Below are 72,089 nucleotides of genomic sequence, written 5' to 3' on the forward strand. Positions count from 1 at the left end.
AATCGTACCATTCCCGTAAAGAGTGAGTATGATACCACTCAAGTTATTTTCATTTCTTCAGATTCCATTGAGCTTGAAGGAAACCCTCCTGTTCCATCAAGACAGGAGGAAAATCTTCTCGTTCGCGTAACTCAAGGTGTAATTCTCCCATTATTACGGTTACCCCTCCAAGTATTCTGTTCACTTCCTTTTATTGGAATCGACTGGTAGGATGTTGTCTTCCTTCCTATGTGCCTTTCCAGGTCATAGTACAGGGTTGTAATATGATTTTACCTAGCACTATTATAGATGAAGGTGCATCTGTGAGTATCCTTTCCTCCACTTCTTGGCAAGCGCTCGGTTCGCCGCCACTTGTGCCTATTACCCAAAATCTGTTGGATTTTAATAGAGGAACCAATCAAACATTAGGGATCCTTCCTCAGTTGCTTATTACTTTGGGAGGAAAAATTGTTTATCTCAATGTGATGGTAGTCCCAGGCCCTTTAGATTACAATTTATTACTTGGGCGTGACTATGTTTATGACATGGGAGCTATTGTTTCAACACTCTTTCGAGTGATGTGTTTCCCACATGAAGGTAGAATTGTCACCATTGACCAGCTTTTATTTCCGGTCCATGTTGGGTCCCTATAATACTAGTGATTACCCCATTACTATTGTAGTTATACCCCTTATTTATATTGTTGTGCCCCTATTACCCCCATATTATTATTTCTGTGCCCCATAGAATCCCTCTATTGTTATTTTTGTGGCTTTATATTATTATTGTTAGGTCGGCTGGATTATATTGTGACTCCTTAGACTCCTATATATAGAAAGGAGGTTTTGTCATTTGTATCATCCAAGAATTGTTCATTTATGTAATGTAAAGGAGGTTTCCCCCTCGAAGAGGCTGAATTCTAAGGCGTTGATCTATCTTTTCTATCTTTTCTTGAGCTGGTTTCATAACATTTGGTATCAGAGCTTTGGATTCTAGGGTTTCGCTGCTCCAAACAGGTCATCGTGGAATTTTCGCTATAACTTTTTTCTGTGACGTTTCAGAAGTCACAAAAAAAACCCATTTGAGAAGAATTGGCGCTGAACCTTGGGTCCGAATTTTAGAGCTTTTCGCATGATATTTTCGGAGATATGATCTGAGGAAGTTGGTCTTTTTGCAGACTCCTGAATTACATTCAAAACAGGTGACCTGGGGAAAATCATCATAACTTTCTCTCTGAGGATTGGATTGAAATTTCGTAAAAAGGTACAGAAAGAGGACGGACTGTAGTTTCTTGTGGGTGTTTTTTAGATCCAAAGGGCGAAACAGTGACTCGTGGCACGTCGTACAAGTTAGCTCTACTGAACTAGTCTATAATCAAGTCACTGTGGGAGATTTCACATAACTCTTCCTTGGAGAATCCAATTTGGGTCAGACTTGTGGCATTGGAAAGAGGACACAGAGAGCTACTACAGGTCACAAGTTCAGAACTAGATGACTGGAAAGTACAGAGATACATCAGAGGCAATATCGAGCTCCTACAAAGTGAAAAAAGGTGTGTAGATTTTTTAAATTTTTGCTTAAGCTTGGTTTGAAAATTTATTTTGAAGGAATTCAAAGGGCATAGTAGAGCATTATTATCGGTAACTGATGCCCCGAGGAAAGAAAATGCAAACACCTAGTAAGGAACCTGAAAGCTCTAGCATGACTCATGAAGAAGAGGAAGAAATGCTACATGATATATCAAAATTACAAGAACAAGTGCAACAAATGTCACGCTCACAAAAGTTAACAGATGCTAAGATAAATGGCATGGAAGCTAAGATGGACAATTTGAAGATAGATTTGAACACAAATTTGAAGACAGGCATGGCAGATTTGAAGACAGATTTGACTAATTTTCTACAAGAAATACTTACTAATGGTGAAAAGGTAGTAAAGGAAACTCATGATGAGAACAAAAGAAATGTTAATCATGATTCCATAGATGCTAATGTTGGATCGAAGAATCACCATATTCCAAAAATCGATATGAGGAAGTTTGATGGCAAGGATCCCGCCACATGGATATTACAGATGGAGCAATTCTTCGATCTCAATAATGTGCAAAACACACAAAAGGTACGTATGGCAACTTTATATTTGGAACCAAATCAGTTTGTATGGTATCAATGGCTTTGTTCTCGTAAACAATTTATCACTTGGGCAATTTTTACGGAAGAATTGATAGCACATTATGAGGATACAAAAAGCAACACTTTTTTTAGCCAATTGATAAGTCTCAAACAAAAGGGTTCAATAATGGAGCACATTGAGGAGTTCCAAAAATTGAACATAAGGGTAAAAGATATTCCAGAGGAGCATAGGATTGATGTGTTCATAGGGTCTTTAAAGGATAATATCCAACATGATGTGCGCCTTTGGGAACCTGATTCATTAGAGAAGGCATTCAGGTTAGCAAGAAAAATGGAAAGCAAAATTATGGCAACTAGGAAGCATACCATTCACAACTATAAAGACGGAAGTGTTGTTGCCCATAGTCTTCCACAACCTACAAGGTTGACACCACAACAATTGGAAGAAAAAAGAGCAAAAGGGCTTTGTTACAATTGTGATAGCAAATACACAAAAGGTCATAAGTGTGCTGAGAAGAAATTATTCTACATAGATTGTGAAGAGGAAGAAGAAAAGGAGCAAGAAAGGTCAAAAGAAGAGAATATATTCCAGGAACAAAGCCTAGATGAAGAACAAATAAATCCGACCATATCTTGTAATGCATTGGCGGGAATTACCACTCCTCAAACCATCAAGATAGAAGGACAAATCAAGAAGAAAAAGGTAATAGTGTTGATTGATTCAGGAAGCACCCACAATTTTATTCATTGTAGGGTAGCAAAAGAATTGAATTGCTTCCTATATCCAGCACCAGAGTGTCAAGTGATGATTGCAAATGGAGGAACAATAAATTGTTCTGGAAAGTGCCATAATATCAAGCTATCCATGGGAGAATATGTATTGACTAGCCCAATGCTTTCCATTCCAATGGGAGGTGCTGATGTTGTACTAGGAGTCCAATGGCTACAATCCTTGGGTACAATAGCTTTTAATTTTCAAGAACTTTTCATGAAATTTTCTGTGGAAGGAAAGGAAGTTGAATTAAGGGGTATTGCAGGGAAACCAGGAAAGATAATCAGCTCTAATGGCATGACAAAGCTTCTAAAAAAGGAGCAAAGAGGTGTAATTGCACAATTATGTTCGCTAGATGTTTCCACATTGGAATCATCTATTTCTCCAGATCTCCAAAAAGTCCTGGACAATCATTCCAAGGTATTTGAGACTCCCAAAGGTCTCCCACCTATGCGTGATCATGATCATGCTATTCATCTGATTCCAGGAAGTGTTCCTCCAAACATCAGGCCGTACAGATATCCATATGTCCAAAAAAGTGAAATTGAACGTATGGTTGCAGAAATGCTAGAGGCTGGTATAATTCAACCAAGTCAAAGTTCTTTCTCAGCTCCAGTAGTATTGGTGCACAAGAAGGATGGATCATGGCGCATGTGTCCAGATTATAGGGAGCTCAACAAGCTCACTATTAAAGATAAGTTCCCCATTCCTGTCATTGATGAATTACTGGATGAATTGCATGGATCAATTTACTTCACCAAGTTGGATCTTCGTTCGGGATATCATCAAATCAGAATGAAGATTGAAGACATTCCGAAAACGGCATTTAGAACTCATGAGGGTCATTATGAATTTTTGGTCATGCCTTTTGGCCTTACCAATGCACCTTCAACATTTCAAGGTTTGATGAATTCAATTTTCAAACCATTCCTTAGAAAATTTGTGTTAGTATTTTTTGATGATATACTAATCTACAGCAAGTCTTGGAAGGATCATGTTGAACATGTTGACAAGGTGCTACAACTATTGGAGGAGAAACAATTATATGCAAAAAGATCCAAATGTTTCTTTGGAGTCCAGGAGGTGGAATATTTGGGTCATATTGTATCTCATGAAGGAGTTAAGGTAGACCCTAGCAAAATTAAAGCCATTAAGGAATGGAAAATCCCCACATCCATAAAGCATCTGCGAGGATTTCTTGGGTTGACAGGGTATTATCGCAAGTTTGTTAAGAATTATGGGAGAATAGCAGCACCTCTAACAACATTATTGAAGAAAGATTCATTTTCATGGACTCCAGAAGCAACAAAGGCCTTTAAACATCTTAAAGAGGCAATGTGCCAAGCACCGGTCTTAGCTACACCGGACTTCACAAAAACCTTTATTGTGGAATGTGATGCTTCAGGAAATGGAATTGGTGCTGTTCTAATGCAAGATGAAAGACCCATTGCTTTTGAAAGTCGTCCAATCAAGGGAAAGTTTTTAAGCAAAGCTATTTATGAGAAGGAAATGTTGGCAATACTCCATGCACTTAAGAAATGGCGACCCTACCTAATGGGAAGACACTTCAAGGTAAAAACGGATCATGATAGCCTTAAATACTTTTTAGAACAAAGATTATCCTCTGAAGAGCAAAAAAAGTGGGTCACAAAGATGTTGGGTTATGACTTTGAAATCATCTACAAAAAGGGAAGCAAAATGTGGTGGCAGATGCACTCTCAAGAAAGGATGAGGATGTGGAAGCATTGTTGTGTGCCATTTCTATTATCCAACCAGATTGGATAAACGAAGCAAAGGAGGAATGGAAGAATGACGAAGAAGTGTGGGCACTTATTCGAAAGCTACAACAAGATTCCAGTACTTCTGATACATTTAGCTGGCAAAATGATTCGTTATGGTACAAAGATCGCTTATACCTCTGTAAGAATTCCCAGCTAAAACAAAAGATTCTTATGGAATTGCACTCCCTTAGGAGGGCACTCAGGATTTTTAAAAACTTACCACAGGGTTAAGAAGGAATTTTTTGGGATGGCCTTAAATCAGATATTCAAAAGTTTGTGGCGGAATGTTTGGTTTGCCAACAAAATAAAGTTGAAACAATTAAGACACCGGGTCTATTACAACCTTTATCCATTCCAAGCCAACGTTGGGAGGAGGTTTCAATGGATTTTATCACAGGTTTACCCAAGTCTGAGGGAAAGAATGTCATCATGGTGGTAGTTGACAGACTTACCAAGTATGCACATTTTTGTGCATTATCACATCCATTTAAAGCCAGTACAGTTTCTACTGCATTTATGGAAACAGTTCAAAAGCTACATGGAAACCCAAAGATTATTGTAAGTGACAGAGATCCCATTTTCACTGGAAATTTTTGGACAGAATTATTTTCTTGTCTTGGTACTCAGTTAGCTCATAGCTCATCTTATCATCCTCAATCTGATGGGCAAACTGAGATAGTAAACAAATGTTTGGAAGGATATCTTCGTTGCTTTGTATCTGATAAACAGACACAATGGGTCAAATGGTTGCCTCTGGCTGAATGGTGGTATAACACTTCCTTCCATACAGCAACAAAAATGACCCCATTTATGGCACTTTATGGGTATCAACCACCATCAATCACATCATATTTAAGAGAAAATTCTAAGGTTCAAGCAGTGGAACATCACATCGAACATCAACAACAAGTCCTCCAACTCTTAAAGGATAACCTCGTGTTGGCACAAAATAGAATGAAACAACAGGCAGATCAACATCGCAGTGAAAGAAGTTTTGATGTAGGTGATTGGGTATTCCTACGGCTACAACCATATAAGCAAATGTCCCTAAAGCAAGCTAAGAAGGATAATAAATTATCACCAAAGTATTATGGTCCGTACAAGGTGTTGGAAAAGATTGGTACTATGGCATACAAATTGGAGCTTCCTGCAGCTTCTCGATTGCACCCAGTTTTCCATGTTTCATGTTTAAAGAAGGTTATAGGCGACAAGCTCCCAGTTCAAACAATATTGCCAGAACTTGACGAGGAAGGAAAAATTATATTGGAACCGGAAGCAGTCACAGAAACAAGAACTCGACAGCTACGAAATCGATCAATTTCAGAGTATCTTATCAAGTGGAAGAACTTATCCGCTGAAGATTCCACATGGGAGGATGAGAATTTTATGCAGAAGTATCCAGAACTACTCAAGCGTTGAGGACAACACTTTTTTGAAGGAGAGGGGCATGTTGGGTCCCTATAATACTAGTGATTACCCCATTACTATTGTATTTATACCCCTTATTTATATTTTTGTGCCCCTATTACCCCCATATTGTTATTTCTGTGCCCCATAGAATCCCTCTATTGTTATTTTTGTGGCTTTATATTATTATTGTTAGGTCGGCTGGATTATATTGTGACTCCTTAGACTCCTATATATAGAAAGGAGGTTTTGTCATTTGTATCATCCAAGAATTGTTCATTTATGTAATGTAAAGGAGGTTGCCCCCTCGAAGAGGCTGAATTCTAAGGTGTTGATCTATCTTTTCTATCTTTTCTTGAGCTGGTTTCATAACAGTCCAAGTATGGCTTCCATTCAACCATCTTCCCTAAATGGTCATTTTATCCCAATGGTATCTTCCCTGCCATGGGTCAATTATGTGGCAACCCATTCCATACCTACATCAATTGACGATCAATTCTGTGATGTTGTACATTATGTACTGGGGGAAATTGGAACCATATCTCTCTAATGGATTCCTTGCTACGGATCCCTTCCAGAACATTGTTCTCCCATCTGATGAGAACCTCTTGGAAGTCATGACCTCTTATGGGTCATGATCAAGGAATATGAGGATAGTTATTTTACTGTGTCAACATCATTAAAAAATGAAACAGGTGCATAAGGATAGTTCCTTGTCTTGTTTCAACCTCATTAAAAAATGAAACAAAGGGTATGAGGATAGTTCTTTTACTATGTCAACCTTATTAAAAATTGAAATAGGTCCCATGAGCATAGCTCCTTGTCTTGTGTCAAGCTCATTAAAAAATGAAATAAAGAATATGAGGATAGTTATTTTACTGTGTCAGCCTCATCAAAAAATGAAACAAAGGGTATGAGCATAGTTCCTTGTCTTGTTTCAAGCTCGTTAAAAAAATGAAACAAAGGGTATGAGGATAGTTCTTGGTCTTGTGTCAACCTCGTTAAAAAATGAAACAAAGGGTATGAGCATAGTTCCTTGTCTTGTGTCAAGCTCGTTAAAAAATGAAACAAGGAATATGAGGATAGTTCTTTTATTGTGTCAACCTCATTAAAAAACAAAACAAGTCCTTGAGCATATTTCCTTGTCTTGTGTCAAGCTCATTAAAAAATGAAACAAGGAATATGAGGATAGTTATTTTACTGTGTCAACCTCATTAAAAAATGAAACAAGTCCTAGAGCATAGTTCCTTGTCTTGTGTCAAGCTCGTTAAAAAATGAAATAAGTAATATGAGCAGAGTTCCTTGTCTTTTGTTAAGCTCATTAAAAAATGAAACAAGGTCCCTTGGAGAAAAGTTCCAATTTGAATCTTTGATTAGATCTCGTAAAATCCTAGTTGGGTCTTTCACTTGATCTCGCAAATGAACCTTCATTCCATCCACTTGATAGCCACAAGTAGCCTACTTAGGTGAATGTAATGAAGCTTGGGGGCATGCACCTAGAATCGAGTCATCATGCTGGGGGAATGTAAACCAATTACAGGCATAGTTTTTTGTTTCAAGCTTGTGTAAAAATGAAACTAAATCCAACCATAGTTCCCTATGGTTCAAGCTTGTGTGAAAATGAACCCATCTCCATTTTAACCCTCGTGATTTCCATTCTATCAGCCTTTTCTGTTAGATGAGTCTTGGGTTTTCTCCTTCCATCATCATTATTTGCTTGGACGATCATACACTTTCACTTGGTTGTTTTACCCTTTTTGAGGAAAACTTGCAATGAGTGGTCTTATTAACCAACCTCTTCACATAAATAAACATGTTTTGAGAAGCTCCAACATCACCAGAACCAGTTTCTATCCTAGACACCACTCGTTCCTCTAAGTGGAGTCCTCTTTAAGCTATTTTCAGACTCTCAAAATATGAAAATATTTTCGAGCGCTTGTCCTTTTTAGCTCGTTAATGGATTGGAAACGACATCTAATCAGTATAAGTTTAACACTTTTCCAGACTGAGATAGATTATTTATGAAAAAAGAATACGTTGATCAAACATGGTCAATAGGTTCTCTCTCGTAATATTTTACACTTTTTTGGACTTGAGAGACAAAATTACGAAAAATAACTTATAGAGTTTTCTTTTTGTCCCTTTTCAAACTCTCTAAACATGAAAAGGATGGAGTTATCATTGTCATTAAACTCGTTAAAACATCACATAGTGATGGATTAACCCAAAGGGTGGAATTATACAACAAGAATATGTTATCCTCCTCAAGATTGATAAAAAATAAAGAGGTATTGGTCAACATTGACTGGGGAAAATGGGAAAAGGGGTAAACCACTTTATGGTAGCAGCTCACTCTTGAACATGACACTTTCACTTCATCTCTGTGACTACTTGGGTTGGGTTATCTGCTTGATGGTTATCACACCTATGGTCTATCATACAATCCATTGCTTTGGTTTTGGGTCAATGCTTCCAATTCATTTAGTGTCACCGACATGTTCAAGAGAAGTCACTCAGTTAAATTCATTCGTTGCAATACTCATAAACCTTTATTTTCATGACCGCCATTCCTAAACCTTGTGTCTTCAGTCACATTCTGTCTCCAAAAATCATTATACTTGTTTCATGTTGTTGATGTGGGATACATCAAGGTCCTCCTGCGATGAATCGCTTCTTGTCGACATCAACACATTATCCAAGAAGTTGACTTAGAAACACCCTTCCAGTACCTTGGGTCTTGCATACATCAATGTCAAGTTTCTTGCTTCCGATAATAGGTTGACATCACTGGCCTTCGACCAAAATAATTTTTATGGTGTTCGAAATTAAAACATCTATTCACATCATGAAAAATTTACTGTGGTACCTTGAGGATCAATATCATTATCATTGATTTATTTCGTGTCTATTAATGGCTTACATCGTTGGCTGGTAATCTGATAGTGTCTTCCCATGTTTGACTTCAGATCACATATTCACGTGGTTAGACTCATACTTGAGTGAACAATTGAACGAGATAGAAGACCCCAGATCTAGTTTCATCCACCCTAGCTGCGATTTCAGAGTACTAAATCATTTGTATGATGGCTTTACATTGATGGTCATCCCATCATGGGTCTATATCTATAGACAACTATCTATGTACATGTAATGAAATTTTATATGTTGAGCATGGGTATGCCTTCCCTCAATGATTCATGAAAAATCCAAAATATCATGATATTATGTATTGTAATTGATGCAGGTTACCATCCGCTTCAGAACCTCCTCATCACATTGTAAAGCATATCACTCGACATTATCATTTTCGACTTCATGCTTTAGGGGGCAACTGTTACAGGTCTATTTGGGCACATCACTCCCATAATTTAGATCAGTACTTTTAGGGCTCATCAAACCATAATTCAGTTACTACATGCCCTAGACAAGTCATCACATTGAATGCCATCATTCCTGAGAGTTTCCTGGCCTGAAGACATCCTGAAATGACTCCTTGAGGGACCAACGCAACCTTGGTCAGGGGTAACTGCACTGCAGAGCACTTAGGCCCATTCAAGCCTGCTTTGCAGAGCACCTAGGCCCACTTTGACCTGCACTGGGCGAGATTGAGCGAAATCTTCATAGGGTTATGGGAATATTCCTTCATTCTAGATCATTCTAGAAGATTCCCACCTCTTATCCTCTCCTATGGGATCAAAATTGAATAGGGAATGAATCAAAGAACCTCCTATCCTCTCATCCCTTCCTCCATGGAAACTAACTCAAAAATTGGAAAGCCATTCAATGCCCAATTTATGACAAAACCACCTCCATTTCCTTATAAATTGAGCACTCATCACAGTGATCAGGGGCTAGACTTTGAGAATTTGTAAGGAGATATTGTTGGTTTGAGGTTTGAGATTGTAAACAAGTATTGTTATGCTACCGAAGTGTTGTGCTTTTGGTGTGATGAAGGATGGAACTCAAGTTGGATGAGTGACATGGGATTGGACTTCTTTGGTTGTAACTCTTCCTTCTACTTAATAAAGTTGTTTACACCTTTTCCCATATTCTTATCTTTATGTATGATTATTATATGTGTAAATTCTTTCAATTCCATTTGCTTATAGTAGATAGATCTCTTGCTTTGATTGGGTTTTGTCCTCTGTTTATGATTGCGGGTACTTATCGAGCAGATTCAATTCGAGAAGTGTTGAGGGACAAAGTCCCCTAGGGTTTTGGGTCAACACCCTAGTAGAGTGGGGGTTATCTACAGTAAAAAACAAGCATTCCACACAACCATGATAATTAAATAAGCAAACTACGTGAAGAGAGGTGCACTTGGGGGTCCTTCATTCAGGTAGATCCAACCAGGGTTCAAACCCTCTTGGAGTTCCTCTCAATCCTTGAAAATTCAAAACAACCAATTCAAAGAAGCATAGCAATATATGGACCAAGTACCATATAGAAATCAACTTCATAACAAATTGAAAGGTGGTTAGTTATACAATTGAAACAATTATTCATATCTGAACCACAACAATAACATCATATCCATAAATAAGATTTATTTCGGGAACGAGACAAATGTTTCTTTATTGCAGATAACTAAAACAAAGCAAGGAATGATATCACTTGAATCTTCCTCTTGCTGGCTCCAAGCAGAACCATCCTCCAGATCCGTCCAATCCCAAGTCTTCAAAGGTTTCTTCCATGACTCATACAAAGATATCTCAACTAGTGAAATGACATCATAACTCAAGGAAACAAGGGTTTCCTGTAATGGGGGAAGTGCTGGAAGAATAAGGATTTTCAGCCCTGATCAAGGATAATCTCAGCAGAGTGATTTTTCTCTCTATTCACTCCTCCTTTAGGCCTTCCCATTGAAGCCTTTTTATACTTCTCCCAAAGTAGTTTTTTAGTTGGGAATTCGTTGGGAACAGTTGGGCCATGGGCACTAATAGGTAATCAATAGGTAAAACCCATGATCTCCGCCCGAAATTAAGGAGATTTAATTTTTTCAAGTGTTTTAAGACATATGTGCGGGTTGGGTATATATTGACCCGTGTACACACGTGTTTAGCTCAAGGCAATGTCATGTATAGGGAGTAAAACACTGTTTTTTAAGTATTTGGACCAGGTCTAGAAGGAGGGGTTGCCCTAGGCCATAAGTGCAGCATCACAAATATCAAGGGTGAGATTTGGAGCTATAACAGATGCCCCCTAATATATGAGGTTAGAAGGGGTACATGATGGCCGAAATTTATTAAGTACATGGAAAGGAAACCTGTCAAAAACTAAGAAGGACTTCACCAGATTTCAGCCTACCAAGCCACAAAACGAGATCAGAAAGAAACACTATCTAAGGCGGGCATATCCATGCTCAGAGAAGGTAAATCATGTCTGCATATCAAGTATAAGCGGATCCACTAAGTACAAAAGTATAGAAGACTAGAAATACATAATGGATCATCTGATCACGATCGAACAAGTACATGTCTGAATATCACATATAAGAATGTCAACGATGCTGAAGGATGAAGCTAATCACTAATATCAAAGACTGATCCCAATAGTACCAAATGAACATGATGGAATAAGATGGTACTACACTGCAAACTCGGGTGCCAGTATATAGGATGTTGCCATGAATGACTGCAACATATAAGGTGGAATGGTATCAACTAGCAGCAACAGGAGCAACTGTAAAGTGAACCAATGAATGCTGATGCAACTCGAGGTCTTCACCGATCACCATGGTACATTTCTACACAATGGGAATAAATGATCTAAATTCGACCATGTGAGGAATCGTTTGATTACCGGTCATTGATGTATACCATTAACAAACACGAGACTACTCACCGATAATGATAATGAGAGTTAAGGTACCCAGTACAATCTAAAAAGTGTGAATAGATGAGCTGGAGATGAACACCTGTAAGAATATGTCAATCAGGAGACAATGATGGTTTCCCACTGTTGATAGTGAAGGATTTGATACTAATGACTGCAAACCCCAAGGTACTACCAAATGGACTTGAGACCTTTGCCCCAAAGAAATGAGTCATAGTTGATGGGGAAAGATCCACTAGAAGGAAGGCATTAATGCATCATTCATCAATCTAGCGTGAGTGTAACCTGCAGGCCAATAATGTGGAAGGAATCAGATGAAAAAAGCTATAGTAACCCGACCGAAGCACGTTTCCGGCATACACAAGATGTGGCTAGCGCACGACAAAAACCCTCTGAGCCAACCAATAATGAAAGCTAACACAAAGGCATGGTATCCACCAATAGGGTCAAATGGAAACTGAGGCACTCCACAAATCCCAATGTGTGATAGTGTACACTGATGTCAAACACAAGGGAAACCACTCAGTCAAAGACCCATGATACTGATCGATGCTGAGCACAAGGTGACCTATCAATAATGAAAGTAGGGCCAGGGTGCGGCTCTAGGCCTGTCCTCAAAGCAAGATGTCGTCGTCGATAAGGAAAAGACCCACCAGCAATAATTCAATGGAGACCTTCTCAAACTTGCATGAGTAAAGGACCAATATAACTGATGTGATGATAGACAAGACACTGACAACCAAGGATGGCTGACTGAAAAATGAGTCAAGAGACACCACAGAGAGGCCAACTCAGGCTAACTTCCCTTGAACAAAAGCACAACTCAATGATGACTATGTTGCAGCATATGATGACTCTATATAAGTTCGTCGTGCAGGAGGCACGAACGAACTCTCCATATGATTGGAAGAGATAACCAATCGGAGGAGAACTAACTCAATAACAAGGTTGAGGTGTACCTAAGTCAAACTAAATCCCACTCAAATGGAGGAGACTTTTTTTGAGTGCTTTGTTCAAGGGAAACACGACTGAATCTGGCTGCCAATAATAAATGGAAATATTGTCCCGTTCCCACTCTTTTTGGGATATATGATTTTTTTGTCTTTTTCTTTAAGATAGAAAAAGAATAAAAGAATGCTATAATATAGTGGAAAGAACAAGTGTCAGTGAAGAAGATGATCTAGTTCCTGGGATTGGAACAATCCTATGCTCAATGCAGGGAGGTGAAAATTTGTCGAAGACACTCAAAGGTATGTTCCTTCCATGGGTCATAGGGTGTTGAGTCGCAGAAGCTAAGGGATTTGCAAGTTTGATTTTGCAGATGACATGGTCAAAAGGTGGCTTAAACACAAGTCCAAGTGAAGTCGACTCAAGGCCAAAAGGTGCAAATGGTCAAAATGCAATGCAGTAGTACAACTCAACACGAAGGAGGCTCTAGGGTATAAGGCCAGAACGAAGCAAAGAAGCAAAGAGGAATGATTCTTCAACGCATAAGTCATGGTGGGACTAAAGAGGACTCCTGAACCTAGGGAAGAAAAATCAACATGAGTGCTAAGTGACAATAAGGTACTAACTAGGGCACCCATGATAAGGTAGGCTCTACCACACAAGTCATGATACTTCTAAGCAATGAGAAGGTTCTGCACCATAACTTGGTGGGGTCGATCCTAAGGACAAAATGGGAAAGGAAATTGATAAGTGCACAATGCAAGTGAAAACCTAACCTATATGCCAGTTTCGAGAACCAATACCTATCAGAACGGATCAACCATAAACTTCCAAAGGAGAAATATTCCAAGTTCTGTAAACATAAATAGGAACACTAGACAAGAAGTTAATACGTCCCACATATAAACTTCATATAAAATCTTGTGTTATAGAATACAAAACTTGAAAATGCGTACCTTATATATACAATGTGGTACAAGGAACTACGCAACCATGCAGCTTATGCATAAAAGTTCTTCTGGACAAACCCCTTGCAGAATTCAGGCCAAGGACTCCTTTGGTAGTCAAAACTCATGGCTTCAAATAGTTCCTCCTGTGAAGGCAAATCAAGTTCTAAGAAATCATAAGAACTACGAGGATCAAAAGAGGGAATTAAGGGTCCCATGTCCCTATAGGAAGAATCTCTCAATCAACTGTTGGGACAAAGTCCCAAGAAGGAGAATAATAAGTCAAAGGATCCTTCTTAGCAGCGATTGAACATTGAGGATTCAATGCCACATAATTCACCCATGGCGAGGTAGAGTCTACTTGAACACTTGGAACAAAACAAGGGGTATTATGCAATAAAATTGAATTAGGGTGGTGATTATTAGATGCAAGCTAATCAGTAGTGACAATATTCCCTTTATGAGGAAAGCACATCACTCGAAAGAGTGAAGACACCACTGCATTCATAGCATAGAACTAATCACGCCCAAGTAGAATATTAAAGTCTAAATGGCTATCAATCACCATCATATCGATTAAGACAGTCTTCCCATCTAAAGTAATAGGCAATTGAGGAAGAATACCCATAGATTCACCAAGTCTTCTATCATAGGATAACAACTGACTCTGAGTTGTCAACAACTTTGGGGAACCCAAAGCTTTCCAAGTCAAAGAGGATATAATACTTGCAGAGGATCCTTCATCCACCATACATCGATAGACATCTGTGGAGTTAACTCTAACCTTTATTTGGAAAGGTGTAACGGAAGGAAGACGAGGCTTGACAAAACTATCCCAATCAAAGGAGACACTCCTAGAACTTGGAGGGGGAACATTCAAAGAAAGCGGAATGCCCCCTATACTAGAAGACTCTATACTAGAGATCAAACAAACTCCTTTGTTAAGCACTTCACCTCCCAAAAGAGGAGTGTAATCTGCTAGAGATTGCACTGGCTCTACCACATTATCAACCAATGGTTTATGGGATTGATGAGAAACCATATCAGATCCAGGAGTTGAAGAACTTTCAGACTCAGACCATATCCTTTGTACCTCTGGAATACTAGGGCACAAATGAGTAAGATGGTTTCCCTTGCATGTCTTACAAGGGAACTTAGGTTTAAAACTTCTACGTCCAGGTTTCTTATCAACACCCATTCCGCTAACATGACAAGTAGTGGTTTGCGGAGAGTCCTAAACATGACTTGCAGAGGTCGGTGACTCTTTGCTAGTATGACTTGCAGTGGCTGAAGGCTCATCTTCAACATGACTTGTATAGGTTGATGATGAATTGCTAGTATGACTCGCAGTGACTAGACTTGTTCCCCCAACATGACTTGCAGTGGCTGAAGGCTCATCTTCAACATGACTTGCGAAGGTTGATGATGAATGGATAGAATTATTCTTCTTCTTTGTCTTCCTTTTTCTCCTCTTTTTAGATTTCTTATTACAAGAAGGAGGAGAAAGAGGAATCCTAGATTTCTCTTTAAAAGAAGATGAATAATTAGCATCCATTCCATGCCCCTGAAATAAAGCATTCAACTGAGAAGCTTCAAGAGAATTTGGAACATTCGGAGTGGACCACAGCCAAACGGGTAGTCCAACATTCAATCCAGGAATATTCAAAGTGGCCATCAAGGGAGTACTAACGTTTCCAAAGAAAGGAAAAGCACAAGGATCCCCTTTTGGGAGGGTACCTTGGTTGGTTTCCATAGGAATATGGGCCATATATAACTGATTCACAGACCCTTCCCTTACAGGAATTTACAAATGACTTTTCAAGGAAGATAAACACACAATCAATATCTTTTCCCTTGAGGAGGAAACTCCAAAACTTTTGAAAGAATGATCAAAAGCCTTTCAAGATCGGCGAAGTGGTAAGTCAGTCACTTAGAATACAAAGTCGAAAAGTGACTAGACAAAAATATCTAAAGCCAACTATATACAAGGAACAAAGAGAACTCAACTATAAAGTCCCTAAAGATACAACCAATCAAGCAACTTCCAAGTATTTCTACTCCGGGTGATTAGGACCGAACACCAAAATACAAGAAAGTGAAGTAAGGGACCTTTCAAAGATAGTCTGGGATAATGACGGCCCGGGCCTACCAGCGAAGGTATCAGAGGAAGTTACACTGACATTCAAACAACAACCTGTGCCACTGTAAGCCCCTGAGCTTCGCAAGGGTGCCCTCCATAAGTACTACTGATAGTGATACAACGTCGACCTCAGGTGCCACGGGATTCACCACCACAGCCACCTGTGTAGATCCCTAGGATAAGAAACTAAGGTCACCAACTCGTGTCAGAATCCAGGCAGAACAGTCTTGAGGTAAGATCCAACAAGTAGGAGAGGGGGTATCTCTCTTCCTTATTGTCAAAAACCCTCGTGCTTAACTCCCAGATCTGGAGCTTTCCTGGTCTCCCTAACGCTATTGGATTTGCACTCGTTATTTAGACTTCTATGTTTGACAATTTAGAGTGGCCTTGGAGAGTTTTCTCTCCACTCGCCTAATCCAAGGCCCTAAATAACCTAAAACTTGTTGGTGTACTTATTGACAATATAAAAAGTTCTAGTTTATTTTATAAGTGCTTGATTTTAATGGTTGTTCTTTTAAGTCAAGGGTATGGGAGTGAAACTAATGATGTGTGTATGAGTCAACCAAATTCAAAGAAAAAGTAACTACATTAATGCAATTATTTTTCTTTCAATGAAAAGCAACTTCTACTTGGGTTCTAAGAAACTCCTAGAAAGCAAAAAAAAAAAATACTTTTTCCTTTTCTTTTCTTGCAACACACTTCAGACATGCAAAAACTAAAAAGATTACTAATGCATTAACAATGCAAAACTATCCTAATGCAAGGTGTATTGAAGATGCAAGAAACTTAAGATTACTCTAAAGCAAAGAATGAAAGCAAATTGTTTATCGCTTCTAATTAGCCAACTTAGATGTTCAGATAGAATATAAGTTCCTAATGCTAATTTTCGTCCAAACACTAAAAGAAAATCTTAAGACAAAAAAAATGCACTCTCACTCGCAAAAAGTAACCAAATCAAAACAAGGCAAAAGAAAGCAAAAACCAAGTTTTCAAGAAGTTTTCTTCAAAAGCAAAAACAAAAAACAACTTTTCAAAAGTGCTCCAAATACTATTGAAAAATTTGAGACCGGAAGATAGGCAACAAAAACACTTTGCAAGTTATCAACTCAAAATGGGCGAAAACTCAACAAAATAGGTGTTTCAAGATTCTCTTAACGACCAAAAAGAAGCAAAAAGAGCTTGGTGACAATGATCAAAAGACCAAGAAAGACAACTTTCAAAATCTTCACTCAACAACTTTCAAAAAGCGAGAAAAGCAAATGGCCACAAGATGCAGTTTTGACACAAAGCAAGAAGATCACAAAGATAAAGTTTGTCACAAAGATTGAAACCAATCTTTCTTCTCTAGAAGAACAAAATAGAAAACATTCCCAGAAAGAAATCCCGTGTGCTCAAACACCAATGATGACACTTGCGACAAAACAAAAACAAGACCAAAACTTTCCACAATAAGAGAGAATTCAAAACCAGAAACTTGTTGTAAAACCAAAGACTAACAACAAAGATTGACTGCTCAGGAAACCCTCAAACCAGCAAACAAATCCTCAGAAACAGAAAGTCTTGACAAAATCTTGGAAAATTAGGGTATACGCGATTATGTCAATACACGGTTGTGTGTATATGTGACTCAACCCAAAGAAACCTACGTATACGCGGTTTCATAGGGGAAAACTTGCGTACATATGCTACTGCAACCTAACAAAACTGCATATATAACAGTTCACAAGAAAAAGCAAAAAAGAGGTCTGAAGAAACTGCTCAGACTTAAAGTCTAAGTTCCTCCAGGAACAGACAAACTAATTACAGCAAGAACAACTATGGTTGAGCCTTGATTGGCTTAAAATAACCCAAACTAGGAACAACAATACTATTGTCCCCAGTGGAGTCGCCAATTCTGTTGAGGGACAAAGTCCCCTAGGGTTTTGGGTCATTACCCTAGCAGAGCGGGGGTTATCTACAGTAGAAAACAAGTGATGCAGGAGCATCCAGCTCCGAGGAGACAGAAGGTGGTTGACTGTCTTATGGAGGGAACTAGGTTAACAGAAGTTGTCATTTGTTTTAAATTTTCTTTACTAGTTGTTTGATTTTTCCCAGAAGGTCATTTAGAGACCATGGTAATTGAAACTGTATCTTGTTTTTAAGTTTAGAAATTAGTTAACCGTAAATTAGTCTTTAGTATAAGAAACTGTTACTCAGTTAGAATGAATTCTGGTAAGCAGTTTAACCGAAAGTGGGAGCAGTTACGCTACCCAGATGTAAAACAGAAAGCAAAGGACAAAAAAAAAAAACTCTCTCCTGGAATAAGAAAAAGACAGATACATTTTCCTCTAAGAAAAAGCAAAACTGTATTGTTTAAAGAACCACTGTCACATAAATATATTGTTACTATTTCCTGTAATAACATTTTACTGCAAGAGGGCTATAACAGGCATAGCTATAACAGGCATACTGTAAATTATTTGATTGATGTTATTTGCTTAAGCAACCATTGTAGGTCTTGTACAGCAAGCATGCGAATGAGAAACAAAATATTGAGCACATACTGGAATTAACAGACAGCAAAGAGAAGGCGCTGCTACGGGGAGCCATCCCACGCAGAGAAGAGCAAACTAACGACAACCGATATCACATTAAACCAGGTACAAGCATATCAAACTTAAATGTTTTCCATAAGATTTATAAATGCTGGATATACAGTCTACAAGAGATTCATTTAATGAAACCCTTATGAACAAAACGCACCATAAGTCTCTGAACCTAGAACGCTCATTAAGCTACTGTTCCTTTATCATTAAAGTCATTGTAAGAAACAAGAAAAGCGATTAAACAAACCCACGGAACCACAGCAACAAGACGGACCAGGTCGATTACAGGTCAAAAACGACAGTCATTATATATATAACGGTCCTCAGGAAAAAGGAAACAATTAATATAGTTCGTTTACAATCCAGAAGCGTGAGCAATAGATACAGAAAAACCCACAGAGTGCTTGCACATTCAGCAAACAGAGCCGAGTTCATTAAATACAGAAATCTACAGATTGTTTACAAAACTAGCAAACAGAGCCGAGCTCATTTAATGCACAAACCCTCAGACTGTTTACAAATTTAACAAGCAGGCCCGAGCTGGACAAGACCCTACCCGTTACACCAAGTTGGAAGGGGTTTTGGGTTGCATCCAAAACGCACAGGGAGCACGAGCCACGGCGGCCAACCGCCCAAGCAACCTGCATAAACATATCGACATGGGTCATCGTTGAGACAAGGGAAACGATAGGAAATATCTGTAGATGAACAGGCAACCGCATTGGATTTTTTTTTTACCTGAGTTTGAAGAGAGGCATTGCAAACGACCAACGCCATAACTTGAAGAGCAGAGGAGCGGATCTGTTAGACTCTGAAAGATGTGGAGAAGCAGGGTTTAACATAGAACCCTAACTTACCTTGAAACCCGGATTGAGGCGGAACGACTCACTGGAGCTCGAACCGAGAGAACCCTGCCATAATTACCGAGGTGAGTTAACAGAGTGAAAACAAACTTTGTTGCAGCAGAAAATAATCAGAGAAACAGTAAGTTAATCGAGTTACAGAGTGGAGTAGTAACAGCTGGGCACCCTCACAATCATACCAACGAACAGAGGAGCAGAAGGTCGGAGGCACCAGAAGAACCAGCGCCGGAGCGAGGAGCAGAGGCGCCAAGAAACCTCGCAGAGCAGAACTAAGAATTTTGCACAGTGAGAATGAAAAGGCAAGTGGACTAGGGTTAGTGACAAAAGGCGGGAGTAAGTCAAGGCCTGAACCGGCAGATGTGCGTTGATAACTTGTACCACAGGTAAACCAACCGAAATATCCCGAAGCTGTACAACCCCAAGTTAATTCGCATTTACATTCGTACGGTGAATACAGAGTCGACAGGTGGAAGAAGGGCTGGGCCATCAAAAGTGGTATCAGAGCAGGTTGACAAATAGGAAGAATGGAGGGTGGTAGAGGAAGAGGAAGAGGAAGAGCGATCCGGAGAGTAGCAGAAGAGGGACTCCGTGAGGAGATCCGTGTTTTGCGAGAAAGATTGGCAGTGGTAGAAGCTGGGGGAAGAAGGAACCCAGCAGATGATAGTGATGAGGATGTGGCAGAACCAGAAGATGAGGTTGAAGGGGTGACACCGGAACTCCGGTTATTAAAGTCAGTTTTGCTGTCTAGTCATAAGCCGAAGCATGAGCTATCCACTTATGACGGAAGTCTGTCTGCAGACGTGTTATTGGATTGGATAAGTGAAGTGAACAAATATTTTGAGTTTGAGGAAACCAGTGAGGACAAGCAGGTGAAGTTCGCCGCCACAAAGCTGAAAGGACATGCGTCCTTGTGGTGGGACAGCGTTCAGGCGGAAAGAAAGAGGCAACACAAACAGCCTATAAAGAAGTGGGCCCGAATGGAGGCCAAACTGAAGGAAAAATTTCTACCAAAAGATTATCAGATTATGTTGTACAGACAGGTACAGAATTTGAAACAAAGAGGAATGACTGTTAAGGAGTTTACAGAGGAATTTTATAAGTTGAATTTGCGGGCAGGGTATGTGGAAGATACCCCAGAAAAAACAGCCAGATTTGTGAATGGTTTGAGGGGGGAAATACTGGATGAAATCGGTATCCTTTCACCCCGAACATTGGATGAAGCCTACCAGTTTGCACTGAAGGCAGAGGAGAAAATTAACCGGAAGCAAAACGCCAGGAGAGGAGGTGGAACTGGCAGGGGAAAAGGTAAGGTTTTTGGTAGAGGTAGAAGTGCAGGTTCCAACGAAGAAGGCAGCAGCTCTAAGTCTGCTGGCACAGCAGAGAGGGACAATAGCACTAGAGGAGGACGACCAGCTCAGCAAGGGCGAGGAAGTGGTCGGGGCAGGGGAACTGTCCAGTGCTATCGTTGCCATAAGTTGGGACACAAATCATATGACTGTCCTGAGGGTGAACCTGTAGGTGGAAGAGGAGCTTATGTTGCTCATTCAGAGGATGCTGAAGCAGCACCTCAAGAAGTGGAAAACGCCCCAGAGACAGGCGAGGCTTTGGTATTGAATAAGGTGTTGTTAAAACCAGCAAAAGAAATTGCAGAACCTGATCAGCGAAAAGCTCTGTTCCGGACTGTTTGCAAGTCACAGGGCAAGTGTTGCAAGCTGATCATCGATAGTGGAAGTACCGACAACTTGGTAGCAGTAGAGATGGTGGAAAAACTTGGTCTGAAAAAGCTGAAACATCCCACTCCATATAAGGTGTCATGGCTGCAGAAGGGACACCAACTGTTGGTGGATGAACAGTGTGAGGTGGAGTTTCAGATAGGCAAGTACAAAGACAAAATCATCTGCGATGTTATGCCGATGGATGTCTGTCATATTTTGCTAGGACGACCCTGGCAGTTTGACAAGAGCACAGTCCATGATGGAAAAACCAATTGTTACAAGTTTGTCAAAGATGGGATCAAGCACACGCTTGTACCCATCAAAGAGGAAAATACAGCAGAAGCCAGTGGAGTGAAAGCACTGCTGATGGGTGGAAAAGAATTTATAAAACAGATGGAGGACAGTGAAGTAAATTTTGTTGTCATACGAAGACCAAAAGTGGTGATATTGCATACACAGATTTCAGATTTGCCCGAGGAAATCCAGAAGCTGCTGCAGGAATTTGGGGACATCGTGGTGGATGACCTTCCGGATGAACTCCCACCCAGGAGAGGTATTAGTCACTGCATTGACTTTATACCAGGGGCAAGTCTGCCAAACAAAGCAGCTTATCGAATGAGTCCTAAGGACCATGAGGAAATCAGGAAGCAGGTCCAGGAGTTGTTAGACAAAGGGTTGATTCGAGAGAGCATGAGCCCCTGTGCAGTACCAACCGTGCTGGCTCCAAAGAAGGGAGGCAAATGGCGAATGTGCACAGATTCCAGAGCCATAAACAAAATTACGGTTAGGTACAGGTTTCCCTTACCAAGAATGGACGATATGATGGATTGTCTGAGCGGGGCAGCTTATTTCTCGAAAATTGACTTAAAAAGTGGATATCACCAGATTCGAATTCGAGAAGGAGATGAGTGGAAGACAGCTTTCAAGACGAACGAAGGCTTATATGAGTGGCTGGTGATGCCATTTGGGTTGAGCAATGCTCCCAGTACGTTCATGCGTTTGATGAATGAAGTGCTGAAGGAGTTTATTGGAAAATCTGTGATAGTTTACTTGGACGACATCTTGATTTTTAGTAAAACTAAAGAAGAACATTTCAGGCATGTTCGCAATGTGTTGAGGAAGTTGCAGCAGAATAAACTGCTGATCAATCTGAAAAAGTGTACTTTTTTTCAGCGGGAGTTAATATATCTGGGCTTTGTAATTGCAGAAAATGAGCTGAAAATGGACCCAGAAAAGGTGGCAGCTATAGTTAGCTGGCCTTCACCGGGAAGTTTATTTGAAGTCCGCAGTTTTCATGGATTAGCGAGCTTCTACAGGAAATTCATCAGGAATTTCAGTGAGATTTGCGCACCTATGCTGGATACGATCAAGAAGACAAATCAGCCATTTCACTGGACTGAGGCAGCGGAAAGAGGTTTCCAGACTTTGAAGAGGAAGATTACTGAAAGGCCGATATTGAGGCTGCCTGACTTTAACAAACCTTTTCAGGTTCGTTGTGATGCCAGTAATACAGCCATTGGGGCAGTATTAAGTCAGGAGGATAGACCAGTTGCATATTTCAGTGAAAAGCTGAACGAGAGTAGACAAAAATACTCAACCTATGACAAGGAATTTTATGCAATTGTTCAGGCGTTAAAACATTAGAGGCACTATCTGTTGGGTAATGAGTTTGTTCTGTTTACAGATAACTCTGCGTTACAGTACATTATGCAGCAACATAAATTGAACCACAAGCATGTAGCATGGGTGGAATATTTACAGAATTTTACGTTTGTACTGAAACATATCAGTGGGCAAGCAAACAAGGTGGTAGATGCGTTGAGTAGAAGGATACTACTCTTGCAGGAAGGTACGATGCAGGTTCTAGGCTTTGAACACCTGAAAGAGCTGTATCAAACAGATGTTGATTTTAAAGAAGCCTATGAGGCTTGTCAAAACCCTCTGTTAAGGAACAACAGTCTGTGGTTGGATTATAATTTACAGGAGGGATTGCTGTTTAAAGGCGGGCAGCTGTGTATTCCCAACTGCTCTATGCGAGAAAACATAATTCAGGAGAAACATAGCGGGGGTTTGGCTGGACACTTCGGTGTAGATAAGACGGTAGCACAGGTACCGCATTTTTATTTCTGGCCAAAATTGCAGCGGGATGTACAAAGGTTTGTGAGTATGTGCAAGATTTGCCAACTGGCAAAGGGCCACAGTCAGAATACAGGTTTGTATTTACCATTGCCCATTCCGAACCGACCATGGGACTCCGTCAGTTTAGATTTTGTTTTAGGTTTGCCTAAGACATAGCGGGGTTTCGATTCAGTAATGGTTGTGGTAGATCGATTTTCAAAAATGGCGCACTTTGTACCTTGCAGGAAGACCAGCGATGCTACTTATGTAGCACATCTGTTTTTCAATGAGATTGTTCGACTACATGGACTTCCAAGGTCCATCATCTCCGACAGGGATGTGAAATTCACCGGTCATTTTTGGCGAACCCTGTGGAAAAAGTTGAACACTCAGCTACAGTTCAGTTCCGCTTATCACCCGCAGACCGACGGCCAAACGGAGGTTGTGAACCGGAGTTTGGGGAACTTACTTCGGAGCTTAACAGGTGAGAATTCCCGGACATGGGACCGTGTACTAGCTCAGGCGGAATTCGCATACAACGACTCACCTAACCGCAGCACTGGTTACAGTCCATTCCAGATTTTGTACGGCATGCATCCACGAGGCGTGCATGAGTTACGGGATTTGGGAAAGCTTGAGAAACGAAGTGCGGATGGTGAAGATTTCGCTCAAGCAATGAGTAATCTACATGAGCAGGTTAAGCTGAAGTTACAAGACAGCAGTCACAAATATAAGCAACGGGCAGATACCAAGCGCCGGGAAGTTCAGTTCAACGTTGGGGACGAAGTCCTTGCGTATTTACGTAAGGAGCGTTTTCCAAAACGGGGGTACAACAAACTAAAGTTCAAGAAGATTGGTCCCTGTAAAATCATTCGGAAATTTTCTGCGAATGCCTACGAGTTACAGTTGCCACCCGGGATTGGTATTTCTCCCATTTTTAATGTGGCAGATCTGTTTCCCTATGTCGCAGATTCGGGAGACAATGCAGCAGCAGAGCCACCGCGGGACACCAGTTGTGAGGAACATTCGTGGATGAGACAGATGCCAATGGCACCACCCCTTGAGATCGAAGGAATTCTGGACACACAGGTAGCTAAGCGCACACGCAGGAAGGAATATCTGCGGTATTTGGTCAAGTGGAAGAACCGTCCGATAGAGGACAGTTCGTGGCTGAACGCGACGCAGATACAGAAGGCAGGCTATTCTGTCGACGACCTCATGGAACGGAGCCATGACTTTTTGCCACCCCGGGAGCCTGATGCAGGAGCATCCAGCTCCGAGGAGACAGAAGGTGGTTGACTGTCTTATGGAGGGAACCAGGTTAACAGAAGTTGTCATTTGTTTTAAATTTTCTTTACTAGTTGTTTGATTTTTCCCAGAAGGTCATTTAGAGACCATGGTAATTGAAACTGTATCTTGTTTTTAAGTTTAGAAATTAGTTAACCGTAAATTAGTCTTTAGTATAAGAAACTGTTACTCAGTTAGAATGAATTCTGGTAAGCAGTTTAACCGAAAGTGGGAGCAGTTACGCTACCCAGATGTAAAACAGAAAGCAAAGGACAATGAAAAAAAAAAAAAAACTCTCTCCTGGAATAAGAAAAAGACAGATACATTTTCCTCTAAGAAACAACAAAATTGTATTGTTTAAAGAACCACTGTCACATAAATATATTGTTACTGTTTCCTGTAATAACATTTTACTGCAAGAGGGCTATAACAGGCATAGCTATAACAGGCATACTGTAAATTATTTGATTGATGTTATTTGCTTAAGCAACCATTGTAGGTCTTGTACAGCAAGCATGCGAATGAGAAACAAAATATTGAGCACATACTGGAATTAACGGACAGCAAAAAGAAGGCGCTGCTACGGGGAGCCATCCCACGCAGAGAAGAGCAAACTAATGACAACCGATATCACATTAAACCAGGTACAAGCATATCAAACTTAAATGTTTTCCATAGATTTATAAATGTTGGATATACAGTCTACAAGAGATTCATTTAATGAAACCCTTATGAACAAAACGCACCATAAGTCTTTGAACCTATAACGCTCAGTAAGCTACTGTTCCTTTATCATTAAAGTCTTTGTAAGAAAACAAGAAAGGCGATTAAACAAACCCATGGAATCACAGCAACAAGACGGACCAGGTCGATTACAGGTCAAAAACGACAGTCATTATATATATAACAGTCTTTAGGAAAAAGGAAACAAATAATATAGTTCGTTTACAACCCAAAAGCGTGAGCAACAGATACAGAAAAACCCACAGAGTGCTTGTACATTCAGCAAACAAAGCCGAGTTCATTAAATACAGAAATCTACAGATTGTTTACAAAACTAGCAACAGAGCCGAGCTCATTTAATGCACAAACCCTCAGACTGTTTACAAATTTAACAAGCAGGCCCGAGCTGGACAAGACCCTACCCATTACACCAAGTTGGAAGGGGTTTTGGGTTGCATCCAAAACGCACAGGGAGCACGAGCCACGGCGGCCAACCGCCCAAGCAACCTGCACAAACATATAGACATGGGTCAGCGTTGAGACAAGGGAAACGATAAGAAATATCTGTAGACGAACAGGCAACCACATTGGATTTTTACCTGAGTTTGAAGAGAGGCATTGCAAACGACCGACGCCATAACCTGAAGAGCAGAGGAGCGGATCTGTTAGACTCTGAAAGATGTGGAGAAGCAGGGTTTAACATAGAACCCTAACTTACCTTGAAACCCGGATTGAGGCGGAACGACTCACTGGAGCTCGAACCGAGAGAACCCTGCCATAATTACCGAGGTGAGTTAACAGAGTGAAAACAAACTTTGTTGCAGCAGAAAATAATCAGAGAAACAGTAAGTTAATCGAGTTACAGAGAGGAGTAGTAACAGCTGGACACCCTCACAATCATACCAACGAACAGAGGAGCAGAAAGGTCGGAGGCATCAGAAGAACCAGCGCCAGAGCGAGGAGCAGAGGCGCCAAGAAACCTCGCAGAGCAGAACTAAGAATTTTGCATAGTGAGAATGAAAAGGCAAGTGGACTAGGGTTAGTGACAAAAGGCGGGAGTAAGGCAAGGCCTGAACCGGCAGATGTGCATTGATAACTTGTACCACAGGTAAACCAACCGAAATATCCCGAAGCTGTACAACCCCAAGTTAATTCGCATTTACATTCGTACGGTGAATATAGAGTCGACAGGTGGAAGAAGGGCTGGGCTATCAACAAGCATTCCACACAACCATGATACTTAAATAAGAAAACTACGTGAAGAGAGGTGCACCTGGGGGTCCTTCGTTCGAGTAGTTCCAACCAAGGTTCAAACCCTCTTAGATTTCCTCTCGATCCTTGAACATGCAAAACAACCAATTCAAAGAAGCATAGCAATATATGGACCAAGTATCATATAGAAATCAACTTCATAACATATTGAAAGGTGGTTAGTTATACAATTGAAACAATTATTCATATGTGAACCACAACAATAACATCATATGCATAAATAAGATTTATTTCGGGAACAAGAAAAATGTTTCTTTATTGCAGATAACTAAAACAATGCAAGGAATGATATCACCTAAATTTTCCTCTTGCTGGCTCCAAGCAGAATCATCCTCCAAATCCGTCCAATCCCAAGTCTTCAAAAGGCTCCTTCCATGACTCATACAAAGATATCTCAACTAGTGAAATCACATCATAACTCAAGGAAACAAGAGTTTCCTGTAATGGGGGAAGTGCTGGAAGCACAAGGATCTTCAGACTTGATCAAGGATAATCTCAGCAAAGTGATTTTTCTCTCTATTCTCTCCTCCTTTAGGCATTCCCATTGAAGCCCTTTTATACCTCTCCCAAAGTAGCTTTTTAGTTGGGAATTCATTGGGAATAGTTGGGCCACAAGCACTAATAGGTAATCAATAGGTAAAACCCATGATCTCAGCCCAAATTAAGGAGATATAATATTTTTAAGTGTTTTAAGACATATACGCGGGTTGGTTATATACTAACCCGCATACACACATGTTTAGCTCAGGGCAATGTCGTGTATAGGGAGTAAAAAACTATTTTTTAGGTATTTGGACTAGGTCTGGAAGGAGGGGCTGCCCTAGGCCATAAGTGCAGCATCACAAATATCAAGGGTGACATTTGGAGCTATAACAAGAAGGAGCAATTGGAGCTATTCAAAGGAGACAAAGGGAAGTGAAAGATAACAAGTAGGTCCCTTGTCTTATTTATCTTCTATAGGAAAAGGTTAAACTCTTTAAATCTATTGTTGTAGGTGTAGCTACCCACCTAAGGAAATTGTGTTTATCCGTATATGAAAAGGTCCACATAACATCTCTCGAAGCACTAGTTTCACTTCATCACCCATTCCAATGACTCACCCTTATAGAATTTGACTGTCAACCAACCCCTAGCCAAAGTAGTCACTTTGATCTGATGATCCAATGCCTTGCTCCATGCATTGGCTATCCATTATGATATATAATTTGCTGACTTTTTTTTACCTTTTTCTCTTCCAACTAGTGTTAATTCTGAGGATTCCGTGGCCTTATCAATTTGAATATCGATCCCAAGAACTAAATTTGGGCATGGCACCTTCTTCTTTATAATTTTTCATTTCTTCTCTTCACACCAGTGTTTTGGTCCTTCCCAGCTACTCTTGAAGATGAATGACCCTCCTACACATCATTCCCTTCCTCAAACAGTGGCCCTAACCACTCCTCTACTACTCATTTCAAATTAGTAAAAACCCCAGGTCCTATATGTTGCCCAACCGCCTTTGGGTTGGTATTATGGAACCGCTCCCCACCTCTTGGGTTCCAAAACCTTTGAACTCTTCATCTTCAAAAACTAGTAAACTAGAAGAGGGACCAACCACCCTTTCATTCCCCATGTTTGTGGTTAAGTTTGCTCCTACTCCTTCTTTTAGTGCCTAAATATCTTGGAGAGATACATGTCCTATCTCCGCTTCCAGATTGAAATTCACACAGAGGTTAGATGCCTCACAAGCCTTTTAGCTCAACAAATTCTTGCATGCATGAATTTTGTTCAGTCGTTTTCCCACACCGACATCATTTTGCACTAGATCTGTAACCAAGAATGATTTCAGGCCCTCATTTCCTTGAATACCACTACTAATTACAATGTCCTCCAACCCTCTTAAAAAAAGACCCAAGACAAGAAATAGTGAGAGGTTTTTTGAGCTTACCGGAATCTTCATTGACTCCCTTGCAGCCTAAACCATCGATGTCACCATTGCTACATGACCCTCCAAGAAACTAATGTCAAAACCCCAACCCCCCACCTTTGAAACATAGGGTTTTCCTTCTTCCAGAAACCCCAATCCGCCTTCCGAGTTCCAATCAATCAATGTGCCTTGCAATTTACTAGGTGGAGATCTACCTGGATGAATCACTTTTGCTAGGTTTTGTTGAGTAGTTTCCAAACACAAAATATATAGAATATCTTTTGGTTTGGGCTCTAGGTCGACACAGTCCCGAGGGTTGACCATCTCTATTGTCTCTGTCTATAGGGTAAGAAAATAATTGTAAACTCTCCCACTATTGAGCTCCTGAAGCGGGCACATTCAGTTGAGAGTAACCAACAATAAGAAAACCAAACAATGTTGTAAAACCCTCCTTTGAAACTGCCTGTCTACCCTACGTCATTTCCTAATGGCATCATTCTCCAGGTGAAATGTAAGGCTATCAGGCATTTGCCATGTGTTGGTTGGTACCTGCTACCAACCACCATTTGTACAACATTTTTTGTTATCCATCCTCCTTCCCGATGCATCCCTCAACCAAAACCCTAATCTCCATTGCTTTTCTCCAACCAAAATCCCCTCCACTTATCTAAATAGAAAATCCAACATGTATTTATGTTCCAAAGATTTCTATTGTCTAATTTGATACACAGAAAGATCTAGAGAATGTCATGAATGACAGGCCTAGGTTTTGGGGAAGAGTTGGGTTCTTCATCACCCCATGGTTCCTAGAGTTTTATTCCATGAACATGGTGGTCTTAACATTTCCAATATGAGCAAGACTACAAAATCTCCACTATGATTCTAGCACCATAAGTTCCTACGGGAATTTGGAAACACCCTGGGAAAATTAAAAAATATGGACCATGAAAGGTAAGAGAAAGGACTATTTACCTTTGCAAGAATATTTTTAGAGATAAACCTTAGTAAAGGTCTACCTGATCACATTCAACTGAAACACAAAAACGTTTTGTGGACCCAAGTATTAGATTATGAGAACATGAAATTCAAATGATGAATATGTTTTCAAATAGGACATTTGTGAAACACATTCCCATAGGAAAAAAAGTCTCAAAAAATGGAAAAGAGATAGGCCCATAAACCAAAAGGATGGAAGCCCGCTGATCCCCACCTCAGAAGAGGAAGAAGAAGAAACCATGGAGAACTAATCAAACCAAGAAGAAGTGGATGCATTAGTCCAGTTTGGTACTGTATCCCACATGCAAAATGACATTGAACCAGATTAGACCCGGGCACCAAAAAAACATGAAAATGGGTCCCTTACATAAAATGGGATGCGGGGCACCAAGATAAGTCATGTTTTGAAGAGTTAAAACTCATATAAAGAATCCCCTCTGAACACAAAAGGTTGCGAACTAGTAATGGTTCCAATTGGTCCGAATTCAGAGGGATGGAAGAAAGTGTAGAAAATGAAAGGAAAGAAATATAAGTTGAGTAATTATTATGACACACTTAACTTTGATGTTTCACATGTATCTTTTCTCAAAATTTTCTCTTTATCTCATAAGCCAAGAGGCTTAATTTTCATAATTCCTCTTAGCATATGCAAAATTTTGTTCTTTGTTTCATGATGAATAAAGTTATCGAATTTATTCCTTCGAAAAAAAAAAATCACTCTGAGAGAGTATATCTCTAAAAGTATAGAAAAAAAAGAACTTTGAAAATTGAGCAATATTTTCCTCACTATTTCTCCTTAATATGGTACAAGTTTCACCATTTGAAACTTTGTAGAAAAAAAGTTATAGTGAAAATTTCAAACTAGCCTATTTGAAATAGGTGTCAAGAGCAATCAGGAACCCTAACTACCTTATATAATATCTTTAACCGTATATGGAACCAAGATCTAAAATTTTAACCAAACATTACTCAAGATTTATCCTAGATGTGGTCCAAGTTTAACCATTTAAAACATCCTAGAATAAAAGTTATAGAAATAACTCCAATCTAACTTGTTTGAAATTGATTTTAGGAAAATTCATGAACCCTATCTTCCTTAGAGCATATATTGTAAGATATAGTGAACCATGATTTGAAACTTGAACCAAATATTCCAAAAGATTTCCCCTCAGTATAGTCCAAGTATAACCATCTAAAACCTATCATAACAAAAAAAATATTGAAAATGCTAGGATGATTTTTCTAATGTAGCAAAAGTATATGATCATGAACTTTGATAACAAATGCCATTAAAAATGTAGATTAAATATGAAAATAAATCAATAATTATAGTCCTCTTTGACGATGAAACCTTTTTTTCAATCAATTCAATGTACAAGAAAATATTTGGTAATCCTAAAACTAGATCTCCTTAGTATATATATAGGATTCAAAGAGAAGAATTATAATAAAATGGGACCGTGAAAGGTTGTGGCCTACATAAAAATATAACAATAGAAATGTAGTCACTCAATATATAGGGCTTAATAAGGTATTTTAGGGTTAACATATGGTTCGTATAGGACTTAACAACATGGGGACACTTACTAGGCATACTAGGTGCACTTAGGTTCACTTGTTGGGTGCATTTGTTGAATATATATGATTACCAAGCAATGTGCCAAAGGATGCAAAGTTGATCAAAGGAAATTGGGTTCACCTCATAACTGGAGGGACTTGCAGGTGCAATGAAAGTCTCATATAAAGAGGAGGAGCAACATGAAAAGTGTTAATTCAAGAAGCATTTATCATTCACACAATTGTAAAAGAGCTCTAAGATTCTGATAAATTCTATGGTTGACACAATAGGGTGAATCACATTGGCTAAGTGAAAAGAAGAAAAAGACAAGACTTGTAGGTGGCATGCTCGTGGTTTCTTCAAGGGTTACACTAATAGTTCTTGTAGGTAGTCATGACTTGTGTAATTGTAGTCTATAAATGAGTTGTAACAAAATGGCCACACTCCTATATTGTACAATGCAACATTCCTCATAAAAATAAAGTTAAGGCATCTACTTTAGATGTCACTTATACTTTTGTATTGTGGTTGCTTTACTTGGATGGATGTCGGGTTCCTGGATTTTCTTTTTGTTGGCTAACTATAAGTTTTTTTGTTAAAAATAACAATAGGAAATGATAAAAATAGAATCCAGTATATTCCAATTTTAATCTCTCCTTGAATTAAAATTGAGAATTAAAATTCGAATTTAGTCTCACCAGCTACTTGAAAAATAATTAATTAACTCATATTGAGTTAATTAGTTGGAGAAATTCAAGTTAGAAGTATTTCTAAAGTCATGCAACAGTTATTCCTTAAATTAAGGAGATTATCCATTAATTAATGAGATAAGGATGAGTTATATTTGAGTTGTAATTAGTTAGCTCAGTTTACTGAATTAAGTCCAGTTAAATTAGTTCCAAACTGTTTGAGGAACTAATTGTGAGTTCAATCAGTTAATGCATGCATGCATCCAACTAGTGTACTCCAGATAACTGCAGATTCTCTCATCAGTAACTCATGCATGTATATTCAGAGAAAGACCCAATTGAGCTAGATGTCGAGGACATGGTACTATCAATTGCATGAGTTTTCCTATAAAGGAAACTCATCCATGCAGAAGGAACAAGGTTCCTTGAGGATTGCATAGTTCTACAGGGTGTGAGATTAGTGTGAGTGATCAGTGTTACACTTGGTAACAATAGGATCACCAAGGAGAAACAACGCAAGGAAATAGGAGGCTTGGAGGGTAGAGGAGAAGGCTTGTGAGAATCTTTGGTTACCTGTGAGCATCCAGGAGGATTGTACTAAGAGCTGGCTAGCTGTGGGAGCTAAGACTTTGTGTAATTCTGAGATATCTCCACCTTGTATGATAATACAGATAGTGGGGTTTTTAGCTTAGGCTTTCCCTAGAGTATTTTTTCTGTGTTTCATGTGCATTGTTTCTTCTTTTGGTTATATGTGTTCCACTTGATCTTGCTCAAATCTATTAAGCTTCTGCTAGTTTGATTGTAGAAGTAGATTAAAGTATTTTTCTTTAGTTATATTGCATTATCAGGTTAATCTACAGTCATATTTTCTACATAGATCTCAGAGGTAGATTTGTAGAGAATTTGCAAGAATTTCTACATGGTATCAGAGCTAGCTGATCTATAGAGAAATTTCTACATGGTATCAAAGTTGAGTTCATTGGAGCAGTGAATAGTATACAGAGAAGAGAATTCAAAGTTTGAAGTTCGAGGTTGCAGGTGCAAATTGAATTCATCTCATAATTCAAGGTCTATCAATGGCGTTCTATGGATTGAGACTCAAGTATGCCTTGGATGGCAACTCGAATTACATAGCATGGAAAGATCACATGGAAGCTATATTAGAAGACAATGGCTTGAACGATTTCATTGATCAAGAAGTCCCAAAGCCAGGTTCAACTAATGCACAAGAAGTGGCTGAATGGAAGAAGTGTGTAGTGAGGGTGAGACAGATCATCCTTGAGGGAGTTTGAAACCATATTGTTTTGAGTCTCCATGGGAAGGATACTCCATATTTAATGTGGAAGACATTGAAGGACCTCTACCAGAACAGTAGCGACCAGAGGAAATTGGTGCCCAAGGATAAGCTTCAAAGAATCAAAATGGAGAACGACGATACTATTTCCACATATCTAAACAAGCTCACCACCTGTAGAGATGAGCTTGGAAGTGTGGGAATAACTACTGTCGATGATGATATGGTGACCCTCTCTCTCATTGGCCTTCCAAAGAGCTGGAATAGCTACCAGGACTTTGTGAATGGAAGGGAGAAACTGCCGAATCGGGAATGACTATGGTCATATCTCATGCAGGAGGAGATCAGGAGGAGCACACAAGATGGTTCTTCATCCAAGGATGATGATGAAGAAAATATGGCCTTAGCAAGTAAGGCAAGGAAAGGGAAGGGGAAGGCTTCCCATTCTGAATCGAATTCTTGTCATGGAGGGAAGAGGGTTAACAAGTCTAAAGTGAGATGCTTTAATTGTCACGAGATGGGACATTATGTGACTACCCATTGGAGAAGTCCAAGAATGGATCCTCAGAAGGATCGGAAGGTGAGGCATTAGCCTCTCAGTTTGAAATGGATTTCACCCTTGTCACATGCATGGTGTCATCAATGATGGGTTGTGGTTGGTTTCTTGACAGTGGAGCCTCATTCCACATGACCGGCGATAAAAGTTTATTCAGTACCTTGGAGGAGAAAGACCTCAAGATTCACATAGAGATGGGTGACGATGAAAGGTTTAGTGTTTCAGGAGTGGAAATGGTTTCTTTTTAGAGGAAGCATGGAGCTTCTATCACCCTGACAGATGTGAAGTATGTGCCTGGACTGAAGAAGAACTTGGTATCGGTCGCGATGTTGGAGGACAAAGGCTACGATGTTGTCTTCAATAAGGGAAATGTTTTCCTTAGACACATCACCACAAGACAGGTGAAGCAGATCAATTCACAAGTTAAGAACCTGTATGCTCTGGAGGTTTAAGATGCATGCAAAGCCTTGAGGAGCAAGGCAAATGTTAGAGACTTGGTGGTTGAGAGCGAGAGTAAATTACCTCTCAACATATAGCCCCGAAAGAAGTCTCAGACAATTGTGGAGGAGCCACAATTGGAGAGGTTGAGAGGAGACCGAATGGATTTATCCATTCAAGCAGAGACCTCCAGTAAGGGGAAATTTCGAGGCAAGTCAGTAGAGGGATCACATGTAGCCATACCTCCAGGTGTGATGTGGGGCAATGTGAAGTGATAGTCCCATGAAGGTTGAAATTGGGCAAGGTCCATTGAGAGGTTTTATCTCATGGATTGTACGTTGCTACGGGAGCCCAAAGTACATAGTAGCGGGAGGAATCAGTGGGATTGATACAGTCAGAGATCAAAGTGACAGGGGCTAGAGCAGTCAGATATTGAAGAGCACAGAGAAGGATTGACAACAATGCAGAAAGGCTGAGTCAACAAAAGCACAAAGTTTTCAAACGACAGAGGCAATAGCAGTCAGAGACTTTGTTGACAGATGCATCATACTGATGCAGGTTGGATGTTTTTTTTGTTTCTAGAGTTTTTGGAGCAACAACACTAGAGAGAAGTGTTTCATGCAGTTTTTGCATTATGATACAAGTGTTGTCCTTGATGGCAACTCACTCAGATGAAAGGTCACAGTACAACAGGTTAACAACAAAGAATTACATATCAGAATACAAAGAATGAAGAAAGAGAGGTATATGTAGGTTCAACTTGACTAAGGTGTGTATACACGCGGGTTCACTAAACACAAGAAGCGTATATGTACACACACACTTTCACAGAAGGAAAAGCGTGTATATCTTGGAAAACTAAGTTTTTGGTCCAAGGTATTTGGTCCATGGTATTTTGATCCATGGTATTGGTCCAAGGTATCTGGTCTGAGGTATTGACCCTAGGTATTTGGTCCAAGGTATTGGTCCTAAGTGGTTTTGGTCCATGGCATTGAGAAAGGGCTAAAACTGTAAAAGGAGGAGAAGATCATTAGGCCAGGTGTGCAAGTATCGAATATCTGATGAAATGTGAGATCTAGTATGTAGGTTATTGGCTTATGGTGATGTGCTTGATCTGAACTAGGGATGAACCTTAGTGGTTGATGGAGGATAAGATCTAACGATGGATCGGGATCTTAAGGCTTGAAATTAATTATCTTTATATGGTTTGATCATGTTTATTCTAGATCTGAATACTAATGCATGTGTTTTTCTGTAAATATTATGATCTAGGTATAACTAAAGTCTGGAATAGCTACAGAATTATGAATTAATATTTTCAGATGTATACCCTAGTTGGCTTTGAGAAAAGCGTGTATACACGTAGGTTCGACACATGGAAGTATCATATACCTTATAAAATATGTTTAAGTTGTTTTTGTTTGCTGCTGCAGAGTTCTGGGTTCTAGTTTGGGTTTTGGTTACTGTATTCTGGTGATAGTATTTCTGAATGATCAGTTATCAAAGTGATTGATTGATTCGATTGTGGTTGGTTCAGAAAGTGATTGGTTGATGTAGATGTGTTTGAGATTGAATTACAATTATGATTTTTTGATGGATCTAGTCTAAAATTTATGAAACGTGGTCCTTGGAGGAAGAAAGAAGGTTGTAGCCTTCTGTAGGTCGCAGCCTACGTACTAGTAAACATATCGGCTAGTACAAAAGTTAGGGGGTTGTAGCTCCCTTCCAGGAGAAGCTGGAGAATGAGAGAAGGTTGACAGGTTGCGCACTAGTATAAGTCTGCACCAGTACAAAATTGTAAACAGATTTTCTTATTATTAAAAGAAGATAGAGACGACAACAGTAGGTGGTTTTCACCCACATTGGGTTTCCACCTTATATCTTTGTGTTCATGTGTGTTGATTATGTGTGATGCTTTATTCTGCTTTTACTACATGTCTAATAAATCTTTGATATACTGGTTAAAGTTCAATGCATGATAACTTGGGTAAATCAAAAGTTCTCTGCATATACACTGGTTGCCTTAAGTATAGTCGTGTATACACGCTAGTGCACTTATCTGAAGTAGCGTATATAAATCTTTTTGGAAACTTAAATTATTGATCTGATAATATTGATTCACCCCCCTCCCCCCAGTATTATTTCCAACAATTTGTATCAAAGCAGGTCCTTCAGAAGAAGCTTGATCACTTGAAGGGAGATCCATCATCATGAGTAATCAAGAAAGCGTGGGATCCATCAGACAACCAATATTTGATGGGAGAAACTTTGTTTATTGAAAGATAAGAACCACATCCTATCTACAATCACATCGAACAGATGTCTGGAAAATTGTGGAAGGAGGATATACATTTCCATCAACAATTCCTACAGATACGGCAGGTAAAAAGAAATATGAAACCAATGCCAAGGTTGTCAATACATTATTGGGAAGTCTGTCACAATCAAAGTTTGTCAAAGTTAGGCAACTCAAATCATCCAAAGAAATATGGGACAAAATCGTTCTAAGCTACGAAGGAGACTCTCAAGTAAAACCTGCTAAACTACAAACTCTCAGAATTCAATATGAAACTCTTAAGATTCACAATGATGAAAGTATAGCTAGTTACTTCTTACGTATAGATGAGGTTGTTAATTTCATGAGAATCTGGGTGAAGAGATAAAGGAAGTTACCTTAGTTGAGAAATTTTTAAGATCCTTGTCTGCTAAATTTGAATCAAAAGTATCTGCCATAGAAGAAAAACAAGATCTATAGCCTATCACTATGACATAGCTTCACGAAATCTTAATTGCCTTTGAGATGAGAAAAGGAGGCCCATTAGATATGAGAGAAGTCGCATTTAAAGCTTCAACAAAAGGAAAGGAAGAACTCAATGATTAAGGACATATTTCAAAAGAAGAAGATGAAGTAAACTTTGTCAAGAAGCTTCAACGGGGTTCCGGAAGATTTAGAGGTAAACTACCTTTCAAATTTTTTGCCTGTGGTAGAGTCAGTTATTATGTTGCCAAATGTCCTTATAAAGATAAATATGATAAAGGGAAGGAATCTGAAAAATGGAATAGAAAACAAAGTTTAAGTAAAAAGAGTTACTATACTCATGAAGATAGCGATGGTTTATCAAATACTGATGAAGATAAAAATAGTAATTACTATAGACTTCTAATGGCTTATGAAGATGATAATTTTTGGGATGCTTTAGAAGAAGATGACCTTCATGAAGAAATATCTAAACTCAAAATCTATTTAGAAGAAAAGAATACAATTATAGATACCTTGACATACCAACTTGCTGAAAGAGAAAAACACAATGAAAAACTAGAATGTGAAATTGTGGGTCTAAGAAAGGATCTTGAGAAAACAAAATCTCTCAATCTTAGATTTGCTAAAGGATCAGAAACCTTAAATGAAATTATCAAAGTGCAGCGTTCTCCTCTGATAAATAAAGGTCTTGGATATACTGAAGAAGCATCTCAATCACAAAAGCTGTCAACCTCCACTAAAATCTATTTTGATGCAGCAAAGAACACTGAACAATATGAAAATCGTCAGCAAAGGCATAAAGCAGATCACCAAGTAAATCAGGCTCAATTTGCTTCAAGGATGAACAAAAGCCACGACCAACCGTAGGTAAATCATACTCAATTTGCTTCAAAGATGAATATCAATAGAAACTACAATCACCATATCAACAGATTCGATAATCACAGGAACTTCTTTAATGGTCAATGTTTCTCATGTCATAATTTTGGACACAAAGCTGCTCAATGTGTTGCTTACAAAACCATCATGACTAGAGAAGCACGAAATCAAAGGAATGTGACAAGGATCAAGAAAAGTTCCTATAATAACGTTTCTCCTCTTGAAAATGAAATAGAATGCTCAATCTGTAACAACTTTGGCCATGAATAATCTGAATGCAGGAGTAAATTTCGAAAAATATCTCAAAAGGAGAAAACTCCATTAAATCCCAAAATATGGAGAAATAAAGAACCTCAAACAGAAATATGTGGTATAGCCTTGCATGTAGAAGGATAAGAAAATCAGTGGTACATCGACAATGGATGCTCAAAACACATGACAGGTGACAAAGAAAAACTTCACTCATATAATGCCTTAGAAAAGGAAAAGAATGTCTCATTTGGAAACAACACTCCTACTGTCATAAAAGGTAAAGGCTCTGTTTTCTTGAAAGAAAAGGTTAAAGCTGGGAATGTTATGTATGTAGATGGTCTAAATCATAACCTATTGAGTGTCAGTCAAATGTGTGATCAAGGAAATGAAGTGGTGTTTTGATCAAACGGATGTGTTGTTCGTGAGCTTGATACAAGAGAAATCGTGATCAAAGGTACAAGAACTCCAAACAACTTATACATACTCAAGGGAGGACAACAACAGTGCTATCTAAGAAAAAATGATGAAAACTAGCTATGGCACAGAAGATTGGGACATCTACGCTTTTCTCAAATAAGAAAAGCATGCAGATTCCAGGTTGTTCGTGATCTTCGAGATATCAGCATTCCTGAAAATACAATATGAAAACCATGTCAATTCAATAAGAAAACTAGATCTCACTTCATTGAAAAAGAAGGGTCGGCTAGTAAGCCTCTTGAACTTGTTCATATTGATTTATGTGGACCATCAACAAAAAAGTCACCTCATGGAGAAGAATACTTTATATTGTTCATTGATGATTTTTCCAGAATGTCTTGGATAGGTCTTCTAAAGTATAAAGATGAAGCATTTGAAAATTTCAAAGCCTTCAAAGCTTTTGTTGAAAATGAATTAGATCACAAAATAAAATGCCTCAGGTTTGATCGAGGAGGGGAGTTCACCTCGGATGAATTCTTTGACTTTTGTGAACAACATGGAATAAAAAGGCAGTTCTCCAGCGCAAGGACTCCTCAACAAAATGAAGTGGTAGAAAGAATGAATAGAACTGTTCAACAAATGGCTTGAGCTATGCTATAGGAATCTGTAACTCCTGCAACCTTCTGGGGTGAAGTTGCATTCGTTGTCGTAACTATTCTCAACCAAGCAAATGTTCGGGTAAATAGCACTCATATCCACATGAACTTTGGTATGGTAAGACTCCTACGGTAAAATACTTTAAAGTTTTTGAAAGAAAATGCTATATCAAAAGGACTGATGAAAAACTTGGTAAGTTTGAGCCTAGAGCAGATGAAGGTATTCTTCTTGGTTACTATTCTTGAAGTAAAGGATATAAATGTTATAATAAAAGACTTGGGAAAGTTGTTGAAATTATTGATGCTGTAGTTGATGAATCATGCAAAAATCCAAAACAGATAAAAACTGAAGATTATGACAGTGAAGAAGATGGGGATTATTTTCCCACATCAAATCATAATGATTCTGAAGAAGAAACCAATGAAGCACCAGAAGAGGAGATAACAGTAGAAGAAAATACTCCGTCCAGGTATGTTCAGAAAAATCATCCAGAATCTCAAATTTTAGGGGAAAAAGAAGCAGGTGTACAGACAAGAAGAACTATTATAGAAACCTCAAGCTATCTAGCATTACTATCCTCCACTGAACCTCAAAATGTAAATGAAGCATGCAAATATGAATGGTGGGTCAAGGCCATGAATGAAGAACTTGAGAAAATTGAAAAGAATAATATTTGGGAATTAGTTCCTATACCTCATGATAAGAATATCATAGGAACTAATGGATATTCAAAAACAAGTTGAATGAAAATGGAGAAGTTATTAGAAAAAAGGACAGACTTGTTTGTAAAGGATATGCTCAACACGAAGGTATAGATTCTGAAGAAACTTTTGCACCTATTGCTAGACTTGAAGCCATAAGGATGTTTCTTGCTCTCTCTAGTTTTCAGAAATTCAAAGTATACCAAATGGATGTAAAATATGTCTTCCTTAATGGAGACTTAGAAGAAGAAGTCTATATTGAACAACCAAAATGATTCATTCTTGGGAATGATGCAAAACTTGTATGCAGACTCAGAAAGTCTCTCTATGATCTAAAACAGGCTCCAAGGGCCTGGTATTACCATCTTGACAAATATCTCCACCAACAGGGTATTTCAAAGGGGTCAGCAGATAGCAATCTATATACAAAGATTGACACTAATAAATTGCTAATAATTGTTGTTTATGTTGATGATATCAATTTTTGGAAGCAATGAAGAATCCATGAGTCAGAATTTTGCTTCAGTAATGCAGCAAGAATTTGAAATGTCCTTGCTTGGTGAGCTTACCTATTTTCTTGGTCTACAAGTTCAACAAAATAAAGATGGTATTTCTCTTTCACAAACCAAATATCTCAAATAGATCTTGAAAAAGTATGGCATGGAAGATTCTAAACCAGTATGTACCCCAATGGTAACATGATGCAGTCTCAGCTCAAATGATGAATCAGCAGCAGTACATCAACCAACTTACAAATCCATGATTGGAAGTCTATTTTATCTAACAGGTACCTGAACTGACATCATGCATGCAGTAGGAATAGTTGGAAGATTCCAAGAAAATCCAAAGGAATCACACCTTCAGGCAGTCAAAAGGATTTTCAAATATATTCAAGAGAACTTTTGTTTATGGTATCCTAGAAATACAGATCTTACTCTTCATGCATATACAAATGCAAATTGGGCAAGAAGTGTTAATGACAAAAAAAGCACTAGTGGTGGTGCATTTTATATGTGTTACAGGTTAGTGTCTTGGTTCAACAAGAAACAAAGTTCAATTGCATTATCTACAGCTGAAGCATAATATGTGGTTTTTGCATCTTGCTGCACACAACTACTTTGGATGATGCAAACCTTGCAAGACATTCAGATCACATGTACTCCACCCATCTCCATTCTATGTGATAATACAAGTGCTATCATTATTTCAAAGAATCCAGTCATGCACTCCAAGACCAAGCACATACCAATCAAATATCATTTTCTACATGAACAAGTGCTTAAACGAAAGGTCAAATTGGAGTATGTTCCCTCCAAAGAACAAGTTGCTGATATATTCACTAAACCACTGCCCAGAGAGACATTTAAATATCTCAGACAAAAGTTGGGAGTAGTTGCCGCATCATCCTGCTGTTAAATCCTATTTTTCAGAGAAAGGTTGTTATACACGAGTTTCATGAAGCCTAGTCGTGTACATACGCAGGTTTCTATGGGCACAGTCATGTATATGTTGGTTTGAGGAAAGCAGTGGGCCAGACTTAGGAAAAAGGGGTCTGATATGGTTCTGTCAATTATCTGCTCTGTTTGATGATGGTTACAATTTACTAATAACATGTGGAAATATGTTGGTCCTCATAATTTGTTGATAAATTGATGTATATCTGATTAATGATGATGCCTTGATATTTCTTACTGATATATGCAATAATCAGATCTGACAGTGAGCATCTGGCACAGGTTCAGGGGGAGCATATGCTTCTAATAATGCATTGTTGGCATTATCTTGGTACAGATCCGCATAATTGTTTTTATTCAGGTGACTCTTTTGATGATGGAAATATACAGGTTGTTGATCCTGATGTTGTTGATGGTGCAGATCATATATGGTGTATGATAGTTGCTAAAGACTAGCATGGTCTTGTTTAGATCGGTTATCCTTATTATAAATGTCATGTATATCATTTAATGTAAAGGTCATGAAAAGACCTAATTTGTAACCCCACTATGCATGGGATGGATGATGTAAAATTTCTTGTTCTTGTCATGTATAAAAAATTGGTATATCCCCACTTGGTTGGGTGGATGAATTAAATTTGGTATATCCCCACTTGGTTGGGAGATGGATGTATGAGTCATTGGTGATAGGAAGGTCATTCTCACATAGTTGATTTATAGAGTCATGTTATTCTTTTAGAAAATCTTCTTGTAGACTTTGCCAGTGCTCAGGGGCAGCATGGACTCAATCATGGGAGCTCAATCAGTACATTTCAACATATCAGAGAATTCAGCATATACTTAGGGGGAGCATGACCCTTTTCCCTTGATGTCAAAGGGGGAGAGTGACTTGGTGTTGTTGTTGCCATCAAGTCCAAAGGGGGAGATTGTTGGCATTATGATACAGGTGTTGTCTTTGATGGCAACTCACTCAGATGAAAGGTCACAGTACAGTAGGTTAATAGCAAAGAATTTACATATCACACTACAAAGGATGAAGAAAGAGAGGTATACGCAGGTCCACCTTGACCAAGGTGCACATACATGCAGGTTCACTGAACACAAGTAGCGTATACGTACACATGCACTTTCACAGAAGGAAAAGCGCGTATATCTTGGAAAACTAAGTTTTTGGTCCAAGGTATTTGGTCCATGGTATTTTGATCCATGGTATTGGTCCAAGGTATCTGGTCTGAGGTATTGACCCAAGGTATTTCGTCCAAGGTATTGGTCCTAAGTGGTTTGGTCCATGGTATTGAGAAAGGCCTAAAGCTATAAAAGGAGGAGAATATCATTAGACCAGGTGTGCAAGTATCAAATATCTGATGAAGTGTGAGATCTAGTATGCAGGTTATTGGCTTATGGTGTTGTGCTTGATCTGAACCAGGGATGAACCTTAGTGGTTGATGGAGGATAAGAGCTAATAATGGATCAAGATCTTAAGGCTTGAAATGAATTATCTTTAAATGGTTTTATCATGTTTATTCTAGATCTGAATATTGACGTGTGTGTTGTTTTGTAAATATTATGATCTAGGTATCACTGAAGTATGGAATAGCTGCAGAATTATGAATTAATATTTGCAGATGTATACACTGGTTGGCTTTGAGAAAAGTGCATATACACGCAGATTCGACACATGGAAGTAGTTTGTACCTTATAAAAAATGTTTTAGTTGTTTCTGTTTGCTGCTGCAGAGTTCTAGGCTCTGGTTACTGTATTCTGGTGACAGTATTTCTGAATGATCAGTTGCCAAAGTGATTGATTGATTTGGTTGTGGTTGGTTCAGAAAGTGATTGGTTGATGCGGGTGTATTTGATGATTTAATTATAGTTATGATGTTTTTGATGGATCCAGTCTGAAAATTTATGAAACATGTTCCTTGGAGGAAGAAAGAAGGTCGTAGACTTCTATAGGTCGAAGCCTACATACTAGTAAATTTATCGGCTAGTACAAGAGTTAGGGGGGTTGTAGCTCCCTTCCAGGAGAAGCTGGAGAATGAGAGAAGGTTGTAACCTTCTGCAGGTAGAAGCCTGCGTACTGGTATAAGTCTGCACCAGTACAAAATTGTAAACAGATTTTCTTATTATTAAAAGAAGACAGAGATGACAGCAGCAAGTGGTTTTCACCCACATTGAGTTTCCACCTTATATCTTTGTGTTCATGTGTGTTGCTTACGTGTGATGCTTTATTCTACATTCACTACATTGTCTAATATCTATGATATACTGGTTAGAGCTCAATGCGTGATAAATTGGGTAAATCAAAAGTTCTCTGCATATACACTAGTTGCCTTAAATACAGTCGCGAATACATGCTAGTTCACTTAGCTGAAGTAGCGTATACAAATCTGTTTGGAAAATTAAATTATTGATCTGATAATACTGATTCCTCCCCCCTCTCAGTATTATTTCCAATGAACATTCCAAAGGTTCATGATTGGGATCGAGTTGAATTCCTTTCTTGTTGAGAGGGAGTGTTAAAAATAGCAACAAGAAATGTTAAAAATAGAATCCAGTATATTCCAATTTTAATTTTTCCTTGAATTAAAATTCAAATTCAGTCTCACCAGCTGCTTGAAAAATTAATTTATCTTGACTTAATTAGTTGGAGAAATTCAAGTTAGAAGTCTTTCTGAAGTCATGCAACAATTATCCCTTAAATTAAGGAGATTATCCCTTAATTAAGGAGATAAGGATGAGTTATATTTGAGTTCTAATTAGTTAGCTCAATTTACTGAGTTAAGCCTAGTTAAATTAGTTCCAAACTATTTGAGGAACTATTTGTGAGTTCAGTCAGTTAATGCATGTATGCATCCAACTAGTGTACTCCATATAACTGAAGATTCTCTCATCAGTAACTCATGCATGTCTATTCAAAAAAAGAACCAGTTGACCTACATGTCAAAGATAGGTTACTATCAGTTGCATCAGTTTTCCTATAAAGGAAACTCATTCATGCAGAAGGAACAAGGTTCCTTGAGGATTGCACAGTTTTACAGGGTGTGAGATCAGTGTGAGTTATCAGTGTTACACTTGGTAACAGTAGGATCACCCAGGAGAAACAACGCAAGGAAATAGGAGGCTTGGAGGGCAGAGGAGAAGGCTTGTGAGAAGCTTTGGTTGCCTGTGAGCATCCAGGAGGATTGTACTAAGAGCTGGCTAGCTGTGGGAGCTAAGGTTTTGTGTAATTCTGAGATATTTCCACCTTGTATTATAATACAGATAGCGGGGTTTTTAGTTGAGGCTTTTCCCAGAGTATTTTTCTGTGTTTCATGTGCATTGATTCTTCTTTTGGTTATATGTGTTCCGCTTGATATTTCTCAAATCTATTAAGCTTCTGCAAGTTTGATTGTAGAAGTATATTAAAGTATTTTGCTTTAGTTATATTGCATTATCAAGTTAATCTACAGCCAGATTTCCTACATAGATCTCAGAGGTAGATTTGTAGAGAATTTGCAAGAATTTCTACATGGTATCAGAGCTAGCTATTCTATAGATAAATTTCTACATTTTTTGGATGTTTTAAGGTCACGATTGGACGTGCACCTACTATCAAATAAACTTGGTTGTGTTGGACATAATTTTGCATCTAACATACTATAGCTTAAGTTAAATTTATCAATCTGCCTTAGGTGAAGGAGTCTAGTCTAATTGTAATAAGCATAGTTTATCCAAGTCCATTGGCCAAAGCAAAGCAATGTTGCATGAATAAATATGATGGAAAAAAATCAAAAAATACTCTTGAATCCATAATAATAACTTTTTATATACACACTTATTAGCATAAAAATTATGGTATATTAAAATTATATGTTTTTTATAAACCAATTTTTTTACAAATTCCATGAAATAACTAATAAAAGAATATTATAAAAATTAAACCAACTTAGATCCATCTTAACTCCAAATCTATAAGAACTAAGAGGGATCAAATCTATCAAGGTGAAAACCTCTTTTTTGAGTGCAAAACTTGAGGAAGAATTTGCACCTTAAGAGATTTGATCCCTCTTATTGCTTGATAGATCTAAAATTAAAATAGATCTAGATTGGTTTAATTATTAATAACTATAAATATAATTATTTTTTTATTTTATATTTTATATTAATTAACCGAGTCAAAATAGTTACGTAACATAACATTAAATGTTTAATTATTATTTAGAAATTACATTTAAATTATAAAACAATAATAGAAATGACATTGAAAGACATAATATTTTAAACGAATGCCATTGATAGGGATATAGCTTTTAGTATTATCACAAAACAGATCAAAAAGTCCTTGTACTTTATCTTCACTGAAAGGTATTTTCGCTCTTAATCTCTTTTGCAAGAGGCTGCCGGATTTATAAACTCCAACAAGATTGGAAGGAGATGTTAAGGTTGTCGTAAATTAATGTGCATTATTTTTACATTTTTAAAGTTTGTTTAATGACGTAATAATAATTAAATTTTTTTTTTTAATTATAAAAATAAATTTTTTAATTATAAAAATACAAATAATTTTATTAGTTTTAATTTTAAAATAAAATATTTTTATTTACTAAAAATAAATTTAAATTACTTTTAACCTCTATAAATTTAATTAATACAATTATTTACAAATTTAATTATGAGTAAAAAATATTTTAAATTTTAACATTATAATAATAGAAAAAAATTACTCTTAAAGTTATACTCAATTAGATATCAAATTAATATATAAGACTAACTTGTTTGTGGAATAAAAGACGGATTTTTTTTCAATAATCTAATTATTAAAATTTATAAAATTATATATACTTTACCTCTAAAATTAAATCTCTAAAATATATCAAATATTTAATTAAATTAATTACTAATTTATTTAACAATTACATAAATATCTTAAACATTTATTTAACATCTCAAACATGGAGTTTAATCATAAACACATTGAATATCTCTTCTTTTTCTTTTTGTTGCCCCACAACAAAAAATCGCATGTTATTTCATTGAAATCAAATATATACGTTACTATTCAATTACATCTTTTAGGGTATGTCTATCAAGAGCTATGACATTCTACCAACCCAAAACACAAATAGTCAAACATAAAAAGTAGACAAGGTCCCAATGATTACAATAGCTTTAGCTCAAAAAATATTGTTGGCATTCAACCTAAAGGCATCAATGAGTTTTTATGTTATCACTAAATGTCCTATAGGATGGAGTACTACTTCCTCTGATCTTCTATCTGCATCAATGTTGGATTCCATGTGGATATGTGATACCTCTTATTTCATAAAGAATTATTGTAGTTGGAAAATTCTTTGTTGCCAAGGATTTACGAGCAAATTATGTAATGTATCGATCCCCAAGAACCAATCAATAACCACTTGAGGATCACTGAAGATTTCTAAGCACTTCACCAGCCTAAACATTGCAAAGTCAAGAACAAGACAAATCCCAATTAATTATGCTTTATTATTAGTTCCAAGCCCCAACCCCAAGCTAAGAAGGAATGTATGATGATTATTAAGGTGAAATATTGTTCCTCGCTCCACATGAATTCCTAACATGACTTTTGGCTCCATTAAAGAAAGCCCAAGTCTTCGAAGCATCTATCTTGGGCCTAATTGGAATTATATTCTTCTTCTTTAAACCTTTTTTGATGAGTTTCATCATTGTTGCTTTTGTTTTATGCACCACATGTCGTATATTTGGGACTTGACTATCAAAGATGGTTCTATTTTGGTGTAACCAAATATGTCAAAGACCAATCCTAGAAGGTTGGAAAAATGCTCCAAGGATGGGATTTTTGTCCACTCTGTCAAGCATTCCCTTAATGATCTACATGACTGATCCGGATTTAAACAGGAATGCAACAAATTATAGATATAACCATACATATAGAGATGCAGCAGAAATAATACTTCATTTCATTACTGTAAAATACTGAAATAAGCTTACAAACAGAAATGGAAATAAACTAGCTAGGGCAATGGTAATTTATCTCTAAGAAGAGATGTGGCAGCTACATGCCTCTGAACTGTGCTACAATGAGGCATTAAGGCCTATTTATTGTTGAGAAACAATGGAAAACCCTAAACATCCAAAAACCTAACCCTAGAAGATGAAACGCCAAAATGTGGGCCCCGTTTGGGTAAATTGGTACATCAACTTCCCGGGGTTGTAACTTTGGCATACAATCTCCGTTTGACGCACACAATATCTTGTTAGAAAGATATATCTGAGAACTACAACTTTGGGAAGAGAAACATCAATCCATGGACCCATGTTTCTCCCAGTTTTCCAAAAAACGTCGTTTAGGGCCTCAAAATGGTTCCAAAAGTTCAGGACCCAAAAAACTGCTAAAAATAGTAAATTGTGCTACAATTAATGAAACTGAAAAGCTGAAAGAAATAATGGTGGGGGTCCAAGGGGACTTGGTGGGTGGCCACCAATATCCACCTAGATCAGTGACCATGTCCTTGAGCAGGCCTCCACAAATAAGATTGTTCTCCATGCTGCTTGTGAGAAAACACAATCCATGAATGGGTATTTCATTGACTCTTGATTATCATAATAAAGTGAGCATCTTGTAGGCCCTTTCAGCCATGTCTCTAAATATTATCTTATGTGAGGATCTTCTTATTGAGTGCTAGCCAAAGAAAGAGGTGTATCTTTAAAGGACAACAACACTTCCAAACAACTCTATACCACTAAAAAGAGTTTGAATCTACTTCTTGTGTTATCATCACTTCATAATTTAGTTTCATCGTTACCATCCTGCACTCTTCATTCATTTTCTAGATGAGTTTTTCTTGTCCTCTGCTCAATCTAATTCCATTCTATGCAAGTGAAAATACAAATTGTGACCATTCCCATGTTAGATTCCTTGAGAGGCCCAAAATATTATCTGACTTCCAAGGTCTTAGAGACATCTCATTGGCTCTGGGATCAACCGCTTTCGAAAATAGAAAATTTACCTCTATACTTTAATGTCATTGTCATATTCAAGGAGATTCTTTTGAGGCCATCATCTCCCATCCATGGATTGTTTCTTAAGTTAATTTTTCTTCCTTCTCCTACCTTCCAAACAAGACCTCTTTTAATTATATCAAACATTGACACCAACTCCTTCCAAATATATGACCCTCCCTTCCATGACTTCTTCTATTTTCAAACCCATCCTTCGACTTTTTTATTTTTCCAATACTTGTTTCGCTTTAGAGTTCCCCATAAGCAAGTATCAAACATACTCCTTTGATGACTTTCTTTGGGCCGACAATACGTTTCCAACTTGCTAAATGCATCACTTTCTGTATTTTTCCTTTCCAAAGAAAATTGAAACTTAAACTTATAATTTTGCTTAGAATCGGTTCAGAAATGTCCTTGATACATTGTCTAGGGCTTGCCAATAGACTAGGATTTCTTCCAAAACCAATTTTACTAGGATTAATCAACCTCCCAAAGAGAGTCATCAGTTGCACCAATGATTGATCTGACATTCTACTTTCTTTATCATCCGAATCTAATCAGTAACTCTATAAATATTAGCCTTTAAATGATAACCGTGATATTTTATTTCCCCATCTAAAGGAAGAAAAGTTTTTAAATTTAAAATTATACTTTCAAGAACTCCATTAGTTAACAAAATTGACTTGGAAGGAATAACATCCATGCCTGTAGATTCACAATACAACCCAATTATGTTCCAAATAGTTATCCATTCTTCAATTGAGCTATGTCCAAATAAGGAAACATCATCATCAAATAACAATTATATTAGTTTGACTAGAGTGGATATTTGTATACCTTTGATTCTCCCTTCCCTTTACACTTAGTTGAGAAGAAGACTTAAGCCTTCTGCCACTAGCAGGAATAAAAAAGGTAAAAGTGGACATCCTTGTCTAATTACTCTAGAGGATTTAAAAAACCAACTTGGTATGCAAGTAGCCAGTACTACAAAGTTTGTCAAAGTGACACATCCCATTATCTAATTAGTAATTCAAGAGGTAGACCAATTTGTACTAAAACTAGTCTTAGGAAGACCCATCTAACTCTATCATAAGCTTTAACCATATCTACTTTCAATACCAACCATAGGAGCTTCTTGACTTTCATACTATGTAGCCTTATTGTGTTGTTCCAATAACATCAATGATTTGTCTATTTATTAAGAATCCAAACCATTCTTTAGAAATACCTTTTGACAAATTTTCCTTCAAATGATTAGCTAGGATTTTTGAACTCAACTTGTATAAGAAATTACTTAAATATATAGGGATAAACTCCCTGAAATATTGTGGATTCGTCTTCTTCATTTTAATGCTATGAAAGTAGCATTGAGTGCCCCCATTATTCTTCCTCCCACTTAATCTCTTCAATGACACTAACAAGATCCTAATCTAAGAGGTCAAAGAACTCTAAATAAAACTATGTTTTCCATCTGTTTACTCATGGGCTCTTTTCCTTCTTGGTTTCTTTAAGAACTAGAAGAACTTCCTCCCATGTGACCTACTTCTTCATAACCTCAATCAAGTCATTATCAAACATTCTTGGAAAACGTATAATGACTTTATGTTGACGATGTTGGATGCCGCCAACATACAGGGGGTCTCCCCAATGTGAAGTCCCAATTATGCCTCACACCATTTGGAGTAGGAGCCCCATTCGGCTATATGGTCTGGGCACCATTGCAAGTGATTTAGAAGTGTGCCTTGGCTACAACATATACACAAGAGATCGTAAACACCACTTTGGGGAATCAAGTATGTAATCTTTGTATGACACTGAATGTAGAGTGTAAAGGGATCTTCCACGAATAAGAGAGAGACAAGCCTCTAATAGAGAAACAATAGTGTTATCCTAAGAGAGACACGAGAGCGAGGAAGAAGAATAACTTGCTGATCAACCTATAAACTAGTTCACAAGACGAACAACAATCCTGAAAGCATAACAACACTCATTTAATAAGATCAATATCCAAAACAATGAAATAATTCATTATCTTTCATATGTATTACATTAGCATACCACAAACATATAAATAATAATCTTACTACGTCCACAATACATGTATGAAAGAGAGATGGCTCAACGAGCTTCTGACAATTAATGAAAGATTCCAAAAGTTACATAGGTGAAACATTAGCTCCAAAAGTGGAACATGAAGCTACAAATTGCATCTCCAAATAATTATCTTCTCCCTTATGCACAACAAGAGAAGCCAAGGCCAAGTCTCTAAAGTTCCAAGTGTTGGGTTACGTTATATTCTTTCCACGACTAGCCCACATAGTTAACCAAGGGGTTAGAGGGGGGGCAGAGCCCCCCCTTCGTTGCGCCAATTGCGTAGCAGGGGGGTCACAAGGGGTTTGAGGGGTGCAGGTAAGCCCCCTCTATGAGGTCTGGGGCAGTGCCCCAGAACATTTTGTTTTTTGGACCCTATATTAGCTTGGGCGGACCTACCTATGGTTTTGTGCATGTTTTTTGCACATGGTTTTGGACACGATGGTTTTCGGTCCATGGTTTTGGACGCGATGGTTTTCAGTCCATGGTATTGGATGCTTCGGCATGTATAAATATGTATTGTAACATTGAAAGGAACATAATGAAAAATCAAGCTAGTAGTCCCAGTTTTGGGATCCAGGGGAAAATCTCTGTGTATATGTGTTTTATGTGTTATGATCTCACATTGTTTATTTTCTATGTTTTAGAATTCGTATGCAGGTAATTTTTGTATAGGGTTAAAACCTACATTTGGTATCAGAGTTGTTTTGGCTTCAAGGGGATGCCTTTGTTGCTGAGGGGTTTCGCTCGGGCCTGTGGTAGACCCTGTTCAGTAGGAGATCTGTAAGATCGATTTTGGTGGTGAAAGAAGATGGCGAGCAGTGGAAAGATAGAGATCAAGTAATTTAATGGTCAAAGTTTTGAGTTATGGAAATTCAAGATGGAGGATCTGTTGTTGGATAAAGATCAGCGGATCGTGGTAGATCCAGGTACTAAACCAACGGGAGTGTCCGATGAAGAATGGAAGAAGTTGGATCGGAAGGAAAAGAGCACAATATGATTGTGTGTCTCAGATTCAGTATTTCTGAGTGTATCAGGGGAAGCTACGGTGAAGGCTTTGTGGGACAAGTTAGGGACTTTGTACCAATCTAAGTCTCTGGTGAATAAATTGTTCCTGTGGAAAAAGTTGTATAACCTGAGGATGAAAGATGGAGACTCAGTGACAGAGCATCTGAATGCATTTAATACTACAGTAAGTCAATTCTTATCTATTGATATTAAAATTTTAGATGAAGTTAAGTGCATCAGATTGTTGTGCTCTCTACCAAATTCGTGGGATAGTCTGGGTATTTCAATAGGTACCAATGCAACTGCCTTGCAGTTTGATGAAATAGTCTCATCCTTGATAACGGAGGAAATAAGATGGAAAAATATGGAGAACCATAATGGTGATGCCTTGTCTATACAAGGACGGTCCCAAAGCAGAAACAAAAATAAGTCATCGAGTGGGAGATCTACATCTCCAAGAAAACCTGTAAAGGTGGTGCGCTGGAAATGTGGAAAGGAAGGGCACTACAAAAGGGACTGTAAATCTAAATCTCCTGATAAAGGAAAGGGATCTGATGATGCTCCTTCTACAGAGGCAAAAACCACCTCAGATGAAGCTGGTGATGTGTACTTGGCTTCTTCAAGTACATATGTAGATCATGAGGCATGGTTGATTGACTCATGTGCATCCTTTCACTTCACTCCCCATAGAGAGTGGTTCTGCAAGTATGAGAAATACAATGGTGGTGATGTGTTCTTAGGGGATGATAGGAAGGCTAGAATTGTTGGTCATGGAAAATTGAAGTTGAAGCTGCAAGGTGGAAGGGTTAGAACACTTCCGGGTGTTTTGCATAATCTTGCATTGGCCAGAAATCTGATCTCTGTAAGCAAGTTGGATGATGCACGTGTAAAAACAGTGCTTGAGAAGGATACCTGCAATATGGTTCTTGGAGCACTAGTATTGATGCAGGGAGTTCGGATTGAAACTCTATATAAGTTGTAAGGTAGCACTATTGTTGATGGGTGCAATAGCTCTGTGGTTCCTGAAAGTGGAGCAGAAAATCTAGTGGTCTCTAGAGAGAAGACCATGTTGTGGCATCAAAGACTTGGACATATTGGAGAGAAGGGCCTTCGAATACTTCATGGTAAAGGTATGGTAGAAGGTATGAGTAATAGCTCTCTAGATTTTGATTTCTATGAAAATTGTGTATATGGGAAGCAAAATCGGGTGAGTTTCCCCTCCGGTGGTAAGAGAGTGAAAGAGATATTAGAACTTGTGCACAGTGATGTGTTTGGACCTGTGAAGGTTACATCACTGGGTAAGTTTGTGTACTATGTATCATTTATAGATGTCTTCTCAAGGAATACATGGATATATTTCCTTAAGAAGAAATTTGAAGTCTTTAACAAGTTTAGAGAATTTAAGGCTCTAGTGGAAAACCAGATAGAGAAGAAGATAAAGGTGTTGAGGACAAATAACAGTGGAGAGTTTTGTAGTAAGGAATTTGAAGAATGCTGTAAGAAGTGTTGTATAGCACAATAGAAGACTACTCCATACACACCTGAGCAAAATGGAGTTGCAGAAATAATGAACAAGACGTTGATCGAAAGGGCAAGAAGCATGCTCAGTGGTGTCGGGTTAGGATAGAAATTCTGGGTAGAGGCGGTGGAGACAGCATGTTACCTGGTCAATAGATCACCTTCATCAGCTTTGAAGGATAAGACTCCACAAGAGGTATGGACTGGTAAGAAACCCTCCCTTTCACATCTGAGGGTATTTGGATGCGATGCATATGTACATGTTCCAAAGGAGAAACGAACCAAGTTGGATAGTAAATCTAAAAAGTGCATCTTTATTGGGTATAAGGATGGTCTAAACGGTTATAAACTTTGGAACCCAATAACAAGGAAGGTTGTGTACAGTCAAGATGTGGTGTTCAGAGAGGTAAAAGATGTTATTAAACAGGAAGTCCAACCAAAGGAACCTAAGAAGGTAGAGTTTGAGCTTAAGGAGGAAGAAGTACACTCTACAACAGAGGAAGAATCAGAAGATGAAGAGCCACAAACTTCGGGTGTGAGAAGATCAGTTCGAGAAAGAAGGCAACCAGAAAGGTATAGTCCATCTGCTTTTTGTTCAAATTTTTCTTTATCTATTACTGACGATGATCCCAGAATTGTGAAGGAAATAGTAGATTCAAAGGATGGAAAAATCTGGAAAGAGGCCATGGTTGATGAAATGGCATCTTTGCACAAAAATGAGGCTTGGGATCTGGTGGAGTTTTCATCTAGAAGGAAACCCATTGGCAGTAAATGGATGTTCAAGAAGAAGACAAGTGCAGAAGGAAAGGTGAAGAAATAAAAAGCTCGGTTGGTAGAAAAAGGTTATTCCCAGGTGCCGGGAATTTATTTTGGTGATATTTTTTCTCCTATTGCCAAGGTAACTTCTATTAGATTACTTTTATCTATTGCTGCTGCTTTTGATTTTGAGGTAGAATAGATGGATGTGAAGACAACATTTCTTCACAGGTATCTGGAAGAGGAAATATACATGAAGCAACCTGAAGGCTTCACGATGAAGGGTAAGAAAGAACTGGTATGCAAGTTAAAGAAGTCTTTGTATGGGTTAAAACAGTCACCAAGGATGTGGTATCAGAAATTTGATACATTTATACGGGGACTTGGCTTCACTAGAAGCAAAGAAGATCACTGTGTGTATTTTAAATTAATTGGTGACCGTGTTATTTATCTGGTCTTGTATGTAAATGATATGTTGCTAGTTGGAAATGACAAAGAAATTATCTAGGATTTGAAGACCCAATTGTCCGCCAAATTCGACATGAAAGATATTGGTGTTGAAAACTATATTTTGGGCATGGAAATTAAAAGAGATCAGACAAAGAGGAAGCTTTGGTTAACCAGAGGAAGTATGTCGAGACAATACTATAGAGATTTAATATGCAGGATAGTAAACCGGTGAGGGTTCCTATTCTTGTAGGTGTGAAGTTATCTGCTAAACAGTGTCCCAAGACACAAGAAGAGGAAGAGGACATGTCCCATGTTCCATATGCAAGTGCAGTCGGTATCCTGATGTATGCAATGGTATGTACTAGACCAGACATTGAACATGTAGTTGGAGTATTGAACAAGTTTATGTTAAAACCAGGGAAGAAGCATTGGATAACAATGAAGCGAGTTTTTAGGTATTTGTGTGGCACTAGTGATTATGGTTTGTGCTACCAAGGAAGACTAGGATTGGATAGAGTGTTGGATATTCATGGCTTTGTTGATGTAGACTCGGCTGGAGATCTAGATCAGAGAAGATCTACAAGTGGGTATGTGTTTAACCTATTTGGAGGTGTAGTCAGTTGGATTATCAACTACAGAGGTAGAATACATGGTAGCCACTCATGCAAGCAAGGAAGCAGGTTGGTTGCAAATATTGTGTTCAAGTATGGGGTTAGTATAGGGAGATATAAGGATAGACTGTGACAACCAAAGTGCAATTTTCTTGGCAAAGAACCCTGCATATCATTCAAAGACAAAGTGCACTAATGTTCAATATCACTTTGTGAGGGATATGATAGAAGACAAAAAGGTGTTGCTGGTAAAGGTGGACACTTTGAAGAATACTGCAGATGCATTGACAAAATCTGTGAGCTCTGAGAAGTTCTCTTGGTGTAGAGAAAAAATGGGCATTGCAGGGCTGGATAAATGACTAAGCTCTCTTATGGCCCCCTATAGAAAGAAAACAACAAGTGGGAGAATGTTGGGTTGTGTTATATTCTTTCCACGACTAACCCATGTAGTTAACCGGGCGGTTAGAGGGGGGGCAGAGCCCCCCATTTGTTGTGCTGATTGCGTAGTGGGGGGGTCACGGGGGTTTGAGGGGTGTAGGTAAGCCCCCTCTATGGGGTCCAGGGCAGCGCCCCGGAAAATTTTGTTTTTTGGACCCTATATTAACTTGGCCGGACCTACCTATGGTTTTGTGCATGTTTTTCGCACATGGTTTTGGATGCGATGGTTTTCGGTCCATGGTTTTGGACGCGGTGGTTTTTGGTCCATGGTATTGGATGCTTTGGCATGTATAAATATGTGTTGTAACATTAAAAGGAACATAATGAAAAAGCAAGCTGGTAGTCCCAGTTTTGGGATCTAGGGGAAAATCTCTGTGTATATGTGTTAAGCTCTCACATTGTTTATTTTTTTGCTTTAGAATTCGTATGCAGGTAATTCTATACAGGGTTAAAACCTACATTTGGTATCAAAGTTGTTTTAGCTTCAAGGGGACGTATTTGTTGTTGAGGGGTTTCACTCAGGCCTGTGGTAGACCCTGCTCAGTGGGATATTTACAAGATCGATTCTGGTGGTGAAAGAAGATGGCTAGTAGTGGAAAGATAGAGATCGAGAAATTTAATGGCCATCATTTTGAGTTATGGAAACTCAAGATGGAGGATTTTTTGGTGGATAAAGATCAGTGGATCATGGTAGATCTAGGTACTAAAACAACGAGAGTGTCTGATGAAGAATGGAAGAAGTTGGATCGGAAGGCAAAGAGCACAATATGATTGTGTGTCTTGGATTCAGTATTGCCCTTTCCATGTGTTATGAAGACCTACTTATAAAAATTACAATGACTCTTGAGTTTCCTCATAACTCTTCAACTTTTGTGACCTATGGGCTTCCATATGACTCTTCACATTCTACCAAGGATAATTTTAGGGGCGAATGTTCGCCCTTTGGCGAAATTAAGGGGTTTTAAATTTTTAGTGGGCGAATATTTTGTATCATAGTACATTTTTACAAATCACCTCAAATAGCCCACCTTATTTTAAGGGAGAGGGTAAAAAAGGTAAATTTAGCCCTTGAAATTAGGACTTACAACCTTCCATTCGCCCATTTTCAAGAATAGGTTTTATTTAAGTGAATCCTATGGGCCAAATACCATATTTATAAAAGAGGTATGGTAAATTAATAAAAATATAAATAAATGAGAGGTGTGGTAAATAAATAAAACATTTTTTATATTTACTCCATAAGTCACCTTATATACATGTAAGGGTGTAAACAAATAAAAATATAAGTAAAGTGGAGGTATGGTAAATAAATAAAACGTCTTTTTATACTTACTCAAAAGGTATGGTAAATAAATAAAAATATAAATAAACTAGACGTTCGTAAATAAATAAAACCTCTTTTTATATTTAGTCCATAACCCTCGTTCTATTTATGAAGGCTCAAGAAAGAGGTTTTATTTAAGTGAATCCTATGGGCCAAATACCATATTTGTAAAAGAGGTATGGTAAATTAATAAAAATATAAATAAACGAGAGGTATGGTAAACAAATAAAACATTTTTTTATATTTACTCCATAAGTCACCTTATATTTACGAACACTCAAAAATTGGTTATATTTAGGTGAAACCTATGGCCAAAATACTATGGGACAAATACCATGGACTAGATTGTTATTAATACCATGCAAAAAACCATTATTAACCCTAATATTAGAATTAATAAAAATAAAAATGGCACATGGTATTGACCCATGGTATTCACCAAAACGGCACATGGTATTGACCCATGGTATTCACCTTGAATGTAGCCTATTTAAGTGGGGGAATTAAACCAGCATGTAGCCTATGCTAAGATTCACTAGGACTTTACAAAGTTCTATTATTTAGTGAAAGACTCGCCAAGATCTTACAAGATTTTATAATTGAGTAAAATATTCGCCATGCCTGGTGAGAGATTCGCCAAAAAATTATATATACATATTATATTATTGATAAAATCGCCTTCCATTTTTCGTATATACCATGGAGATTCGCCCATTTATTATATTTATAAATTTAGGGGGGGTTCTTAAAATTTTCCCTGCATTCTACTCATGACACTTTACACTCCACATGCATCTCTTAATATTCCACATGTGTCTCTTGGAATTCATTACATTGGACTTATTGTTCACAAAATACAAATTACATATAAGACAAATCAGTAACTTCAACGTGGAGTTCATTTGTGATATATGAGTGCTAAGCTCTAAACTCTTCCACAATAACTTTGACTCATACGGGAAACTCTACAATGTATCACATCTTAACCTCCAATGCCTATGTCAGTATCGATTTGGAGCCAAATTGTACACTATTCCACAACCAAGATAAATTCATATGAACTTTAGCTGGTGCAATTGCATTCTGTAAGATAATTTCATTGGTGATGTCCAAGCCTTCTTGCCCTGTTGCTTACCTAATTTTCTCAATGTACTTATTTATCTCTAGCATAACATCCTTGTGGCATTCCATGTTTCCTTATCAAAGACTCCAAATTGTTGTGAAGTCGACCATAAGAAGCTATAATGTTGGTTGTTTGTTCACCGATATGGGTGTAGATTTGAATATGGAGCCTCAACTATACCTTGTCCATCTCAACAACAATTTTTTCCTTCTTGACCAACTACTTTGGAACATCTGGGTACTTGAAAACCCACTATTGTATCAGATCAATAACCCTATTTTCAACCTTTAGGAGCTTCAAGGTTTCTTGAGCTTTAATTTTTATTCCAACTAGGGGTGCCACCATCTCATGTAGGAGAATCATTTCATTATATAACTGCTTCATATTGTACTCCATTGGTGTCGGTTCTTCGAGTACAACAAACTATAATTCTGTAGTGCTAAGACTGTTAGAAGACAATCGTTTATTTTATGTAGTGAGGTGATATATTTGTTGCTTTGTCGCAACCATTTCTTTTCTCAGCTGTGCATTCTCACTTATGATATAGTATAAGTTGCCTTGCACTATTGTCACAAAAGAAACATTAGTTGCCATGACTGCTCAAGGGTTTATTTGGGTGTTCGCAACTATTAATTTCTCAATGGATACAAAGACTCGACGTTCAGGATCATTTGGGAAGTACCTTCTTCTTTATTGCATGATCCTCTTCTTTAATTGATCTAAGGTAACATTACATACATCCATGACCCTATCTTTCGGGGGAGGAGTAATTCCTATCTCACTAAATGGGAGATGCCCACCTATAAGAGGAAGTTTTGATGGAGTGCCTAGTTCATTTTCAATGGGATTAATAAATCTTTCTTCCTCCAATTCCTCTTCTATCTCTTGGGCCATATGTTCTTCTTCCAACTTCTATGTGGCTTCCTTCTCGTGTAATCGTTCTTGTTTCTCTTCTTCTCCTATCCTCCTCCTTTCCTCTTCTTCTTATTTATGTTTTAACATATAATCTTTCTTTCTATTTTCTTCCTCTTCCTCTATCTGTTTCTTTTTCTTCTTAGCCTCAATAGCACCTTTTCTCAAGGGATCAACTTTAACTTTCTACTACATTCTGTTGTTGAATCATGCTTAATCCTCTTCATGGAAGATGTCGTGCTTGCTTGAGAAGTTGTCTCTTGTTGTACCTCTTGCATCTATACATCTTGAATCTGTGGAGATTGGAAGGGACTTGCCACATATCCCGGGTTGTTCTTCCCTAATGCATTGTATCAATTCTTAACCTTTTCATCCTCTAGGATAGTTATTGGTATGTATACCTAGGTGTAATATATCCTATCACAATGTTGCCTGCATACTTTTCTAGGATCATATATGTGAAAGCCCTTAGTTCCAAAATGAAGGTGGTTAAGTTCTTTGATTTCAACTTCTACTTCCTTAAGGTTTTTCATCTCATAGAGTCCAATTCTCAAAGGGATAGTGGGCCAAGGAGCCTTCTTCCTTTTGTGAAGTAGTGCAAACAGTCCATTATTCAACCAGTAGGAAAATTCTCACAAAACCACCTTGTTGGTTACATATCGTGGAATAACATGATGTGTTGTATGACATCCAAATAATATGATGTACATGTCGGCTAATGAAAAGAACCAATCTGCAATGTCATACAATGCCGTCTTTACCTATTTGGTCATGCAAGGGGGGTCAACCTTATATATTATCTTATAAAGTACTACAAAGAAATTCTCTGCCAATTGGTCATAGACTCCTCTGAAGCTGATCCATGATAGTAATATGCAATGGAAATAAATTGGAATATTGTTTTGTGGGGTCTAGTTCCATCTCATTCATGGGAATGTGTATTGAGCACATATCCCATCTAGTAGATAAGCTAACATATAAAACTATGGTGCTAGTTTATCTTGCAATGTTGTTTTGGCCTGCCGTGCATGACGCTACAATTCATAAAGAAGATCCAATTCTATTAAAAAAATGTTTGCATTTTTCCACCCATGCAATCTATAGAACATAACTATGAGGTACTGATAGACCTTTCTTAGAGTTCTTGTTGGATATACTGCACTTGGTCTAGATGGAATCTGGTTGGCTCTTGGCACCAAGATTTGAGGATCTCCTTAGTGTTGAGACTTTCCCATGTTGCATAGAATTAAGTGTTTGCATACTCCCTTAGATTTAACATCTTATAATAGGAGTGCATATCATGCCTATGATAGGTGGAAATATTGGCACCGCTTTCACTATATATGACCAAATTTGTATCATCCATATGTGATAGGATCCATTCAATGGCCTCTACAATGGCCTCTACACAAGGCATCACCGAGAATCTACATGCAATCTTATGTATGTTGGACTGCTTAATGTTGATATAGGCTTCTTTGTCCTCCAAGTCCTTAGGGAACTGCTTCTGCATGAAAGTATACTTAATTTATTTCTGTTAGACTTCAACTGATTTGTCTATAAAGCACTATGTATTTTCAAGGATGGGAACTATATGCTTAGCAAATTATACTACCTCCTCAGTACTTGCTTCTGAGACTTCTTTTGAGGAAACCCATTGGGTAGTGGGAGGCATCATTCCAACATATGATGAGATTGTAATGAGACTTGTATCTCAGACACTTGTGATCAAGATTGCAAAGAAACTCCTTGATGCAAAGAAGCACGCTCAACCCAAAGTGAGAATTATTATGAGAACAAATGGTTAATTGAGTTGGTTATAAAGAAATATTACATGTAGGGAAAGTTCATGCATGCCCGCCACTTGTTGATTGTGTAGAAATTTGAATAATATAACACTTATTCACAAAGATTATCCTGATTATACACTATTTGTGGAATGCATGCATAATACATAACCTCCTCTACCATTGATCATCAATTTTCGGAATTAAAAACAATTGCATGCACACATTGAAACATCAATCACACATATCAACAAAGTATGTAATGGGGAAAGCATACAGCTGAAACCCCCAACTATCTGTATATTATAATGATAGAGAACATGTAACAATACATAGTACAATACTCCTCACACGTACTTAGTACTATCTCCACCTGCTACACACAAACTAGCTCAGATATGAACAAGTCACGGGTTCAAATCTCCTCCACTATTTGCCTGCCTCTACTGCGCAATCCAAAGTGAGAATAGATCAAATCCAAGTTTGAATTCCCTTGGCTTGTACTATGCAATCCTCATTGGCAATCTCAATCAATGATTGTGAAAATCTCATGCACAGCTATAGTCACAATTGATAGTAGTCTCACCCTTTCACCCACCTCTAACACTTGTCTCCACTGAACTGTCCATGCACTGAGTTAACTGATGTATTCTTTAGTTGATATATGAGTTAATAATTAGTGAATTAATTAATAATTAATTCACATCACTCATCACTAGTGTATTTGGCAGTTAGACTAAATACAACTAGTTCAACTAAGTCAAACTGAACACAACTCCATCAACTCCTCAATCAACTCCACCAAACTCAATCACTTGAGTTCTAACTGAAGTCCATCATGAAATAGCTCAACTAACCCATAGGAAAATCGTATTTCCTTCTGGCAGTTTCATGTGCCACATCCGTAGCTCAAACTAAAGTGTTGCAAGAGGATAAGATAATGTTTATAGTCCAAATATTATTAAGAGCTAATAATATTCGACTGTTCTATTTTTATATTGGCAGTCTAAAAATAGACTCTGCCCATATGTCTAAAAATAGAAGTCCATATATTTTTACCAACATGACCAATCATCCATAAATAGCATCCTGCAACTCATAGACCATGATCCATATGTCTAAAAATAGACTTTGCGCCAAAAATAGCCTGCGGGCCCACATAGTGAAGGCGACTTCTTTTCACTAAGCTCCATCATCTTGTTGCATTTTCAACACTCCCTCTCAACAAGATATGGATTATCTACAACCCCTATCCTGCCTCTGTGGTATTCGAATTTGCTCCTGGTGAGTGCCTTCGTCAGGATATCAGCATCCCGATCCTCTGTGGGAATGTATGAAAGTAACATGATTCTCCGCTGCACACAATCTCTGATATGATGGTACCTCATGTCGATGTGCTTGGATATATCATGAAATACTGGATTAGCTGAGAGTTTAATGCAACTCTGGTTATCACAATAAATCACAGTAAGCTCCAAGTGTGACCCGAACAACCCGACCAGGATCTTCCTCATCCATATAGCCTCGCATGCAGCCAAAGTTGCTGCCATATACTTGGCCTCTGTTGAACTGAGTGCCACGGATCTCTGCTTCCTGCTGTACCAAGAAACTGTTGTCGACCCGATACTGAAGATCCCTCCAGATGTGCTCTTTCTGTCTGTTGGGCTCCCTGCCCAATCTGCATCCGTGAAGCCACATAGCTTCACCGCATCCTCCTGTCTGTACCACAATCCATATCCCGATGTGCCTCTGAGATAACGCAATACATGCTTGCCTGCTGTTGGATACCTATACTAATAGGTTTCATATTTCATGATTGGCAAGAGAAAAGCCAAATATGCTCTGCTCTGGTATCCCAAAGATCCCATATTTCCTAGAAAGCAAGAGCTGGGTAAAGTGTTTCAAGTACTGAGGACCTTATTTCAAATTTTGTGGATGATTCAACAGTCTAAACTGGATCATGCCATGTTTCAATTTTGAGTTGTAGAATAGAGAAAGAGGTCTGTCCAAACAGCTTAATCTTGGCAGACAAGTAGTTCAGGTAGAGAAGCAAAGGTTCCCAAAAGTTTAATCTGGGACCTTGGAAGACATAAGGGTAGAAGTAGATAGAGAGAAAAGGAAAAAGCCAAAGAAAAGAAAAGGCAATTGAGGGTTGCAAGTCCAAGTGCCCCTCCAAGAAGAAACAAAAAATGCTAGGCAAAATAGTTGGGTAGGCAGTTGTGGTTGCAGAAAGAATATGATCACCATTACACAGGTATCAATAGGTCTCTTGCCAACGCAATAAATCTATCAGCAAACAAAGTGGTAAATTCCATGAGCTCACAGCAAAGAAGATCACTAACTTCCTTTTTTCCCTCTCTAGTCCATCACTAACACCCCCTTTCTAATTCCCCTCCTTCATTCATATTAACTCCTAATTCTACTATATAACCTCCCCTATCTTACCCCCACCCCTAATAATACTAACACTAAGGTGTATAAAACCCCAAATCTTATGTATATTCCCTCCCCTAGGCATAATAGCCGTGTATTTTTCAAAAGGGACCAAAATGGCATCTGGCCACTTTGGTGAACCTATTCCACCCTATTCCCCCTTTGCTGCAAGTTAATTTACCCTCAAATCACCTCTGCATTGATAAAACCCCCTCTCCAAACCCCTTTTGCCTATAAAAAACCTTTGCAAAGGTTAATACCCGCCTCTGGCACGTTCCCCAATCCTACCACATTATTGGTTAAGCGAAAACATTTGAAAAACCCATAAAAACCCACAAACTTTAATCTTTTCCGCCCGCAGTATGAAGCGCGCATCTTTCTCCTCCGCCAGCCGTCGGATCAAGCCCATCAGATCCGACGGTCCACATTAATATCGGAGCGCATCCGTTGGCGGCACTTTAACCTCCGAGAAAGTGACGTTGCGCCTTGTCACGCCTCCTCCACGCGTCAATCGATCAACCATCTCGGAGCCGAGTCTGACAGCTTCTGCGCCGTACCTAAACCGCCCCGAGAAACCGCGGCGGTTAAGGCCTTAACCATGACCGCTGCGGTTTGACTGCCACCTACCCGTCGCTGACTCGCCGCCACGTCCTTATCTGCTCGTACCTGCCTTTGTTATTGGTCCACCTCACTGCTGACTGGACCGCCACCTCACCGCCCCTTTGACCAGTCACCCACTGCCACGTCGCCCGATGACGTCAGCAGAAAAAAGCGCCTAATTGGTAAAATAACCCATATTTACCAATTTTCCCGTGTTTTTCACCACTTTCACTGTTATTACTGTTGGACGCTCTGCATGACCGTTTGCACTCTAATTTTCGCCAACCAGTCTATTAGCCCGGGCGACCTCCTCAAGCAGCAACTGTGTACCTTTGCTTCAACCTCTGCTCATCGAATTACAGGTATTTAGACCGTTTCGCCCTCCATACGACCTTCATTAAGCTTGAAATTGCTCAGAGGGATAGTAGAACCATAAAAACGATATTTACACCGTTCATTTCCATTTGTTCATCCACCATTGTCATTGTGAGGGCCAAGAAGTACCTGCAGAGCTTTAGAAACCTGCAATTCACATAAAACCACTGTAATTCTGCGTTTTCCCGGCAGAGTTCCTAATAGATATAATTCACCCGATTGGAGAGTTCAGTTAGACCACAGAGAAGTTCTGTCACTAGACTCCAGTAGTATTTCAATTGCTATTGAGAGAATTCCCCTTGGATACTCAAAACATCAACTGTTTCCACAGAGAACTGCCTCCAGACTGTGTTTTTACCATTCCACCTGTCCACCTGCAATTCTTGCAACTTGAAGAGCTATGGAGACCCCTATTGCACTGAATATTAAGCCCATCAATGCTCCTCACCAGGAATTAGCATGGAAAGCCCTGGGAGACATGGACTACCAAATGCTGGATTGGTTCCCCATGGGAACCAAGTACAATATTCAAATGTTGAATGAATTAAGAGCCCAGCACCTCAGTGGGGCAGATATCTTGGGGATTTGGGAGTCAAATTTGCCCATATACAACCTTCCCCAAGTCAATCCTATGCCAGAGCTCATTTATAACTGCCAGGAATGCTATGACCCCAGTCAAAGAGCAGTCATGAGCCCCACAGGCCTAGTCCTGTTCCAGATCACCCCAGAGAGCATAAACCAGATGCTGCGCTTCAAAACAGCCAAGAAATTGACCCCTCTATCCATGCAGAATCTGATTAACAGAGGGATCAAGCTGTCCAGTGACCAGATTATCAAAATCAACCAACTGTTTGTCACACCAGGCTCTGAAACAGTCAGAACCCCTCCTATTGGGTACCAATATCTAAATGAGTTGGGCAGAATGTTGGTGGATCTAATTGGCTATGTCCTAGGATTCAGGGGGTTGGAAGATGTAGATGACAGCATAATGGCAATGTTGTCTATATTTGCCCCTGGTAAGCCTCCAGCTGTGCAGTATGATTATGCAACTTACATAGCAGAGAAAATCCATGAGCAGTTCATGAATTTGAAAAGGGAGAGACTGTTCAGGTACACCTCCTATATATATCATTTATTCCTTTTCAACCAACCAGCTACCTTCTCTGTTCCTTTGAGGCCACTCAATGCCCAAGGAAGCCCAAGATCAGTTGTTTTCTGGACCTCTGTTTTTCATTCTACCTCAGTATCACCCTATACATACTGTGAGTTTATTGATTTATTTGTTCATCCAGCCCTAACAGCGCTGCAAGGTACTCCTCCTCCTAGATTAACCGATGATATGAAGAGGATTCTACATTTGAACAAATCTTACAATATTGGCAACTGGTACTTCTACCAGAACCACACAGTCATTAGGATATATGGCTGTGAATTGAACCCATTTAGGTTGCCGAGGTATGTCCCCATGAGGCTTTTTGCCTTAGAATATTTCAGGCAGTTTGGGAACTCAGATTACCTTCACTTTCAGAGTAGAAACAAGAAGTCACAATTGAAGGTAAGAAACCAGCTAGGTTCCTTCCTATATAACAGGAAAGAGGAAGGGTGGAAAGAGGCAGACAGCATCCTGGAAGGCCTCAGATTGCAGACCAGTTTTGAATGGATTCCCTATGACCCCAATCATTCTATCTCCCTCAGGAGAATTAGATACAAATTGGGCAACTATGCACATAAAAGACAACCTGAAATTGAAAAGTATGCCAATGCACTAGATTGGGAAGAGGGTACACTAGTAGAACAAGTCACTAAGGAAGAATTACTTGAGAAAGAAGCTAGGAATGTGCAAAAAGAAGCTGACTTGGAAACTTGTGGACAGGTGCCCCTCTCCTACAGAAAGCAAATTGGAACAGCTGCTAAATCTTCAGCAGCACAGCAGCAAACTACTGAGAAGACACCCCAGGCAGCAAGCAAAGACAAAGGAAAACAGGTGGAACAGCCACCTATATTGACAGAAGAACAAGTTGACACCTTGCTACAGCAGCAAGAAGAAATGGAACAGCAAGAACTGGGGCAGCAACAAGAAGAAGCACAGTCCAGTGAACAGCAGCCCTTGCAGCAGGAAAAGGGGACAGATCTACCTAGTTACACTGAGCAGCAGCCCCAAACAGAGGTGCCTCCCAGGACAGACACCAATGTAGACACCTCAGTCCTCCAAACACCACAGAAGGAGGACTTGACCAGGAAAAGGGAGAGAGAGACCCCCCACACCTCATCCTTCATCAGAGGAGAGAAGAGACAAAGACTGAATGACTCCCAAGAGGAGGACATAGCAGTAAGGCAAGCCATGGGCATGGGCCCACCCAGTGGAGAACTTTCGGCCAGCTCATCTCAGCGTGGACATGACATGACTATGGGAGGAGAGGTCAGCTCCTCCGGTCAACATAGAGAAGGGCAGTCAAGTATAAAGCAGCAATTCATTGACATCAAAAGGAGGAGTGATCCCATAAAAGTGCAGCTGTATAATCACTTGTTAAACCTAGCTCCTAGCAACCAGCAGAGACTCATGTCTGCTTTCGATGTGAGCGAAGGCAAAATGATAATGAGCCACTTCATGCCCACAACTTTGCATCCTCAGTCCACCTCGGACTATCTAAGAACCAACATGGAGGTTCTTGCCAAAGACATACACCCTATGGACAAGATTGAATTACATAAACAAACTGGTGAAATGGTGTATGCCTCCCTGGCAGATGAGACATTGGAGAACTACAAACTAAAGAGCAGCCTGGATAACACAGCTTCTCAGCTGGAATTAGAAAGAGCATCATCACAAGCCAAGGACAATAGGATCAAGTCCTTGGAAGAGGTAATTATAGATATAGGGCATGATCCTAAAGATGTCAAAGGCATCCAAGAACTCCTGAAGATAAGGGATGCAGACATGGCGGCCCTAAGAAAGAAAATCAAACTCCCGGCCACCATCCATCCACAAACAGATGAAGTTGCCCAGCAAAGGCAAGAAAAGGATACTACAGACCTGCTGGTATCCCTATACAAAGAGCTGGTTAGGATTCAAGACCAGCTAGGACAAACTGAAGCTGCAAAGGCAGCACTACAAGAAGCACTGAAGCAAAGAGAAGAGGGCCAACCCTCCCAGCCTCCTCCTGTGATAATAAATCTTGAGGAAGTCCCTCCAAAGACTACTCCTCCTCCTCAGCAAACAGAAGCTACAGCACCAACTACAGCGCCATCCACAGCAACAACAACTACAACATCAGAACAGGCTACTAGTTTAGACATGCAAAAGCTGCAAGCTGAAATCCAAGCCATGGAATCTCAAATGAAAGAGCTGGATGAACTTAAGAAAACCTTAGCTAAGGTAAATGAAAAGTTTGACAAGAGCAAATAGAATGAGGCAGCCAAGGAGAGAGAGGTAAGAGTTCTTAAGAGGAGAATTGCTGAACTAGAGAAAGAGCTTGCACTAGAAAAAGTGACAGCTGAAATGAAAGCAGTGCTATGGAGCAACATTGGGCGGTCCATTGCCAACCAGTGGCAATATATTGAGACCATGGATGAGCAAATGGTGCTCATCACTAAAGCAAACAGAGAAATACAGAGAGCCAGGGCAAGCCTTGGACACATGCCAGAAGCTGCTACTAGGATGATCAATATTCTGAACTATAAGACTAGCTCTCAATTAGCTGTCATGGGAATCACCAACAGGACAGAAACAATTGCTGTAGCCAAAAGAGTCATAACATTGAGGAACTTGGTTGGAACACTGGAGAGGAGGACACAGGATATGCAGACTGAAATCAACAGATTCCTGGAAAAATTCGTGGCACTACAGAACAGAGGCCTCCCCAGCATTTTAAGCAGTGTAGGAAGACTGCTCACCCTAGACAATTACAATAAGAGAATTGATGCCCATGCAGTAGCAGAGATTGCAAAACCGCCCAGCACTTCAGCAGACGCAGGGCCAGCCACCGGGCAGACTATGTATGACAGGGTGGAGAACCTATTTTTCCTCATGAATGAAGTTGAGCATCTGTTTGATACACCACCTAACTTCTTCAAATTCACAGAAGCAGATGAAACTCTAGGGGCAATCTTAGCACACCAACTGCCCACACAGGATGTCTGGAGAAATTTGACACAGACAATTTTGTCAGGCCAGAATCAGTAGCGCTAATTCTCCAGGCAAATGAGCATACATGCGCAGGCACAATTTTGAAGAAAGATATCTACAAGGACGAGGCAGAGGCTGAGCCAACTCAGCAGGACCATTGACTCACCACAAGCAGCAGTCACAATCACAGGTGACAAGTCCAGGATACAGCGTACAAGCCTTAAAGACAGGTCTTCCAGCATTTATTCAGAATATCTCGACCGACTTAGCTGTTTCCAAAGGCTAAAATATCTTCTGACAGAGCATTAAAATGCCTGTACTCTGTAATCAATGCTGTATTAAATTTTGGTCATAATATCTTACGTGGTTGGTAAGAATGTAAAATCTGAGATAACTCAGAACTCAGATATTTTGTAAATCATCGCAAGTATATATTCACCCTTCACAGCAGTTGAAAAGGGTTGTTGTAATTTTCTTTTGAGAACTCTCTCTTACTGTAATATTTTCAGAGAAGTAATACAAAGGAAGAATGGAATTTCCAAGGCTTGGTGTACTTTGATGTATTGTGGTGAAAGATGAATGTTACAGGATTCCAGGGTGTTGCATAAAACAATAAGTATTCTCAAATCTCTTTGTTATATGTTTTCGAGTCTTTTGTTCTCTTTTGTTGTCTAAATGTTTTACACTTGATAGCAAGGTGAAAGGATAGTTCCAGGACTTAACCCATGATTACCCTGGACTCAAACTGAGCTATTATACATGTTTTCCTCAGATACAGTGACAGAATTGTAATTCTTAATTGCTGCATTTCAAAACTGTGTCTTTTACTGCGATAGGCATTCTCAGGGATTCAAAGTTTGCCCCTGTGACATCTGTCTTTTCTCGTAACCAGTTTGGTGGAAACAGTTAACAACGAGTGAAAATTCTTGAATGCTTTCATTTGTTTGCCTTACCTGTTTCCTGTTTTTAATCAAAATTTGTTCTATGAAACATCCAAATGGCCCTGTAAGTTTCACCAGTTCATCTCAAAGTTTCTAGACACCTACAGCTACAGACTCCATTGCCCAATGATATTTGACTCTCTGAAAATCACATCACAAGAGATCTGAAGGATATTCTTCAACCAAAACATAAACAAAACCAGTGCATAATAGCTAGCCTAAAACCCTATCATAAACAGTTACAAATCATAAAGAGAGAGCCCTCTCTGATCACAGTTTGGCTAGAAACAGTGATCCAAAGATTGGTTAGTGGTTACCCCGGCCGTATTCCCTTGGGAGTCATAGGGAACAACCTGGGTGTTAACATAAATGGCGACTCCACTGGGGACTTAAGTTTTTTTCAATTACTATCTATTTTCAAAAGCTACCATCAAGCCTGAAACTAGCCAAGAGGCCTTAGGACTGTTTCTGTAAACACAGGGACAGCTTTAGGGAAGAGCTAACTAGGGAAACTTCATCTTAGCTTTGAAAAATATATAGTCATTCCAGAATTCTTACCTAGTCCTTGTACATACAAAACCTCCTGTATAAAGTTCTAAAAGAATACTTAGAAGCTGGCTCCCAAAAGAAACCCAAGGCACACTAGGGCAAACCCTGACCCTAATCAACCCATCATTGTCGATAACCTAAATATCATACCAAAGAACATAAGGAGACAGCAAAAGCAGGACAAGCCTGCTGATTCAAATATAAGTTCGGACCAACCTATCCTCATTCCCACTCCTTGCAAAGTTCTTTTCCGTTCCACACCCAATTCCCCCAGTTCACCATCAACCCCTCAAAGTCCTCTCCTTCCATCTTCACCGTCTGCACATACTCCCTCAACCAGTTCCCCACTTATTACCCATCCTCTTAACCCGGTTACACCTGTAATCCCTGTTGTCCCATTTGTTCCTATTAACCCTATAAACCCCATAAATATGGCTAACAGATATGCACCTCTGCAGATACCAGCCAATGCTCCAGCTCTACCCCAAGACTACCAAACTAGACTCTCATTTTTTGACTCCCATGGCCCTTTGACAGGCATCCAGCATGCTAAAAAGATGCAAGACCACTTTGAGACCTATGAAATAGACGATGACAGTGTCAGGATGAGAATCTTTGTTCAAAGCTTAACTGGGGATGTCAGAACTTGGTTTAGATCCTTAAATGCAAATTCCATTGCAACCCCTGAAGTTCTATACCAGGAATTTACCAACAGATGGGAGAAAAAGAGAGATCCGCACCATATACTTGGTGAATATAACACTATTAAAAGAGGTCCCCAAGAAACGGTTTTGGAGTATTGTGCTAGGTTTAACAACATATACAATGCTATCCCCCAGAACTTAAGGCCCCCTCCTGATTTGGCCCTTTATAACTTCCCTGATGGTTTTGATTCTGATATGGCCTATCAGTTGAGAGAAAGAGACCCTCCAACCCTTGCAGAAGCCCAAAGGGTTGCAGTCACTGTAGAGGCCAACCTAATTGCCAAAAGAAACAGGGCAAAGCTGGAAAAGAAGACTGGTTTCAAAGAAGAACCCTCGGGTTTTGATCAAAAGTTAGATGCAATTCTAAATAGCATGAAGAGATTGGGAGAGAGAGTGGAATCAGTAGAAAGGAAATCATCATGGGAGGCACCACAAAACAACCCTCCTAGAAACCCAAATTTTAGAAGAGTCCAGAACCCCAATATAGGAAAGACAGGTGCTGACCAAGATATCAGACCCCCTTTTCAAGAAAACTATGCAGAAACTTCCTCAGCAAATCAGCTCAATGAGGATCTTGAAATCAACCTAATAGGTCTGGATGGCAAAAGTCATGTATTCTTAACTCAGGAGGACCATGAGGAGGATGAAAGCAAAACATTCCAAACTCAATCAGGAGAATCCTTTGACTTTAAACAAGGATATGATACTGCTGTCTATGAAGTCCATAAGCAATACAAACTAAGGAGTAGGACTGTGAACGTGAATCAGCCCGAAAAAATAAAGGAGAAACAACAATCTAAAGAAACCTTAGTCACTGAACCTAATGACAAAACAAACTTGCCTACAAAGGAAGTAGTGGTTGAGGAGGTCACTGAACTACTGTCCCCACCACAACAGCCCATGGCAGCCTCGTCCTCTCACCCTAACCCAAACATTAACCCTCAAGACATCAATATAAGGGGCAGGTTCCAAAATCAGGATGAAATCCACCAAGAAGATCTAATGAACAGAGAAAGAACTGCTACCCGTGACTCCAAAATCCAAATTGATAAACCCTTTGACCTAGGAACAGAGATTGGCAAGTTAAAGGTAGCAATCCCCCTTTCAGAGCTAGCCAAGCATGACATATACAAACAACAGATCAAAAAATCCCTTCAGCTCACCAATAGCAAAGATGATGTAAATGTGCTAGATGACACTCCAGAATTGCTGTTTGGCCCAGAGGTAGATGGAAAAACAGTAGTCACAGGGGTTTTACCTTTTTATGTCAGCTTGCATGTTCATGATAAAATACTGCATAATGCAATGTTTGACTCAGGTGCATCTCACAACCTTATGCCAAAAGCTGTCATGGAAAGATTAAACTTGGATATAACAAGACCATACAAAGACCTGTTTTCTTTTGATTCTAGTCAAGTCAAATGCTTGGGCCTAATTAAGGATTTATGTGTGTCCTTGGTTCAATTTCCCAACAAAACCATTTTAATGGATGTTGTTGTTGCTGATATCCCACCCAAATATGGGATGCTCTTATCAAGATCATGGGGAGCGAAACTCCAAGGCTCCCTGCAATTAGACATGTCATATGCAACCATCTCTGTCTTTGGACAACCAAAGAGACTTTATAGGGAAACACTCATGAAATATATGGTCAGCAGTGAAGAGAAACCCCAAAATTTCCCAATATACGCTGTTCATTCGGACGTAGACTCCTTTATCCTCTTTAATGACAGTGCAGGCCTCTCAAGCAGTGATATTAAGACGGAGACACTTATACAAGAACAAAACCTTGATCAAACAAGTAGCACCTGTCAAACATCAATCAGTTCAACAAGACACTTTAGCTCTCCTCTAGTGGTCAAAGATGGTCAAGCAAATGATGAAGTTATCCTAGAAAACAAATGGGAGAACAAACCCCAACTCATGCTCACACTACCATCCCATGAACAGAATTTGAAATCTCCTGACCAGCAAGGCATCTGGTGGGTCCTAGAATTTGATGGCTCAGTTAACAAGTTAGGGGCAGGAGCTGGAGTATGGATACATAGCAAAGAGAAAGGCTATGCAGAAGGCAGGGCTTACAGATTAAAGTTTAGATGCACTAACAACATAGCAGAATATGAAGCGCTGCTATTGGGTCTAAAGCTAGCAAAATCACTACAAGCTCCTAAACTCTCCATCATGGGAGACTCTGATCTAATAATTCAACAAGTGAAAGGAAATTTTGTTACCAATGACAAAAGATTGAGGTCCTATAGGTCTGCTGTAATTGAAATATTAGAGACCTTTCCTGAGTTT

The 72,089-nt window shown here is 38.9% G+C and overlaps 1 protein-coding gene and 2 long non-coding RNA genes across 3 annotated transcripts; 1 reads left to right on the forward strand and 2 right to left on the reverse strand.

Moving 5' to 3' along the window:
- Positions 1 to 18,803: 18,803 nt before the first annotated feature.
- Positions 18,804 to 19,855, reverse strand: LOC149245133 (uncharacterized). The gene is made up of 2 exons (XR_016265523.1): positions 19,265 to 19,855; positions 18,804 to 19,167 (listed from the first exon to the last, which is right to left on the reverse strand). It is a non-coding gene; the product is annotated as an uncharacterized LOC149245133 (long non-coding RNA).
- A 58-nt stretch (positions 19,856 to 19,913) lies between these two features.
- Positions 19,914 to 23,399, forward strand: LOC149245134 (uncharacterized). The gene is made up of 4 exons (XM_089437098.1): positions 19,914 to 21,308; positions 21,564 to 21,755; positions 22,593 to 22,683; positions 22,789 to 23,399. The coding sequence occupies exons 1-4, from the start codon at positions 19,914 to 19,916 to the stop codon at positions 23,397 to 23,399; spliced, it is 2,289 nt and encodes a 762-aa protein (XP_089293224.1).
- A 2,032-nt stretch (positions 23,400 to 25,431) lies between these two features.
- On the reverse strand, positions 25,432 to 26,169 carry LOC149245135 (uncharacterized). Its single transcript, XR_016265524.1, has 2 exons — positions 25,832 to 26,169; positions 25,432 to 25,739 (listed from the first exon to the last, which is right to left on the reverse strand). It is a non-coding gene; the product is annotated as an uncharacterized LOC149245135 (long non-coding RNA).
- Positions 26,170 to 72,089: the final 45,920 nt, after the last annotated feature.

Source organism: Pinus tabuliformis, chromosome 7 (assembly GCF_031772625.1).
Source record: "Pinus tabuliformis cultivar Carrire ecotype Pingquan chromosome 7, CPIR1, whole genome shotgun sequence".
In the NCBI taxonomy this organism is placed as follows: Eukaryota; Viridiplantae; Streptophyta; class Pinopsida; order Pinales; family Pinaceae; genus Pinus; species Pinus tabuliformis.

Excerpts from the sequence above, each read along its gene's own strand:
- LOC149245134 (XM_089437098.1), top strand. The coding sequence starts at position 19,914 with ATGGAGGGTGGTAGAGGAAGAGGAAGAGGAAGAGCGATCCGGAGAGTA. Across the intron at positions 21,756-22,592 it reads ATGAGGAAATCAGGAAGCAG|GTTCGTTGTGATGCCAGTAA; the intron begins GTCCAGGAGTTG and ends AAACCTTTTCAG. Across the intron at positions 22,684-22,788 it reads CAGTGAAAAGCTGAACGAGA|ATAACTCTGCGTTACAGTAC; the intron begins GTAGACAAAAAT and ends TTCTGTTTACAG.